Source organism: Parus major, chromosome 1 (genome assembly GCF_001522545.3).
Source record: "Parus major isolate Abel chromosome 1, Parus_major1.1, whole genome shotgun sequence".
Lineage (NCBI taxonomy): Eukaryota > Metazoa > Chordata > Aves > Passeriformes > Paridae > Parus > Parus major.
In genome coordinates, this window is record NC_031768.1 from 11,741,947 (window position 1) to 11,814,035 (window position 72,089).

Consider the following 72,089-nt stretch of genomic DNA (forward strand, 5'->3'; position numbering starts at 1 on the left):
TACCTTACATATTACATCCTTTTCATAAGTCTAGGCAAGAGTGTTCAAGGAAGAAGATATTTTAAAAAGAATTATCCCTACTTCTGTGTCATGTGAAAATTTTGAAAGCAATTTCCTTTACAGAGGAGCCTGACTCTAATGAGTATATACTAGTCAGGGAATAATACTTGTCTCATAATGAAGAGATTTAATCATAAAAATTCTTGTTTATGGTTTTAATTGAAACTATGTTTTTCTTTTCCTGAACCACCATTGGGTTTGCATGGCCAGATTTCGGTAGCACAGGAAAGAGCTACAGGGGTGGCTCCTGTGAGAAGCTGCTGGAAGCTTTCTCTGTGTCCAGCAGAGCCAATGCCAGCCAGCTCCAGGACATACCCACTGCTGGCCAAGGCTGAGCCCATCAGGAATGGTGGGAGGTGTCTCAGTGACAACATATTTGAGAAGAAATAAAATAAAATTACTGTGCAGTTGTAATCACAGCCAGAGAAGAGCAGCGTGAGAACATGTGAGAGGAACAGCTCTGCAGACACCAAGGTCAGTGGAGGGGAGCAACAGAGAGCCTTTGGTGTGTGGGTGGCATCCAGACAGCGTCAGCCCACCACAACCACATACACCTTTCCCCAAGTGTGAGTGTGCTGTGCTCACTGCTGAGCTGTGTTGTCCCAAAAGCTGTACTTTTACCCTGCTTTTCTTGTTGGTACCATTTTTGTGTGACTCACTTGGCAGCTTTGTTCTGGGAGTGTCAGACAGCTCAGGCTATCGGGTACCCAGCTCTGCCAGGGCCTCGCTGCTGAGACAAACTCAGTGTCAGGTACCCATCAGTTGTAGGTGGCCTGAGCAAAGCATTACAGATCCTATATATGAAAAGTGGTGTTGTGTAATACCAAAATATCTTGTTAACACTTTAACACATGCATTTCATTGTTTTTTAATGATTAAAGAAAACAGAATTTACATATATATGTATATAAATATAAATATTATATTTGATTATCAATAATTCCTTCATCTTATTGCTTTAACCTAATATAGCAAAGGATAATGTCAAGGAAATTAAATGTTCATCTCTTGCCCATTTTTAATATTGTGGAATAAATGGTTACTTGCTGTTCCCCTAGTCTCTCATTAGAGTATCTCAAATGAAGATAATACCCATCCATAAGCTGCTTAGAACATATACCTCGTCTATTTAATTAAACACTAGTCTATCACAAGATGAGAAAAATAAAACAACAGGGTGCATTTATGCATTTAAAAAAATTCTGTATATTTCAGTTCAGAATTGCTTTATTTTTTTTTTCCCCAAGGAACTAGCAGAAAGTAGCAATAAGAGATTATTATCCTTTGTGGGTCTGTTTAAAGTATTCAGTAATATAAATCTCATCCAATTCCTATAAAGTCTGGAAAGACTCCTATTGCTTCAGTAGGTGTTACAGCAGTCTTGCACTACTGTTGTCTAACCAAAGATCATAAATCAGAGATTTTAAATACAAGCATTATTTGGAAAAAGGTTTCATAAGAATGACTGAGCCAAGTCATCAGAGTAATCCTTTAGCCAGTGATGTGTCCCAGCAGCAGCCAGGGCTGGGTGGCTGCAGGGGGAAAAAGGCAGAGCTGTTGACAACCAAAAGCAATTCTCATGTAATGCCCCTCCCAGCTTCTGACAGCCACCAGCACAGGGATTTTCTCTTTTCATCATGAGACAATGCTAGTCACAAATGTGAAATGTGTCAGAAATTAAGAGACAAATTGATCTGAAAAAAACCCCAAACAACCCAACACCCAGACCCTAAAGAAAAAAGCAAGACCAGATGCAAAACTTTGTTGAGTTATCCAGCTGCTTTGTGAAAAACTTTTAGTCTTTCTATTATTTTTTTTCTTTTTTTTTTTTTTCATTCTAAAAATTGCCTGAAGGTGGAAAATGTGCCAAAGAGCAGCTCCCATAGAGCTGCTGGTCCCTGTCCAGCACACTGCCCAGTACCTCCTTCCCCCCTCCAGCCACTGAACCCTTCTGTTGCTGAAAGCTTTTCTCAGCAGTAAAGGGATATTTCCACAGCCTCCTGCCTGCCTGTGGGCAGCCCATGGCTGGCAGTGCCAGGGCCAGGTGTCAGGGACCCCCCCAGCAGCCCCGTCTGATCCATCCATGGGGATATTATACACAATTTAATAAATACCTATGCCCTCCCAGACTTCTGTGAGCACCTGCCCTCTGAGATGTGGAATTGATCCTGATTGCATGAATGAGGTGTATGTGGTCATCATGTCATTAATGGGTGCATAATGTACATTTTGTTGTTGAAGCATTCACCCCCTCACCACTGAAATTACTTCTGCAGCCTTGGTGCAGGCTGACCAACCAAAATGTGGAGCCATGGAGGCCAGGGGAGCGATGGGACTGCCAGGAGCAGTAGGGTGCTCACTCAGATGCAGCTCCATATGAGCAAGTTCCCAAAGAACTACGGCTACGTTCATCCTGATGTATATTAAGTACCAAACTTTCATGTATCAAAGAGCGTGGCTGACAAAAACAAAATCAAATCCAGAAATTGCCTCTGTAGATGTAAACCACTTTGACAGGAACAGACTAAAATTTAACTGGTTTAATGTTCCTGAGTAAAAATATCCTTTGGAAAGTTATGAAGCAGAATAAGAGATTGCTAAAATCAAAGGTGTGTGAATTATCTACCTCACAGAGCTTGTGAATCAATTACATATAAAGCTATATATGTCAAAATTAATTAACCTAAGAAATGTTTATTATTCAGTGTTGTTGATTTTCTGCCTCTCCATCGTACACGCACACGTGCGCATAGCAAGGAACTTCAATTTAGCAGCTGCAAAGGTTGGTCCCAGTTATATAAGTGATTAGAGTCATCTGCAGTCAATATGTTTTGTAGCTTCATTTTGCTATTTGTCTGCCATGGGGAGATCTAGACCTCTACATATGGACCTGCATATGTGGGAATAACTTACTGAGGGCAGGCAGGGACAACACATGCAGTGGAAAAGGAAAAGGGAAATAATATCTTTATTACATGTATGACAGGTCTTCATTGCAAAACCTGGGTGAGAAGAATGTACTAATGCAGGTGTACTATGGATCTCCTGTCTAAGGTGGGGACAATGACCGCAAAGGAGATTAGAAAGATTATGAAGGCAAATTAAAAAAAATTAAAGATGATAGTTAAAGAAAACCTCAGCTTGGGTGTTATGGTGGAGCATGGTGATTAAAGTTTAGGACATAATAAACAGTTCTCTTTGGAACAACTAAGTGAAGAAGTCACAAGAAGAGAAGCAGCTCTTTACTTTTTAATAGTGCACAAGTCCCAGTTCAAGAGCCAATTATTTAAGTATCACTGTAAAATAATCAGTGTGAAGTATGCAAATTCCTGAAGCAAATCTTGCCAGATCCCTCCAAATAGATATTAAAACAATCTCACTCTCTCTTACTGAAATATTGTTTTACTGTAAAGAGGGGCAATATGTAAATATAATGGCAGTTAGTTAAAATGAGCTTTTAAAAAATACATTCCATATGGTAAAATATTATTTTGTGCAAAGGATGCTGTTCAAAGACATCATGTTACAGGCTTGGTGAATGAACCCATCACATCCTTAAAAAAGGGATCCTGACAAATAGTAAAGGGTCTTTTAGAGATTTAAAAAAACGCTTCTTTCCAACACGAAAATCACAGCCAAATAATTGGAAATTATATATAGTAAATTAAATGTAAAGCTATAGCAACTCAGCCCTGACAAAAATGTTGAGAATCAACCCACTAACAGCATATAACATAGAGAAAAAATATTTTAAAACTCATTAGAAGATGAAATTTGCCATCATTGGTAACAGCAGATGATTCAGTAGGATGAGAATTAGCAGGAAAAAAACCCAGTCAATAGAGCAGTAAAAAGTTGAAAAATAGTCAATTTATAGATATTGTTCTAGTACATATGAGATGTTTTAGCATCTAAGGGTGTTAAAATGATTATCGCTACCATAGTTTAAAGTATTTTTGGTTTCACAAAAATCTTGTAGTACTCACAAAGGAAACTACCAATTTCACTATCAAAGTTTCTAAAAAATGTCAGATTAATATTAAACAATTTCCAACAATCAGTCAAAACATCAAGAATGATTGGGACAAGAAATTAAAACAAAACTGAAATGAAACATCATACCACAGCAAAAATCCATCGTGAATATTTTTCTGGAATATGACATGTGATTAGGTCACCCTGTCTCAAAAAACAGTCTTAATTGGTCGTTCGTATTAAACAAAGTAACTAGCAAGGGAATAGTCAAATAGAACATGTTTGCTCAGAGAAATGGAAGATGACTGAACAGAACAGGTATATTTGGTTTGCAAGAGATGATTAAAAAAAAAAAATGTGCGATTTGTGAAGTTACAGTATAAGGACCAAAGTTTTCAGCACACAAGAAGGAGAAGGCAGCCAGTGAAATTATGCTATGACAGATGCATAACAAATAAGTAAATTGTATAATTCATTCATTGCCTCAGGACACGTTGAAGGCCAAAGTATAAATCATTTATGAAAGATTAAGTACATTCTTGTTGGGGAGGCCTCTCTTTTGTATTAAACAATAATCTGATACAGCTTCCTAGCCAGAAATGCCTAAACTGTGTGCCACCAAGGCAGAAGGGCACACCTGAGAAAGACAGTCTGCTTCACTTGTTCCTTTCACCCTTTGCCTAGGTCTCTTTTTCTAGTCATTGGTAGAGATGACACATTGGAACAGCAGGGTCTTTGCACTGAATCTTCATGGATTTTTTTTATTTTTTTTTATTTTATGGTATATTGAACTTGAAAGATTTGCATTATTGAAAGAGTTAATCCATCTTATGTACAGTTAATGCAACAAGAATCTGGAAACAAATGACAAGGAATGCCACTTGCCTGAGTTACATTACAGAAATTTAATTTTCCATTGGTGTTTCCTTCTACATAAAAAGGGAGTAAGAAACTGCTACCAGGTAAGAATTCCTGAATTTATTAAATGCTCATGTTACAGGTATAAGTAAGCAGATTTTATAAATGCAATAGGAAGAAAGATGAGAGATCCTGAAAAAGCAGGAAATTCAGGCTCAGTTTCAATTCTGCTTGTGAGGCACTGTTAATAAAGATGTTGAACCATATTAATTATACCACTCCTATCAAAATGGCACAAACTCCCTCACTTTTACATAGTTGTTTGTTTGTTTTTTAATCAATTTATTCATGGCTACAACCATGTAACCATACTAGTAGAGCTTCTAGTATTTGAGGAAGGTTAAAAAGTCTGTTCAAAGGACAGATTCCTTACATCCCCTCAGATCTGGAGTGACTAAAAATGTGTTTGTGGGTGATGGCATCATGGCAGATCCTTTTATTAGTGGCAGCAAAGGGGTTAAAGGAAACAGGCTTTATTATGACTGTGGGGCATTCTGTTTCTCTCGGAATCTTTCTTCAAGTCTACAGAAACAAGAGAGCCCTGGTAATAGAGTATTGTACCCTCCTGAAATGCTATGTAGCAACAGGAAAACTTCACAGCACAAACAAACTTGAGGCCTCACAGCTCAGTAAGCGTGCCAGCTTTTCCTGATGTGGGTCTGTAATCCATTCTGTCAAACTTCTGTTATCCATAATGTGAAATTCAGATTTCCCATATCCAGCATTTTCATCTTCTGGCTTTATTTTTTACATTAAATATTCTCTTGAAATAAACAGCAAAAATAAATGCTACAGCATTAGCATGATTGTTACAGAAGGTCTGTGAGAGCACAGGAAGCAAGCTGCAGACAGTGAAAAAGGAAGGATCCGCAATTACTAAGATGTAAAAGAACACTCCTGTATAACTTTGCTCAAGGGATGTGGAAAAAAATGTAACTTCCATTTCAAAGAGTAGTTTTGCCTTGCTTGATCTTAAAATGCCTTTTTTTTTTTCAAAGGTCAGGATTCTTCTAACAGAACAAGAAGCTGTTCCTTATGAGATCAACAGTGACGGTGTAGCATTTTGTGAAAGAGGAGAGACAACTGTCTAAGCAAAGGAGAAAGTTTTATTTCCAGCAATGAAGAGAGATGAATAAGAAAAAAGAATGAAGGCAGAGGATAGTGGCGAGGTCTGAAATGAAGGCAATGTGATCTGAATGTTGATGAAGAGGCATTGACAAGATGAAAGATCTCTCTCTGTCGCGCTCTCGCTCTCTCATTTCCAGTGTGTAAAATCTGTCCTGTTGACACACTCCTGCGCTCTTTTTATATCACAAAACTGGAACAAACAGGATTCACAATCAATGGTGGTGACACAGCCCCTGTGAAATATAGTTGCTAAGGGAAGGGCTCAGCACCTGCCACCCATTTTCCCCCACTTTTTAAGACCCTCCAGTCCATGTAACTGGACTTTATCAAGGTTTGAGGATGCTTCTCTGAGTAATTTAGGCTGATTATAAATACAGGAGGTCCATGAGGTACTCACAGTTCACACCCACTTGCCAAGCAGACACATTATGTTTGAAAACAGAAGTTTGCCAAACTTGAAAAAAAAAAAAAAAAAAAAAAACAACAACATTTTTAATAGTAGATACATTGAGGTCAGCTTAAGTTCTTGCTTCAACACATACTTTGGGGAAAGTGTCACTCTCCAGCCATCAAGCCTTTGGTTTTGGTGGCAGTTCCTTTCAAAGAATCAAGGTCTTCAAATCTGCTTTCAAAGAATCAGCTGTTGCTGAGAGCTCAGAAGAGTGTGTATTCTCCCAGAAAATACTTTTTTACAGTGTAGAACAGCCTTTAGTGGCAGGTATCAATATGCACCTAAATGTGTCATCATATTGTGAAGGATACAATATACAGACAACAAAATTGTGCCTTGAGATTAAAAAAAATAATTTGTAAATTTTATGTTGTATCTCAGGTAGTACTGGCTTTATTGTCCTTCTGTATAATGACTTTTTAAAACCAGTTTATAAGAAGCTTTTTAGTTTTTTCCTCTCTATAGTACAGCTGTTGGAAAATTGCGATTTTGCTGGGATCAGTGACCAAGGTCCTTTTTCAAATCCTTCACTCTTTAGTAAAAGGCCTGTTCACTTTTGTGGCTAATTTGCCTAAGAAGAGTAAAATTAAATTATACATTTATCTGAATTATATATAGGAGTCATGAGGTTTAGTTAGTTAATACTTGCGTAGCTCCTCATAAAGGTAAAGTACATTTTATTATTGTTGAATATTTAACAGCAAGTAGTATGCAGAACAGTTTCATTAGAATTTTTTAAAGGCACTTCTAGAAGGCTTCCCTGAAATTCAGTAGGTCTTGAATCCACTTGGATTTACTGAGATGCTTAAATCAAAGCAGGTTTGTTACCTTGATGTATATCTGTGTGTATACTGTTATTTCACCACTAAAAAAAAAGGTTGTTTAAATTCCTCCATGCACAGTTAGAGAAAATAAATATGACTGCAGAGGATGCAAAATTGCTAGGACATCTCAAACAAAATTGTTAGCTGGTAGGCAGTTGTCTGGAGCATCAGACTTGTGGGTACTATAAAATGGCTGTAATCTTGCTTCCTGCTTTGCTGTGTTACAGCCTCAGAAATCCAGATTTGCTGCTGGTAGCGACCATGTGGCATGATGGATTTGTGGAAACGCATCGAATCTGGACTCCTCATCTTTTGAGGAATAAAATTCAAAATTAAGTATTCCACTGAAAAGCACAAATTTGCTCTAGAAGAAATGATAACTGCCCAACCTCACCTTCACCTGCTTCCATACAATGATCAGTATGTCATGGTACTGTCACTGCTATCACATCTTAATCTGGTCATGTCCAGGCTGAGCTAAAGGCAAAAATTGCTGAAGAAGCTGATCATGTTAATTCAATACTGATCTATTAGGAAATTCCAATCTTTGTTGCCAACCATGTTATGAAGACAGGGAAAATACAGACAAAAAACCAAGAAAAATCATAGACAATTTTCTTTGAAAATTCACATTTTCAGTTCTGAAGAGAATACTTGACAGGTAGAAGGACAAACTCAAATATTAGTGTTCAAAACCATGTCTTTGAATTACTTGCTATTATGTTTTCTGCATCAAGTTATTTTATGGAAAATTAAAATTCCTACCAGGCTGAAAACACTAGCAATTCCCCATTAAAAAAAATAGTACATAAATCATATATGGAAAAATATACATCTCTTATAACTGCATGTATTATAAGGGTTTGGTACTACAAGCTTTTAATAAGCAATGTATTTTCTCAGGAGACGAGGGCTTGGAATTCCCAGGTCAATGAACACTCTGTAAATTTCCAATAATTTTACTATCTCTGGTCACACCTTTTAGACTATATCATACACATTTTCACACTGTGTAGTAGGGGCATCTTCTTGCTGATACAGGCAGATACAACAGTGAATGATTTAAAGTTAATTGAAGGATTATAGATGGAGAGAGTTTTTTTCAGGTAATTTATTTCCTCTCTCCTGTTTAATTTCCCTGCAGTTCTTCCCCAAAATGGCCTATCTCTCACATATTTATTTTGTGTGACTTGGCATTAAATTAAAAAAAAAAAAACAACAACTGAAATAAATGAGCATTATGTAACTGTCAGTTTATTCTAGATCTGTGGCTTATGTCTGACTGCATATTTATGAATTTTTTAAATGGAAATACTTTTACTAAAATCCCTAGAAAAAAATTGGAAAAAAAAAGACAAAAACCACCTGAAAACCAAACAGAAAAACAAACCAAACTTCAACTCCTATACAAATCAAAAGAGAAAAAGTAAAACATTCTTAAGCTAGTCTTTTGTTTTAAATAGAGGTCTGACTATTGTTAATGACTGTGAAAATATTAATCTTTGTCAGAGGATCACAAATTGAATACTTATATTGAGTTTCAAAGCTTTGTCTGAATCAATACCCAGGCAACTTTGAAACACATTGTAACAAATTAAAACAAATTTTCTGCCACTGCAATTTGTGATGCCGACTCTGGTAATTAGGGCAGATCTAATCTTCCATAACTTTAGGCTCCCATCATCATCATCAGAGTGTCATCATCATCCTGAGCTCCAGACTACTTTTACTGGCATGGGGGAGAAACAGAAGCTGTTTCAGAATGATTCAGCTCATTCTAGTGTAGACATCTTAAGTGAATCTCACCTTTGAAGGGTCTATTTCACCCTCTCATCTAGGTAGGAAAGTGGATTAAAAGCTTGGAAATAGAAGGTATATGACAGCCTGCCTAAGTCTGCGTGAGGTTATTCCTGTCATTAATATGTAAAGAGGATATAAAATAATAAGCAGAAGCAAATTTCTAAATTTAGAAAGTGCAACATTGCACAAAAAAAAAAAAAAAAGAAGAGTGATTTTTTGATGATTACAATAGTATTTGCAAGTAAAACTTTAGTAACATTTATGCAGATTATTAAAAAAAATGTACCCTATCTTTGTGGCCGTGCATGCGATACAAGGATTCCAAGGGGTTGCTAAAGAATCCTGCTCTTTTGCAGAAATAACTTTTTACATACCTAGGAATATAGAAAAAGAAAAACATACTTTCTGTTGGGTTTTCGTGATGCTTTAAAACAGCATACTTATACAGACACTCGATGACTTTCAAAATAGGAGCTCAGTACTAATATCCTGAAATCTCTAAATCTGAAGAGCAATTATGGAATTGTGACTAATAGCCATCAGCTCTAAAAACAAACCTAAAGGCACTTTTTTGTAACCCACAAATAGATCCCATCTTATACGTTCTGCTTACATCTGACATGATAATCAAAGCCATACAGAAGTGTGGAGGCCAAGGGGACAGATACCAAAATGCCTCAGCCCTGGAGGGGACAAGAGAAACACAAGAGAGGAGAGACACCCCTGTCTTTAGGGTGAGGAAAACCTTGTTCCCACAGGCCTTTGCAGCCACATGAGAACACCTTTTGGGTTTTGGTGTTTTAATGTTTGTGAAAATTGATATCACCTTTGTTCAGCCCCCGTTTGCTATACCCTTCCTAGAACATTCTTCCTTCCCTTAACCCCATTGGCTCTGATTTGCCACATTGCTCCACCCCTGTTATCCCATTGGTTCTCCATCTCTAGCCACGCCCCTGCACCACTTTCCCTTGTTCCTATTGGAACTCGACCCTCAGATCCGCCCCTTTTGCCCTGTATTTAAGCCTGTGCCCTGAGCCCAATCCTGTTCTTGTCCCTGGATCCTTTGGATAGACGGTTTTTGGATACCCAAACGAGGACCTGTCCCTTTGCCTTTATCGTCAGCAATCTCTAGCGGGGCACGGGTCACTCCCATGGGTTCATTGTGGCACATGCCATAACAAAGAAGGAACCTATTTATTTCTTTAAAAAGGAGCATAAAGTGAAGATTATTATAATGTTTATAAGGAAATTCACTGTTGAAATGTGGTCCAGGGTCTGTTGTGCTCTATCAGTGATCATCAGTAAAACTCAGGTAAACAATGTCACTTCTTTCAGTGAATACTGCATTTCCAAATGGAGGGAAACAACTGAAGTCACTCTTTTTTTCAAGAACAAGCTGTTTGACATAGTTTCACTGATTTCATCTGGTTACCTGTGGCCAAGGATGATAAAGGATATAATGGATGGTTTACATCAGAAAGGAAGTATTACATATTAAATATTTCTGGGTTTGCATGGGATTATTCCATGGGGACTATAAATTTGCAAGTTAAGTTGTTTTAACTTTAATGAGTGATTTTAAATACTTGTTTAACTATTTCAGACAGGATAGAAAATAGCTCCAGAACTGGAGAAAAACTCATGCATCTCTTATGCTTACTTCCCAGGATATAATCAAAAAATCAACAGCTATTACTTTTCCTCAGGGTTATGCCACTTTAACTATTTTTTTTAATCACTCATAACCAGCTTAAATTTCTTTCCCTCTTCTAAGTGGCAAGGTGCTGCTGTTTTCAATTGTGCAAGAGAAAAAAATTGGAAAGTTTGAACAATAGGGAATATTTATTAAGTCCAATTTTCTTTTCCCTCTTTTCCAGACTGGACTTTGGTTTGCTCCCATGACATTTATTTAGCTTCAAAGATTAATGCTGCCTGATGTTATTAGGCAATAAGGGTGTGACTGGCTTATGAGAATCTACACATACAAGGAATGATACCAGATATTATACTTCCATAAGATGGCATCTATGGTATCTATGACAATTGTTTAATTGTAAAGAAAGCAGCAATCTTTGGAACAGTTTTATTAATTGAGATTATTAATTTTGACACTTGTATCTGTAATTTTTCCCTGCTGCCATATTTTTAGATGTTTTTACAGGTGAATATAAGAGAAAAGAACTCAGTTTTTAGGGGGAATGTCACCTTTGTCCATTAAAGCCAAAAGAAAAAAAAAAAAAACTTAATTAAAAATCCTTCCCCAAATTTCTCTCCTTGCTGAAAGGACAGCATGACATAGCATGAATAAATTCTTAACTAAGCTATAGTCTGCCAATAAAATTCCAATTTAATAGACACTGAAGCAAAAAGACATCAAAGCTAAGGTTGTAGCTCATTTGTTTTGTCAAGCAGTGGTTGAAAGTGCTTAAGATATCTTTGAAATGTAATCAATGTCCTTTCCTCTTACAAATACACTTCTTTTTTTTCTTGTGGTTACAACTATTTGTTCATTAATTGATTTTTTTAAAGCTTGGTTAATTATAATTTGACTGTAAATGGAGCAAGTTTAGCCTGAGATAGAGAGAGACTCATCAGTTAAACATGAGAAAACAGAGAAAAAGTGATTTTTTTAGAAAAGAGGTTTATCATCAGAGAAGGGGTCTAGAAAGAGAAAAAGAAATTAAGGAAATTCCCAGTTCACATTTGAAATTTTTATAAATTAGGACTTCCTCCTGGCAGTTAGGCCTCTCAACAAGCAAACACACACACACACACACACACACACACACACACACAAAAAAACATTGTTTCTCCATATTTATCTGATCTGATTTTTCACCAATTAGTGGTAAAAAGGACACTCTTAGGAGAAACTGCACTTTTCTTTTTGTGGGAGAAGCTGATAGAAAATAACAGGTGAAACAGAACTATGAGACAGAGGTACTGTGAGGGTACAGGTCATCTGCTTGCTATGTCTAGCAATTATTTCTGAGATCACCTGGTCAAAAGAAAAAATTAACAGGAATCTTGTTGAATAAAGTACAAGGTCTATTCCAGGAAAGGGTTTGTGAGGTCTTGTTCCAACTTCTTGAATGCAGAAGTGATATGGTAACTGAGACAAAGTGACAACAGTTTTGCAATTTGGTCTTCCCCATTAATTGTACTTAGAATAGATATATTTGTGCCTATTCCCTTCCTTCTCAGACTGCTGAACCTTCAAATTGCTATGATATCTAAATTTCCAGCTGCCTTTGGGAGTCCTGAGAATGCTGAAACTTTCCTTACATATCCTTAAGGACATATCATAAGATTTTCACCTATCTGCTCTGGTATTTTTTCATAATTACTGTGTGCTGTTCAGAAACTCCCATGTTCAGCTCTGTATATTTAAAATGGAGCTGAAATTTGTTCAGAGACCTCTTATGGTTCACTGAATTTGCTTACAGCTCCCTTGGGAGTTTCTAAACAGGAGGGCTGACACCAGTATCCCTATTTGTACACCCAAAAGAATGAAAGAATTTGATGTCACCAATGTAGAACCAAGCATTCCCCATGTCGGGTAAGCCCTGAGTAGGCAATCTCTGCTTACAAGAAGAATATGCAGCCAAATCCTTATCACTCTTCAGCAAGCACAGGGTAACTCAGGATATTCTTGGCCCAGTTAAGCAGTCATGCCTGCCCTAGATCTGTGGGAAGGCTGAAGCCAGAATGGCTCTTCTCATTCTTGCGATATTTAAAATAAACTACATTTTGAAAAGAGGAGTTGTAACATTTGTTAAAAGACTGTATTTGAACTGCTGAACAGCAAAGGCCTTTTAATACTTTTTTCCTCATTTTTGCCTTGGAATTGTTAGCTAAGAACACACAACAAAGAGGAGATATAAAAAATCCTTCAACTTTTCTGTGAAGCAGCAGGGTTGCCAAAAATTCATGCTCAATCCACCCCCAAATAATCCTCAGTAGAGCAGTCTTATTATCACTGATCCCTGAGGACAACAGAGCTGAGAGTAAGGCAGTTACACAGAAGCTCCCCCTCCCTCAAGGTGTCTTTAGAAATTCCTCACTCACAAGAACTAGGTCTGTGTGACCAGGGGATGAGGACTTCATTTGGTGCCATGCTATGGATCTTCCTAGCCCCAGGATTTGTTCCTCAGCCATTTAAATTAACATAGCATTAAAATATGACAGGATTATGTTCTGTGGAATCATTAACACATTCCTCTGGTGCAATGGGAGACAAGGGATGCTCGAACGTTCAACCACCCGAGGCATGTATTAATGTGATTGACACCCCCTGCAATGTCTCAATACACTGAAATAAGACTCCTACTGAATACAACTTTGCAATTTTTCAAATGTACCATGAAAGTATTTATCTTTTCATTCCATCAAGTAATTCTCAGGTTTGTGATGGAAGAAGAAGAAGAAATTTTCTCTATAAATCTACTATTAGATTGTAATATTTTCCTCATTCATGTGCTCTTCCTTTCTGTCATAATTTTCTTGCCTAACTCCCATAAATTTAGCAAAGCAAACTATGATACTTCAGGATTTTAGTTTCTTTTTCCCCATGAAGACTTTGCCTGGCTGGTGCACTCAACATTTCAAAGGCAGGCTAAGATGCTTTTAAGTTTGTTTATTGTTAGAAAGACAAATGGAAAGCTGATCACTCTTCCCCATTCAAATCTTTAATTCAAGCAGCTCCACAGTTGTTTGTAAATACAACCAACCAGAAAAGCCACTGGCCACCCCCGAATGTCTGTTAAGCCTACAAGCACTGGAGGGTTAAAAAACTTGGAACCAAAGGATGCCATCTGTGACCTGCACTTACCTACACATCATTAGGTGGCAGTCTTCCCTCTGGCTTAGCACTGAAACCAGAAGAGTAGAAAATGAAGTCTGGTTTTGGAGCAGCCATTGTTTTAAAACTGCTAAGATACAAAACTGAGATTATTGGGATGTGTAGTCATTAAAAATGTGCAACAAATTTTGAAAAAATAATGTTGTTGGGCACAATAACTTGACCACATTCAATTAGAAAGGTTCTCTGTTTTTAGACATATTATTCTGGCCTGTGCTTTTGTGGATGCTACCAGTCACCATACAACAGAAAAACACATAACATAGGGAGTGTAAAAATCATGGCTGTACTTAAAAGCCTACCAATTGTTACATATTCCTACCGTGACATTCGTGTTCAATTTTTCTTGTTAAAAACAAGCAAGAATACTCTCCCATAAAAAGAAAAAAAGAAAAGAAAAAAGGAATTTCTTTCTAAAAACCCAAAGATATTTGAAAACCAAACAGTTGGATATATTTCAGAGGTCAGTTTAACACACTCATGCATACATTTTTCTCTACACACACGCGTGTACAGAGCAAATCAATTACTGTGAGTCAAATTTTTCTTTCAGTATGGCAGATTTTCAGACCTAAGTCATTCAAGAGTTTATCTTCTCCTAGTCCTTAGGAGGTAAAAGAGATTATCCCCATTTTGGGGAATGTTTAAGCATTTTACCAGTGGTCAATCAGATAGTTTGTAGCAAGGCCAGGAATGGAAGCAGATCCAGGTCTTCAGGTCACTTCTTTCCTTATCTGTTATTCCTTATGATAAGAAAGCCTGCGGTGCCCCTTCTGAGATGTTATTTAAGTAGAATTTTATATTACTTGAACTTTAAAGCTATGTTTGAGACCCTAGGTATCTACTGAGCAGTTTTATCCAAGACTGAGAAGGAGAGCTCTCTGTCTTTTCCTGTAAATGCTGAAATTTACAGCTGTTTTAAGTTTAAAATTCGGTGGAAGCTGAGAAGTGTTTTGTTGAGGTTTTTTTTACTAAATCTAGGTCCTTTACCTGTGAATGCAAAAGGCAGAAGATCTTGAGTCTTCTGGTAAATTCTAATGCTGTTTTTCTGTGTCAATAAGTTTGTTTTCTGCAATCACCTCTTATCCTGCTCTGCAGCACAATCCTGTTTGCTCCTAGAAGACTGCATGGCACACAGCATCACACTTTAGTGTTCCTTTGGGTTCACTCTGGCCTTTTCAACCTTGTGGGGCTGTAAATGACACTGGAGAGTTCATGGACTGAGAATTGTTGCCTGATTGAAACAAGGTACCTGGAACATCTCTTTCCAACACAGACACCCAGCTACAAGTTCAGCTTCAGAGGAAAATGGGGTAGGACAGCAAAAATTAATTGGGCCCCATAGTATGAGTGAAGAAAAAGCTGAAAGGCATCCTAGGTCTAGTGATATTTTTGTACTTGACTTCCCTCATGCTACATTGTTACTTGTGATACAAATACACGAAGAAACATAAAACCTGTGATAGACTTGATGTCTTGGTCTCCTTTTAAACATCTTCATTCCACCATGAGTCTGTGCATGAAGTCAGAAAGCTGTGGAACTGTTTGCAGTTTTGAGGAAAACATAGAACTTAATTTCTGGCTTTCATTACACACTGAATACGTTTAGCCACGTCTCTCTACATTTCAAAATAATGAAGGTGAGAACCTACCCTTTTGCCACCAACAGGTGCTCATTTTGCAAACAGCTGCTTCAGTTAAAGTCTTTAGCACCATCCATATGCCTATCATCCTCAGCTGTGGTGGCAGAAGGATCGCAGGAGCAGCTTGTAACCTCATTTACATGAAGCCAAACAGATAAGCTTTTATACCAAAAAGCTAATTTGATTGTTTTGCTTCATCTTGTCTGAACTACTCACTAAAGTTTTTATGCTACCAAAGGTATAGAAGAACAACATCCTGAAGTCCATGGAGTCTACAAATAGAAGTAATAGCTTTAATCAGTTCTATATCTTCAGTAAAATATCTGTTTGCTAAATTATTTTTCCTTTGTTATTATTTATCTGACTGCAAATAGGGAAAGTAATGACTTATCTTGACTGAAAAATTGAAATTTTTACTTCAAGAGTAAGGTATTAAGTGTTAAAAATGTGAATACATTGGTTTAATCTATATGAAATTGTCAGAGAAGACTTTTGCTTTGATTTTCCTTCATTACTCTGTTGTAATGCCTAATGATTTTATTTTGTTTTTAATGGAGAAATTGTAATAATTTTTAAGCTACTGTAAATAAACCTTTCTATAACAATGAAAGTTTGGTGTGAAGGATTGTATACCCATTATCTCAGGGCTGTTCTATGACACATCTTCTCCCAGTTTTATCAAAGTATGTAAGATAAAGAAAACTTTTCAAAGCAAGCCTGTACAGACTTAGCTGTTCTTTTTAAGGTTTTTATGCTTTGGGGTTTGGTTTTCTGATTTTGGGTTTTTGTTGTTTTTTTGAGGTTGTTTTTTTTTTTTGTTGGGAGGTGTATTTGTTGTTTTATTGGGATTTATTTAATCAAATGTTGGATCTTTGAAGTTATAGGACACCCAATATCCAAGGACAAAACCACTCCATTAGTTCTAATGCTTCTTGAAATGAAATTATTTTGGCTTAATGTTAAAAGGCTGAAATAAAGTCTGAAAAGACTCAAAAGAATGCATAGAATGAAATACTAGATGCCTTTTCTTTTTATTTTGCAGTTGGACATTGAGCTGTTTTTTCAAAACAAGATATCATTAAACTTTTGAGTTCAGTTGTGCTTCTTGTCTGCAACATGAAACAGTAAGCAAGAAATATCTTTTTTTCTGACTGCTTAAATTAATTAGAATTAGCCTGATTAAAATATCTGTTTGGCACTACATATATATACACACCCCATACACTGAAATGCTGGGAACTGATGCATGATTAAAAATCATGGCTGTGGTGCTCTTAAATTTAATACCATGAGACCCTGGTTATTCAGTGTACAGCAGTGGTTTCCTCTACAAAAAAAATGTGAGCTTATTTTTTGTTAATAGGAGAAGCAAACAATATTGAGAGAAAAATATTTGTGTTTGGGGAAAGATGGTTAAGTTTTGTTCATATGTGGTAAATATTTCACTTTTTTTTCTTAAGAATATACTAAAATATATTTTTGTATTTCTGCACCATCTTTTCATAAAGATACTTGAAGTTATATTCTAAATGAAATTAGGCTGCAATCTGACTGGAGATACTAAATCCCTGATGTTTAATCCATGGATACAAAGGCTTTTCCTCATTCACATTAGGAAGAAAATTTTTTAAAATATTATGGAAGATTTTCAGAAATAGTCACAAAAAGACATTCTTTATTAAAAATATTATTGCATAAGCACTAAAAAAAAAAGTCTTAGGTTTATAAGTATATGTATATATCTGCCTTCAGTCTGTTTATATACAAAAGCTATCCCCTCCTTTTGTAAGCAGAGAAATGAAAAGAAAAAAGGGGAGAAAAAAAGACAAGTACTGCCTTCCTGTCATATCATCTTTTCTCCCAGCTAAAGGAGCATCCTTCCTGTATTTGCCATGCATTTTAAAATATGATAAATAACATCCTTAAGATTTTAGGAAGGAAAATAAAAGATATTATTTAGTGACTACAAGACTAATAGTCTGCAGTAGAAAGGTAATTAAACTTTACCCTCAGTGACCTGGGGGTTTAATTGGCATGTTTAACTATATTTAATAAAAGTATGTAGCACAAAGTATCCTGACTAGCAATAGATCATTTAGACATTCTTCTGCTTTTATCAACTCGAAAACAATGCTGGACTGTTCTGAAAAAAACTTCCTCTCTGGTTCTTTATTCATCAGATTGTTTCTTCAAGAATGGTTGGAACCCCTTTTCTCTCAAGATTCCCATAAAACATTTATGTTGCTAATGTTCAAAATAGCCTCTCAAACATATGTGCTGAAAGGAAACTACAGAAGCCAAGCTTTGGCTGCCTTCACATGACTGAATATTTACCCTGTAAAACATTTTTGTAAATTTGGTGAAATTATACAATGGCCAACTTTATTTCAGGGAATAGGGATTGTAGAAACTCAAATGCAAAAGAGGAGTACGCAACTTTAGTACAAAATATCACAATGTTCACTAGTGGCCTTTTTCATCTTCCTTTTTTAACTTGAAAGAGAGAAAACATAAAATAATTCCATATAAATATAGAAAGTTAGTTTTGATTACTTAACTATACATTTACAATGTAAAAATCAAAGGCAATTGTGGTATACTTTCATTTTTCAGAAATGCAGTATTGATCGTGGCCTGATCTTCCACCCCCTGGCCCCATAAAAGAATATTCAGCTTCCAGCTCAGAGTTTATTAAATTCCTGTGCTTTTTGTTTGTATCAAGGCATAAATGAACATGAGAAAAGAGAAATATAGTTATTTCCTTATATACATTTATGTTTTGCATAAAAATATGATAATTATGTTTTTCTGAAAGATTTCTTGGAGCAATTTTCAGATCTGTCATTATATGCTATTTCTCATTAAGCCAGTTAGCCCTCCATACTTCCCATTCCTTCCATGTTTAAAGTATAATATGCCAGAATGTTTCATTACACAACATCATTTCTTAAAGCAATCATGGTAAATTATGGACCTCTTCAATCTTCCACCAAAGGAAAAAAAAATAGAAAAGAAAGATTACATTTCCTTCCAGGGATCTGACTAAGTCTACAGCTGTTGGGACAGATGGAAAATTCTGTAAGTCTTTACATGGTATCCCAAAGAATTGTAAATTTGTAGCAACTTTTCATATTTCCTTGTTCAGCTATCCTTGAATGAAAAAATGAGAAAGGCAAAAAGAGGGATATCTGGTGTTGTTTTTTCATGTCATTGTGGCAGATGGGGGAGAGTAATAAAACTAGATATAAATCTTTATATATATATACACTTTAAGGTGTCTACTGTTAGTTTTTGAATTTTTTTTTTTTTTTTCTAATAAAGCTCATTTTGGGCTGTACACATAGCAAACAAATTTGCTTTAGGTGAGTCATATGAATATTTATCTGATGGGGGTATACTCCATTGGAAAAATTTCTGGTCTAACGCATCAACAATTTGTTTCTAGAAACTATTTCTGCTGGAAAGCAAAAGAAATAACAGAAACATAACAGGAGATAAAACAGAAAAATGAAACAGCTTCTACATTCCACCTCACTGTGAAGTATTAGTTGTGTATCGGTCTGCAAGTCGCATTGTATAAACATCCAACAATGCTCAGAATCTAATACCAGCTTTTGTTTATAATTCTCATTCCATGTTCTTTATTCCAAAAAGATTCTTGACTTAGTAAAGCTGAAAATAAAAGAAAGAGAATGCATATTGTTGTCAGATGAAATGCAGAAAATCTTGCAGTTAGTGGATTGTGACATGTTAGCAAGGATACTGCTCTGTTGCTTTTCTGTGTTTTCATTGGAACAGTGTCATTTATCTGGGGGGTTGTGGAAAAAAGGGAAAATGTCATGATTAAAATTACACTACTTCAAATATAATTTCTGCTTAGTACATAAACGTGTTTTTGATGTGTGCTTATTAATGCTCTTTTCTGGTCCTTTCATTCTCAAGTATTTTACTGAATATCCAAAAAAACTTGATGTCTGCCTTGGTCAAAGAAGGTTTGCTTTAAGACCATGTTTTCAGTCTTACTGGTTGATTTTTACGGTATGAAGTTGTGTCAAGGGAGGTTTGGGTTGGATATTAGAAAAAGGTTCTTCCCCCAGAGGGTGTCTGGACACTGGAACAGGCTCCCCAGGCCAGTGGTCACAGCACCAGCCTGAGTTCAAGAAGTGTTTGGACACAGGGTGTGACTCTTGGGGTGTCCTGTGCAGGGCCAGGAGTTGGACTTTGATCCTTGTGGGGTCAATTCTTACTCAGCACGTTCTGTGGTTTGTTTAATTTTAGACTATCTGTTCACATGCTGGGCACTTAAATTTTGTTTCTAAATAGAAAAATTCATAGCTGCTACCTTATTGGCCAATTTACTGCCCAATGCATTTTCCTTGTATCTTTAAAGGCAATTTAAAGTCATTAGTTTAGACTTTGATATTTGGTTTCATTGGCTAATCTGCCCCCTCTGATAAAGGAAACAACCACTCCTAAGTGATTTTCCTTTAAAAAAATTCAGTGTCGCCCCCATGTTCCTAAAAACCTTTAACCAAGGCTCATTTTTACCTTTTTTTTGTGTTGTGTTTCACTTCTTTGTTTCAATGGGAATTGTTTCCAGCCCAATACTAAACCCAAGAACTAGTAATGCCATTAAGTGGTAGCATTGAAGTGTTGGAGGGCAGGTTGGAGGGGTCTCAGAGTAGCCTGGTCTTGTGACAGCTGTTCCTGCTCATGGCAGGGAGGTTGGAGGTAGATGATATTTAAAGTTCTTTCCAACCCAAACCATTCAATGACTCCACCATTGTATAATAGCTGTAAAATTTGTCAGCCTAGTCTGAGTAACTCCAGATTTATTACAAGAACGTTATTGTGGGTATACAGTGTCTCTGCTGCTTTGTGATAGTGCTCTTTCTGTAAATTACTTTGCCTTCATGATGTTTCTTCTCCCTTTTATAATATTTGCTATATCTACTCTGCTCATCTTTCTCCATTTTTCACCACAACAGAGTTTCTGCATGTAAGGGAACAAGAAGTGCACTGCTACAGAAATCCATCAACTAACTTGAACTTCTTTCATTGTGCATTATCCATTCATAATTCCCTCAGGTCAAATATATAAACTTCAAATTCTTTGACTCTTTTTAAAAAAACAGATGGTTTGAAAACTTCAGTTGTCAAATCCTGAGCAATCTAAGTAAAGAATGGGCTCCTGGAGGTCACCTTGTCCTCCACCTGCTCAAGCAGGACACTTAGAGCTGGTTACCCAGGACAGTTCAGGAAGAATTTTGAATATTTCCAATGATCGAGACTCCACAACTCTCTTGAGCAACCTGTTCCAGGGCTCAGTCACCCTCACAGGGTGACAGGATGAATTCTACATGTCTAGAATGCTGAAGATTTGAATATTAAAATGCATGGAGAATGTAATCAATTAATAAAGACACGTAGAATGGGATAAAAGAAATGGGATAAAAGAAATAATAATAATAGAGCAGCCAAGCCAATACATACTTTAATAAATTAAACTTTTTTCAAAATCAGTCATTTCTGGGATCTCATTGGGTGTTTATGTCATAGATAGCACTATGCAAAAGTAGCCATATTTGCCCTAAGAAATTGCATAATTTAAGAAAAAAAAATTAAAGGAAAAAATAATAATAAAATTAGCGCAATATCTTTGTATATGTGTCCAGGAACTCTGCCTCACTGTCAGATTTAGCAGGCTGCAATTCAAGTCATATCATATTGAAATAAACTTATTTTCAAATATCAAGCTAGAACATGTCACTAAAAAAATCTTTTGGACTATCTGCAGCAAGCTGAAAACCCATAGTCCTTAAATATTCTTATTGTACCTCAGTTTGAAACCTCTTGAAGGTTTATACACCTTCACTGATTGTGTGAATAAGTCACACAAAATATTGTTTTGAGATTATAAAAGGGAAATAAAATAAATATATTATAATTAAAACCTTACTATTTCTTTTCAGAATGACAGAATCTTCCAAATGTTCTTCATATACCTTCTCCATGATTACAAAATATAAAGCAATCTGTTCTTTGAAACCTCAAAATCTTCTCTATTAAATCACAGTGAGATTTCTGTATTTAATTAATTATTATAGACAAGAAAAAGAGGTGCTCTGGAAATTCACTGCAGCCTCACCTTAAGCAGCACAGCTGAAGTCCCAGCAATGCTCAGGATTGGGAAGATGCTTCCCTTTGATGTTGGAATGTGCTTGTTTAGTTCTCTCCTTTTACCTTCCTTCTCTCTTGCTGACCAGTGAATACAATGAGTTTTGATCAAATAGAAGAAGAAGGGAGGCTTTTTGTTGAATTCAGAGTTTTCATGGCATCTTCCCAATCTCTTTGCCTCTTCTATGGGAGAAAAAAAGGTGCACCAGTGTCATACTAGACTTGCTGAAGAATTAGCTTTCTTCACTGTCCTCAACACTTATCTCCACTTATCTCAACACCATCTTAAGGTTAATGTTTTGCCTGTAGTATGTGCACATTTTCAGGAAACTCTGTAAAAGTGTTGGAGGGATGTGAGAATGGAAAAAAATTAGTTCTCTTTAGTTCTAATAAAGTTGCCAGTACTTGAATTAATGGGTATTTTGCATGATTTTGCTTTACTTGATTTTCAGTAGGCATTGCTCTTGCAAAAAGATTTCAGGGTATCTCAAAAGTGAAAGAAATGAAAAAAAGTATCACCTTTTTATTGGCAATTTCTTACTCTCAAGGCTTCATTAAGAACTGGAAATCTGCTTCCAGTGAGTCCAAAAGTAAACCTTACTTTTATACAGAACCTTTTATCTTTGGGGAAAAAAAGTCCTTGAGAGTGAAGGAGAATACAAAACTTATTCTTTAAAGTATCCTTCTTCTTGTTCTATGAAGGTGATTGAATTTTTTCTAAAGGGAGGAAGAGGCTGAAGTGCTGTCAATTTTTTTAAACATCTGGAAATAATAATAATGTGTTTTTATCCTAAATGTCTCCATAAACTCATTTGTCATGTTTGTATGTCGGTCTACATAAACCAATTATTTTTTATCACAGATGAGGAGAAAACTAATACTTGTTCTACTTGAGTATGTTAAATAGAATTAATCCCTCTAGTGCTTGATATAGTTTAGGAGGGATCTGTTGTGTAGGCTATTTAGCATAATTGAAATGGTACAGTGTTAATATTTGAGACAAATAATAATAAAAAACTCCAATGTATTAAGACCATACCCATTGCTTTTCCCTTGGAAGTAGTATATTGGAAAACTGTGGAAGCATCAAGGACAGAGAACCAGTACTAAAACAAACAAAAATAAGAAGACAGAAAAAGGCTTGGGAACACAAATGAATAGCAAATTTAAAAAATTTCTCTTGTTAGTGCTCAATATTCCAAACAATCTGAAATACCCAATTTGATGATATAAGCAAAAAAGTCTGAAGTGCTAAGTCAGCAAGGGACTTGATTATTGTACACAGAAAAGGCTACTCAAATATAGAAAGAGTGAGAATTGACTAAATGAGAAATAATTCTAATGATAAAAAAGCCTTGCACACATGTTTAGTAGACCTGAAAAATGGGCTTTCTGTCCAAGAGGAGGGTTTTGGGGTTTCTTTTGCAATTATCTAAGCTAAACTTATAAAAAACATTACTAACATTTGAATGTTTAGTTTAACATGTTTCCATGATACTAGGTACTGTTAATCAGGGTGAGGACACTTAAATATTTCCTAGATTAAAACCTAATATGCAAGCAAGGAGCCAGTATAAAAAATAGTTTCAAATGTGTTTCAAAGAGCCATTTCAATTTCTCTGCAGTTCCACTGTAGACACTAATACAAAGAAGTAAGAAGTTAACATTAAAAATGCAAGTTATTGAATCCTTTAGAGAAATTACTTCTTTCCTCAGGTTTGTGATCATTAAAGTTACTAGAAATTTATTTTTGGTTTTTAAAAGAGTTCAGATTTGGGCAATACTGCTCCACTACCCAGGGAGGTCTTTGTCACGACAGTGTGGAGTTCTACTGTGGATAAAGGATGTAGGAATGCAACGGGAAGAAATTTTATGTGGTTCTCTGTGGCTCTATTCTGCATCTCTAGTACACACTGGTATACAATAATGCAGACTATTACTTGACTAAGAAAGCACATTCACTGGGAATAGGTTAGAAAGTGAAGTGAAACCAAGTGGAAGAGAGCTGTATAGAGAAATATTCACATAAGAGGTTCCAAAGCACTAACAGCACAATTTTGGGGAAGCAGTCTTATGCTTGAAAATGGATTTTCATAATGGTTGGGAAAGTTGCTAAATGCTTTTTTAAATCCATGCCATAATAGCTGTAACAAGATGCTCTTTCTAATATCAATATGTCTGTTTGAATGCATTATTGCCACCATGTATCAATGCTCCGAAAGCCACACACCAAAATTGCATATAGTTTGATTGAAGCAAATAATTTGAGCTATAAAACAATGATCTAATTTAAATGTTTTAACCTCTCAAACTATGTCAAGATATGTTCATGGAGTTCCAGACTGCTGTGTCTCTGCAGAACAGGTACACAGGCAGACAGAAATGATAAGCAAAGATGTTACACCCTCCCTAGACAGATGTAAGAAGGCATTTTCCATTCCCAGTGGCTAACTCCCTGAGAAAAGGGAAATTGAGAACACCATTTATTCCATTTTGTGCATTCAGCCCTTTAGAGCTTAATTTGAGCTTATTTAATAAGGACCACCTCCACATTCAGGTTTTCTTATCATCTCATAAGGAAGTCTGCCTTTAATTCACAGTTTCTCTCACCCACCTTTGAGTGGCTTAAGCAGGAAAGGATGCTTATGGAAAGATACAGACATCCAAAATGAGTAACTTGAGACAGAGGACCTGAATTAATAATTCACATCATTTTGTGTCTAACTAATATTGAATCTTCAGTCTTCTAATGAAGTCCAAATTGTCACCTAGAAACAAATACAGCAACAAAACCCCCAGAGATTTCTTCCTTTATATTTAAAAAGCCCCAAACCCACAAAAACCCCCTTTAATTCAATTTCACGTTCTGTGGGGCCAAAAGTCTTGGTTAAACAATTTTTAATGTAATTTATATGCAAATAAGCAAATCATCTGTGTCTCAATTTCCTAAGCTAAGGAATAATATTAGCTATATTCCTTCTAAATGTCATTAACCCAAGCACCTTTGCAATATCAAAATATTTTTTTGTGTTTAGCTTTTAAACAGCCACACTAACATTTCCCCCCCAGAGGATTTCCCTTAATAAAACTCTATTTATTGTCTTTTGAAGGGCTTACACTTGGTGGAAGTATGGGAAGACACAGGCCTGTGTTGTAATCCTCACTAATATATTTTATAGTCTTATTTACTTGTGCTTTGGAGAAGGTCTGAATCAGGAATGTTCTCTTTCCACAAGAGGTCAACCCTGAATCACAAAGTGCAGTTACACTTGTAGGTTCTCTTTTCCTTGTACCATCAGCTTTGCTTAAAGACTTTTACAAATGGCAGTCAGAACTGCACATCCCCTTCCTTGCCTCTGTGCTTTGGCCTCTTGTTACTCTAGCATGTCCAGAGAAATTTGTAAACCTCTTTCAGGTTCATTCTTTCTGTAGCAGATAAAAGTGCATTATTCTGTACTGATCACGTAGGTACCTCCTGATCCCCTCATTACTGTGCTTGCCCTTACATTTCTGGACAAGAGTTTAAGAGAAATAGCTACCCTGATCATTGTTTGGATGGCATTTAAAAATAAAAGAAAAATAAAACCCTGCCTTTTGTGAGGATGTTCCAAGTTCTGAACCTGGCAACTGCATTTGAGTCAACCTGAATTATGGTGATTGAATGCAGCAGAGCATTCTCTGGCAGATGAAAGACACTGCAACATGATATTAGAAACAATCACTGAAGGTTTTGGGTGAATAAGTCAATGAAACTGGTCCAATTTTATTTTAAGAACCCCTCTTTTCTGATCCCCAAAGGCATCACCTTGTCCCTAGTTCTTTGTAGAAAGCAGACATTTTCACATGAAGATTTGCAGTTGCTGGTAATATTTTCAAAACATTATTTTTACAACCTTTTTCTACCCCAAGATTTTAAGGCAGGAAAAGGTTTAAGTGGGATATTAGAAATAATGGTCCTGTTTTTAATTAAGCAGAGAACTGAATGTTGAATCCATTACAATATCTATTTTCAAGCAGGTAGTTTCTGAAGAGAATCTGGCTTTATTCCTGTTTGTTGAAATGCTGAGCTCATATACCATGAAACAATTAGTTGGACTACAAATTAAGTAAGAATCTCTTTCCATTATTGCAGATAATTCTTGAATGCCAGCTCAACACAAACGAAATTGACTGGTAGCACCCCTGTAGCAGACAGTGATAAACTATCTATCAGCCTTTTGCCTTGCACAGTTAAGATTTAAGAAGCTGATTTGGCCAAGCCTGTTTAAAGCAATAACATCTTTTTCGCAGGTAAAACAGTACTTCATTCCACATTAGCAACAGACTGTTTCACTGATTGTGAGCAGGAGAATACCAATGAGTTTTAAAAATACATTAGAAATGTTTTACTAGTCCTTAAAATAAAGCATTAAACTCAAGAGTTGCAATCTGCTCCCTTTCCTGCGTTCATTGGGATAGGTGATAAAGGCTATTATTGTATGTAAAATGCTAATTCTTGTGAATAGAGGTGCTACACACAGGGCCTTTGTGCAATACCACCCCTCACAAACATTAATAATTTGTGCAACATTTGAAAAGAACAGTAGCCTCTTTCTTCCATAAAGTATTAATATTAATGTGTAATTAGATTAAAAAATCCAGCAATAAATACAACTGTTGGGTGCTCTGGTACTTATTAGTTACATGCTAAAATGTGTACTTATAAATCCAAAATCATTCCCTCTAATCCCCAACTTCCCTGGTATTTTATCTCAAACTACGTTACTCATTTAATCATTATGATTAAGTTTAAAAGGTGCAATGTTAAAATTGATTATTATGCACCTCTTTGTAAAATAAATTTCTACAGTGTTTCACAGAGAAAAAGACAAAGAAGACACAGAATATTAATGTCTGAATTGCTTTAATCAATTTGAACCCAGGACCCATGAGTCTGGATAGAAAACAAGGGTAGAAACCCTTTCTTCAGGGTATCTTTGGAAGTCACGTCATCTGTAAATTAAAAGCTCAGGTATGAATTAGATTTGTACCAAAAGGGCAATATTAAGGATGTACTGGTTCTCAGAAATAAATATCAGACCTAATCTAGCTCTCATAAATGTGAATGGAAAGCTTCCACTTTATTTTAGGAGGAGATCTATCAGGCCCATGCTGCTAATTTCATTTTAGCCTCGAGCAATATTGGCCTGAAAGTAACCCCTGGACACTGCAGAACTCCTTTGTGTAGCTGCAGGAGCTCTGATACTTGGATGCTCATACTTTTGTCCATTTTGACACAGATAAATTTATGATTAGTCTCATACAGAAAACAGATTATCTGTAGGCATTAGAGACCTGAATTCTTTGTTATTCAGCGTTATATCCCTGGGCATGGAAATTTACTCCCCTTGTCTTTGGCATTTCTCACCTCTTGGTCACAGTTTTACCTCATTTTTTATCTCTGATCTAGTGATTTTTAACTTCTCTTCATCTATGAGTCTGACTTTTTCTCAGTCCAGATATCATTTTTTGTGACTAGGCAATGAAAGCTCAGCTGCCAGCTTTTATTACAAGAAAGTGCTGTCTCATATGTGTTCTAGTATCCTGCAGCAAAGCAGACTTTTATTTCAGAGTCACAGTAAGATGCACCTATTTTTAATTCATCTCTCTAAGTCAAGGAAGTATTCCATACTCCTTTCTGATAAAAAACGGACAAAACTAAATGTACAGTTTTAAGCAATGCCTGCTGCTTTAAGAAAGTCTAAGCTAGCATTCAGTGAGGGTAAATAATGCAGTCTTAGTTATTGAGCAGGTGTTAATGAAATGAGCTCAGCTGAAGAGGAAAAAAAATCTCATGTTACTTAATTTTAAAAACTTAATATTAAATCAATAGGAAAAAATCTGAAGAAGCCTAAAAAGAGAAAAATAAGAGGAAAGGAGACCACCTCCACAGATGCTATATCAAGGGAACTACGTCTTCAAAAATTATGTGATTAAGTCTCCTTTCAATCTAATCGGCGCTCTTCTCACTCAGTGTATAATAATTTTATCACCTGATTTAACCTGCTGTGAACTGGGGAAAAATCAGGTCCATCTGTCAGCACAAAAAGATTTTGATTGAGGACTAATATATTTATTCAAAATGAAAAAAAAAAAGAAAAAAGAAAAAATAACAGAAGAATGTTCTGTCTGTCTCACGTCACTAGCTGTTCTGCTATTAATATATAATATAAAGGATTTCCTTTCTGTAACAGAGAGTTGAACAGGTGAATCTTAATAGCCAGGTAAATAGACACACTTTCTGCTTTTTCTGCTTTTGTAAGTGAAACAGGTGGAAGAATCCTCCTGAACTGAACTCTGAAGGGGCTGCAGAATGAAAACTTAATTTAGCAAACCCAAAATGAATTGAGAATGAACTAGACTGGAACATGTCATCATCTGTAAAGGCTGAATCATATTTCAGCTGGTGCAGAAGCAGAAACTGATGTGTCTGGAAATTTTGTAGAAAACTTGAATGCATCAGGATGAAAAGTCACTTCCTCCCTTGTGGTACCAAAGTGTTGCACGTCATGCTGATGCCTGCTGGTGTCACAGATTCATGTTCCAGTTCTGCAGATGTAAAGGCTCTGTAAACTCAGCCTAACCTGCATTAGCAACTTCCACTCTTCTGCAACCACTTCTACACCACAGATTTCTGATAGCATAGTCTTGTGAGCTTAGTCCTTTTGCAAGCAAAAGAAACAGTTTGGGACAATATATTCCACCTTCTGAGTGATAAATTTGCTAAGTTGAGTTGCTCTGGTCTGCCTCAGTGGACCTTTGATTAAGTCATTTTTCTGCTTAAAGAGAGGACGGGTCCTTGTCCCCTGCACTCAAGAGAAACTCTGACTAAGTATTATGGAGGAGATGTTATAATCCATATTTTCCCTACTCCAGTCTTAATGTCTAATGCCTCTGCTTAAAGAAGAAAAAAAACACCCCATTTTTCATATTCATTTTTGTACTTGATAATTTGCTTTCTCATTTTTGCAAAGCACAGAGAGCTCTCCTGATGAAAATCAGTCTAAATAAGACTGAATAAGTATAGTTGCCTGACAAACTGATGGAGTTAGTTAAGTTTTTGTCAAAACTAAACTCAAAAATCTATTCTGGCTGTCTGACTCAACAAATGACAGAAGTACATACTCAGATTTCTAAAATATCCATTGCAGTAGGCAGTGGTTACTACATGCCAACAAAAAGCAGTGGTATGTTCAGCTAGGATACAGGAAGACTCGATTCTCTTTCCATTTTTCCTTAATTGTACATGTGTGCTTTTTTCTAATGAACAGGACTAACCTTAAAAGACTGTGTAAAAAGCTATGGCCTCACAGAGCTCTCCACAGCTATTCCTTTTTGTAGGGATTAAAAGTGTTTATTGAAAAGATGCTTTTTCTGTTGTCAGCATGCCTAGTATAATGTAATTAAACTGGGAATTCAAGAGGAAGAGAATACCTTATGGCCCACATCTCCAAAAATCTAATTCCAGTAAAAATTTTTCAGCTGAGCTTTTTTGGCTCACTGAAGCCAGATTTACTAATAGATTTCAAGGAAGCATACTGGGTTTTAATAGCAGAAAACTGGAAGTGAGTTAGCTGATACATGTTGCCCTGTGTCAATGTGGCAACAGAGAATCAAACCCTGACAGTCAGAAATGTTAGGTTGTTGTAAAATGGATGAGGTTTTGTACTGCTTCTTCTTTCTTTCTTTTTATTACTCTGTATTCGTGCCACTGATCACTTTTTATGGTGCTCAAAATTACGTTTACAAGTGATGGCAGAGCAGCAACTCCACTGCAGGCTCTGTGTAAAAGAACGCAGTTCAAGCCAGCTATTGTTCCTTTTGTTTTCATCAGCAGTGGAGGAAACCCTCCTCACTATGGACATTGGTTGAAAGATAATGAGTTTCAAAGCTGAAGTGGTCTTCAGCTGTTTTTGCCTTCTGACTAGGATTCTAAGGATTAATCTGCTTCCTTTTGGGTGCACTGGGCTATGTGTGCTCACACTGACTGAACAACCTTTTGTCATGTGCTGCTTCATTTAGGAAACCTCAACAGTGCAGCAGCAGAGAGGAAAGGGACCTTCTAGCAGCTTTTATTTGGGACACACATAGCCTCTTAACAGTGAACTTGGCAGCTGGCATCTAATATAAAATAATTACATTTAACTATTACACCAAGAGCAATTGAAGCCTTTGATGATTTCTACTTCCTATTGAATCAGAGTTGATTACAACCATGAAAAATTGATCTGTAGATATCCTGCATCCATTCTTAAAGCAAACATCTAAGCCCTACTTCTTGTTGGGTTACAAAGTAGAGATTTATGAGGTGGAAGAATCATTCACTTTTTTAAAGCTCATTTTTTTAATAAAAAAGTATTATTTACATTGACTATTAAATTATGGTCAGTGTAGTTCTAAAAATAAATGCAATGTATACAAACTTGGAAAAACTGTGCTAATACCATTTATTAATAAGAAAAATAGCTTCAGATTGGGGTAAGCTTTTAAATGTGCACACTCACACTACTGAAAAAAAAAGGATGATCTCTTTGGGTAAGTGTTCAAAATGTGGGTTTTTTTTTTTCTGCTAACAAACTAGTGCAAAAAAAAAAAAAAAAGAATTTCCTTCTAGGCTAGATTGTCACAAATGAAAGTAGTTCTCAGTAAGCCCAAGTCAGGTTGTTCCAGTCTGTCTGTGAAGAAGGTTGAAGCTGAAAACCTACCCCTTGTATGAATGAACACTAAAGTTCATGAAGGTAAACTTGGTGCTCTAATGCTAGCAACTTCAAAAGACTGTTACATGACAGAAAAGTTAATTAATCAGCTTAATACTGCACTGTCAACTCTTCCTCATCTCTAGAATCTGATGGTGTTATTGCTGATGTTTTTTTGGTGGCTTTCAGCTGCTCTCTGCATTGAAGCTGAATCTTGCAGTGATTCTGTTGCCTTAGTTTCTCAAATCTCTTCCTGTCATTCTAGTAACTAGAGGGGAAAAGAGTACTCAGTAAGAGCCACCACAGCATTAGTTATCATTAGAATTGTGTTGGAATATCATAAGCACTGTAGTCTGTGACTTTCAGGTTGTATTTAAGAAGTATTTAAAAGCCACAGTTTTCTTTTGTAGATCTGGTTCCTCCTGCAGTCCAACAGCTCCCAGTTATTAAGGTTTTACCCATGGAAATGTGGAAAAGAGACAGTGAAGACCCAGTGCTTTGTCCTTATATGTATATTCTCTATTGCTTAAAAAAACCTCAAAAAATTAAAATAATATAATTTAATTATCTATAGAATTAAAAGTGGAAGCTTTAAAAATGCTTTCTTGTATCTTATCCAGTGAAAAAAATCCTTTGTATTTCTATTACACAACAGATATCTTCAAATATTCCCCTTAAATACTCTTAGAGCATTTATTTTTTATTGGTAGCACTGTGATCCTGCTGCTGTCTCAAAAGTGAAATGGGATGTATGCTTTCTCTCCTCTGCTGGAGAATGTTAAACCCATGAAAGCACATGCAAGAGTAAATGTCATTAATGTCATTAAACCACATTATGCTGGACTTCTTTTTTTTCCCATATGGTTCTTTTTCTAACTAGAAAGCTTGTCTTCACATTCTGGGTCAGTGAGAATCATTTTTGTTTTCTGCAGTTGCAGCATCAGCCCAGTAGGCTGGTGGCTGACAAAAGAAGCTTTTGTTATGTGCTTTTCTCCCTAGAGCAAAATTTATTCATTTTTCTTGGCTGCTTTAAATCATCCACAGACAATACTGCAAGGATTAATATATTATCAATAGACAATACCACAAGGATTAACATAACTTCTGTTCCAAAAGTATATTAATCTCTGACCTAAATCCTTCCCAAAGTTCACAAGTGGTGCTCCCAGTATGTGTGCCGAAATTGAGGGTATTTATGAAATACAACTGATGTCAGACAGAAGACAAAATACCTGGTATTAGGCAAGGCCAGTGACCAAAAAAGTGCTATTATTTTACAACTATTTGTCTTTCTCAGATTTTTATTTCTTTTACTGAACTTTTCTGTGGTGATAGTGTACTGGTGTAGACTGGAAGTATACGTGCACTACTGACTCTGTTGCCTAACACAGGTTCCTAAAACACCTCACACATAGGGTGGACAGAGAAAAGCATGCCCCCAGCTACAACAGGCAGAGCAGAAAGATCTGCTAAGTAGTATCTTCACCTTTAAGTAGCATGGAGATATCTCCTGAGGTCACCTCCTTCCACTCACCCCATAAAAAGTTTTAGAAATTATAGTCCTGGCTGTAACATGTGGGTGAAAATAGGAAGTGCAAAAGGTTTGCCTGTGGTACAAGAGTTCTTCCACCACCAGCCCCAAAATGAAGGTCAGGTAAAGGAAACTGGAGGGAAGGAGCATGACTCCTAGGTTTTCTAAGGAAGACTGTGCAGATCAGACAGAGAGCAGCAATGGGCAGAGGACTTCTTGTAGCCTCATCAGTGAAAATCTCATTGGTGAAAATTCCAGAATACTGAATTAGCTGTCCCTACAACTATCAAAGGAGAAGGATTGCTGAACCTGTTTATATATTTGTTTATAGCCTACAAATATGAATCAGTGAAAGAAACTCTCTTTGCACCACCAAACTAAAGTAGACTCCTGCCTATGGGATCCAGGATGGAAGAACATTTTGGGATTGTGTAAAACCTTTTATGGTGTGTTTTAGGAAGGGCTAAGTAGGTACAAGAGGCACAAATATGAGAAAATAAAAGGAAAAAGAGATTAAAAGCAACTAGTGATGCCCAAACAGGTTACTGGCAGCTCAGTTTATCCTATCCTCTTGCTGAATCCTATTTCCAATTGTTTTAAATGGCAGTGCACTCTGTGTCAGTGATCTGTGTGCATGAGCAGAGATGAACAGCAAGCCAGCTTGGCTGAGGAGTGTGGGGTTATGCCAAGTGCCAGTCTGTGAGAGAGGCATGAGGCTGAAGGGACTGTGGGGCCCAGGCCAGCTGCTGCAGATGTGCAGCTCCAGGGACAGCAGCCGGCTGTAGTGCAGGTGAGAGACCACAGAGTGCTCTGTGTGAGTGTGCATTAGACATTCTTGATTCAAAATGAAGCACAAGGCTTCAAAGACTTCAGTTTCTCCCAGTGTAAGAGTTAAATGCAGTCATTTGATATCAGATCCAGCAGCCAAGTTTACTCTTAGAGGCTACATGTCCATCAAAACTGCTAGAAGGGACATTTTCTCTCAGCTACTCTTTTGAAAATCTTATATGAACAATAAGATGGGGATGGGAAATACCACCTATCTCCTGAAATCCTCTGGGTCTGGGTACCTCTAGCAATAACAAGCCTGTACAATTACATCAAAGGGTAGTGTTGGGGAAAGCACTAAAAAAAAATAAAAATCAGGTTTCTAGCTGTTACAATGCCATCAATGTAATTATTCTACTTGAGGCACTGATTCAGCAATGTACTTAAATATACTGCAAAAATCAAGCAAAGGTTAAACTGTGATCATCGAATCACAAAGGAAATATTAATCTTAAAATGTTTTATGCATATATTTGTACTTGAGATGGAGATCAGCTTGCCTCCAGTAAACCTTCATCTGGTGTGTTATCTACCCTTAAGTCCTTTAGGATGTTAAATCTGGGATATTTTTCACAGAGTAGTGATATCTTTTCATTATAAAAAATAGTGAATTGCACCTGAGCGATTTTTAGACACTACAGTTAAAACATCTGAGCACTTCTCAGCTGCCAGGTCTATTGTCCTGTCTCGCTGCTCTTTAGAATCTTGCTGATATTTTTTAACACCCATTTTGGTTTTATATTTCAAAAGGGATTTTTTTGCAGTTCTTACAACTAAAAAATACTATAATATAAGTAGAGGTAAGACTCGGTAAAGCAGCTGGGGCTTTCAAATATTAGCCTGATAAGATTACTTTACCTTCAGAACATTTTTAAGTTTTGAATCTAAATGCAAGTCAGAGATTTCAGTGCAGTCATTGAGACTATGTGTGCTTAAAGATATGACACTTAATATTTTGTCAAGGGAAATATTTTTTTTCTTCAAGGACCTTTCTGTTAAAGGAGTCTTGGTTTTGAGATACATAAATTAATATATAAATATATTAAAATCCAGTGCTGATGTGTGATTCAGTTTTGGGGGAAAGAATTGGTATCTGAAACTGGAAGTAAGATCTCTGTCATTTTTCAATGACCAGATCTAAAGAGTAGGTATTACCCCTCTCCAAAACTTTCATACCATCCTATTCGCCAAAAAATACTACTCTACAAAAATATACCACTGTCCAAAAATAATATACTACCAGTGTGTTGTGTCCTTTCCTGGACGACAGAGGTAAATCACGATGTTCTCACTCCACTCCTTTCCACCTGCACACTCATATATATATATATATATGTATGTATGTATATGTATATGTATATGTATATGTATATGTATATGTATATGTATATGTATATGTATGTATGTGTGTATATATATATATATGTATATATATATGTATACATGTAGGTATACACACACAAAAAAAACCTAAAATAGGACTATGTTTAAATAAAGACAAATTATACCTCTGCTAGTTCTTCTGCAAAATACTCACATTACATTTATGTATATATAAATATATTATTTATATATATATATAATATAATATATAATTATTTATACATTTATTTATTTATTTATTATACATTATATATTATATATTTTTATATTATACATTTATTTATTATTTATACATTATTTCTACATTTATGTATATATGTATATATACTTTATGTAGTGTATGTTCAGATTGAAATAGGATGCTCTTCAATTTTGCAAAAAGCTAACAAATAGACACAGCTTGAAGTACATATCAATATAAAGAACATCTCATACACTGATTACAAGATAAAATATCATCATTAAGAGGTAGGAGACCTGCATAGGAGTCGACTGATTAAAGCAAAAAGACAAAACAGTTCTAAGACATAATTGCTTTCAATTAATTTCCCAAAATGAGCAGAAGTCAGGAGAGGTGGACATTTAATGGAAACAATCCAGTAGCCTGGAGAATAGCCTTAATTAAATGTTTTTTATTCAATATTTTGTACTAGGAGGCAGGAGGGAAAAGATACTGCTTCTTCCTTAACATCAAATAATTTCCAGGCATCTAATCTGTAGTAACAGAATTGTTCAATTTGTGATTATGATATGGCCTTGGCCTTTTGCAATTACCTCACTTATTCAGACACTATGAACACTTGCCATTCACATTAATACAGTGTGAAAGAAAAAAAATAAATAGAAAAATAAAACTTGCCAGAGTATTTAATAACATAATCTCTTCATTAAACAATAAAACCTATTCAGGGCCATTTGGTCAGATTAGAAACAGTTCACTGGTGCAATTGCTGTGAGCAGCACTCAGGACACTCACCCAGGACTGTCCTTAGCTGATGGATTGCAGGAGCGCTAGAAGTCTGCCAAACACAGTTCTATCAAATCCATCTGCAGCAAGGCAGCTCCTAAGAGAATTATTGTAACAGTTTATGTTGTCACCTTCCACTCTCACTTTTAAAGCTGCTCAGGGCAGAGTGGAAACACCCAGATTCCTTTAGGCTAAAAGCAGTGTGATTTCAAGGGATGAGAAAAAATTATTTATTCTCCTGTCCTTTCTCATTTAATGCAGTGAAACTGTTTACAAAGAAATAGGATGGAAATATATAGACATCCTAATGCAGAAAAATATTAAATAAAAACTAAGGTGATAAGCTTATCTCTTCCTCTGAAACTGTTGAATAACATATGCAGAATGCAATAACAATTTTCAGAGTGAAAACTTTCACACAGAATGGCTTATCTGCTGAACAAAAATAAAACATGCACTGCCTGGGTGTTCTTAAAATGATGCTTATTTTCAACTTGACTGTGAATAGAGAAAGAAGTAGCACAAACTTTGTTTTGCTTAATTTTCTTCACAGAAAAAGAAGGTGGGAAGGAATTTGCTTACTTTAAATACAGATTGTGCAGCTATGTTGTTATCAGAGGGTGAAACCACAGGGTTTGTTACTTACCAACTGGCTTTTCTGTGAGATGCCTCTTGCCCTTTTTTACAGTAGTAATATCTAGCATTTAAAGACTGCTATCTTTAAATAATTTCATAGTTATTAATCTGTGGCATTAATATTCGTTGTTATGTAGTACTGATGCTATAGCAATTTTGTCTGACAGAAATTGTCACACCAGTTAATGGCTTAGTTAAAATCAGGTCTTATAGGATGTTGGAAGTCAAAAGCAGGTATGTTTCCAGGTTGTATTTAGGTCAAGATATATATTTCTTTACTGTAAAATTTTCAATTAAATTTGATCTAGTCTCTGCAAATACAACTACACATGAACACTCCTCAACACTGGGGGTTTTAGTTTGGGTTCCTCATTTTGCTTGTGGCAATTTCCACATTTAACAATCTAATTACATTTCCAGGTTAGCTATTTTAGTTGTGTTCTTTAAAACTTAAAAAGCTGAATTTTTACAATATTCTATTCGTACAAGTAAAGCTATACTCAGCAGTATGTATCTGTCCTCTAATATCATTGCAGATCTTGTTCTGTTGGATTTCTTTGTTTCTACTGTACAAGGGGCTGCAATGGCTCTTCCATAACTTATCTGATTGAGATATTTGAACTGACCCTATTCTATAAATTTTACCATCATAATGATGGTGCTTACATTTCCTGTATGCCAAAATATTTCTAATATCATCTTTCACCTGAATTCTGAAAATGCTGGGTTTCTAACACCATCCTTTCTGTCATTCAAACCTGTAATTGACTTTGTTTTTACCTGAATTTTGCCTTTGAAATACATGTCTGTGTGATCTTTAAGTATTTTTTATCCATTTCCCCAAAGACCTCCAACATATGAAATTTCTTCTTTATGTAATACCTTTTGCTCTATTAGAACTGTTTTAAGTAAGAGTTTCTGGGCTCAGACACTGGCCTGTCCTTAACTTGTCTTTATGAAGTTTTTTATAAGATGTTGGAAAAGCCACTCGTCTTCATGAGGCACCTCTTGAATATCCATTTCTCTCCTGTCTCAGAACACATTACTCTGAAACTGGAGTTCCCACGCCAGCTTCAGCAGATGTTTCTGGCTTCACTCATTCAATCTACTCAGCTGAGACTGAATTTTGCCTGAATTACAGGCAAGCAGGAACTTCTTGCACACTTTTTCCTGACACGCTTTGTGCCCATTATACCCCAAAAGGCAGCCCAAAGCTGCAATTCTCCTCAGGGCTGACATGTGCCACAACAGCCTTTGCCAAGTGCCAGGAGACCCACCCTGTCACTCACCTTACTTCTCTACAATCCTGACTCTTAGATTTGCATCTAAAGGCGTCTGAAAAGACAAGAATGTGTTTATCCACTAAGGACTGCTAGGACCTATGAGATTAAGGAAGGAGAGGAGTTGTATCATTGCTCTTTTTTTTCCTGTTCAATTGTGACCTTTAGTTCTGCCTCTCTTCTTTTAGATAAACTCCGTGGATAATATATTAAAAAATAAACAAAAAACAAATCCCCAAGCCAAACAGCAAGCACTGTGCACTTGTCCTTGGAGATAAAGTTAGTGCTGTAGAAGCCTTTTTTGAGGCTGGAGGAAAAGAACTGCAAGATGTGTATGTACCAAATTATAATGTTAATTAACACATCACATCCCACTCTATGCTACACTGGTGTGGCTCACCTCAAGTCCTGTGTGCACTTTTGGTTACCACAATATAAAAAAATCACTCAGCTGTTAGAGAACATCCAAAGGAGGACAATGAGGATAGTGAAGGGTTGGAGGTAAAGCTGTGTGAGGAGTGGCTGAGGGCACTTGGTCTGTTCAGCCTGGAGGAGACTGAGGGGAAGAGGAGGGGCAGGCACTGATCTCTGCTCTGTGGTGATAGTGACAGACCCCAGGGAATGGCCTGAAGTTGTGTCAGGACAGGTTTAGGATATCAGGAAAAGGTTCTTCACAGGCTCTCCAGAGAAGTGATCACAGCACCAGCCTGACAGAGTTCAGGAAGCATTTGGAGAATGTCCCTTTGGCACATGGTGTGATTCTTTGGGTGCCCTGTGCAGGGCCAGGAGCTGCACTCGATGATCCTGATGGTTCCCTTCCAATTCAGCATGTTCTGTGATTCTGTGAACACTGCACTGCTAACATTGCTTTACAACTTTATAAAATTCTTGCAACAAATTTCTGCTTCTTTGAATCGACTGGAAAAGAAGTCTTGGCTCTGAATAAGCTGGTTTCCTTGCTAGCAGAAGGCACTAGGCAGGTTCATATCTGGAACTATCTGACAGGAGATTCCTTTCCAGCATCTTCACACTTCTTAGTGGACACAGGTCCTCTACTCTTTTTGTCTTTTTAGTGAGGCAGAGACAGTGGTGCAGAGTGGAAACTGATCTTTGAGGCCTATCTAAGGGCAAAGATCTGCTGAAATGTCTTTAGAAAAACTTGGGCACAGCAAAGCTGGTGCCAGGCCTGCTTCAGTCAGGTTCGTGCCACCCAAAGGAGTAGTGAATTAACCCCTCCACCATGTGCAGGTTGCTCTGCCACAAGGAGTTGCTGATGTAAGTTAAAGCAGAGGCCAAGCACAATGTCAGGCAGGTAGTGTGCATGACTGGGCCATCATGATACAGCTGCTTTGGGCAGAAAAGTCATACTATAAAAACAGGTTATAGATATTTTTTGTCCTGAAAGATCCAATCTATATTGCATTAAACCAGATAAGAAAGTAATTTGTACCTAAAATCATGAGCTTCAATATTTTGGGTTTTTTTGGAAAGAGTCTCAAAATCTTTAGTGTATTTCAGTCCTTAGATCCTTAAGGAGTTCTTAAAGATTTGGGTATGTCTTCAGCCCCAGAGAATATTTTGAAATTGAAAGTAATCTTTGAATTGAAGACAATCTCTGCCCCATAATTCAAAATGGACTTTCAGTGGTCTCTTCTGTTGCCCAGTCTTTCTGTACCTGTTCACCTTAATTGTCATATTTATTGAATGTAATGCACCAAGTGTTTTCTGACAGTTATTTGATAAAATACAGAACTCCTAAATTATATTTTACTCTATTTCAGAGCTATTTGCATGGCAAGTGGCATTGTATAATGCATGAGAACACAGTTCACTGAGCTGAAGTCTAGTTTTCAGTATGGTTCTGACATATACTTTATTATTAAAATGATTTTAAAATGCCCTTTGTGTATTTGTCTAACAGCTTTTGCACAACGACAATCTGAGCTTCAGCACTGCAGTGGAAGCTGTGGCCTTGTGGAATCCTGCATGATTTTTTTCCCCTTGACCTAATCTTTCCTTATGGTTGCACTTAATACAGCACGACAAAGGAATTCCAAACTCCAACACATCATAACACATATTGTTGCTGTCCTCACAGGCCTTTCTTTTTCTCTTGAGAACTGAATAAAGAAGATCCATATGATGGCTGACTTCAAGAGAAATTTCTTAGCTTCTGAATGCTGAGTGTAGTGCATGAATAACTGATTTTTTCCCCTGTGTTGGGATTTGAAAGATGGAGTGTGCTGACATAGGTATAATGTCAAGCTTGTGCAATGATTTTTATATTTGAAAGTGTACCCAGGATACTGGGGGTGTGTATATATATATATATATATATATATATATATATATTATATGTATATATACATACACAGAGAGAGAGAGAAAGAGAGAGAGAGAGAGGGAGAGAAAAGCAAAATAATCAGTTTATTTTCCCAGGTTTCTTTCTTATCATGAAAGTGAACACAATTGCTCTATTTTCAGGAGAGATATGCCACTAAGGAAAAGGAATTTGAGAATTTTGTGTTTGTTAAAGGAAATGGCCTCTCAGAGTTTTCCTTATGCCTCAGCCTTCATTTCATATAAAATACTAAAGAAGATCATATTTGAATATCAGATGATGAAAGGAAAAAGTTTTTTTCACTTTTCCCTGCTGCCACTAGTTCTGCAGGGGGGAATCTGTACAACCCTTAGACATCTGCCTTTTGGACTAGAAAGCTCTTTTAAGCTGAGGAGCTGCCTTACTGCCCTTCTTTTGGAGAATACTGTGACATTTTTTGGTATGTGGCAGTACTGGCTAATGTTGAGGTTGCAGACTGAGGGCAGAATTCTATGAAAGCAGCATGTATAAGATTTCTATTGGTTTTATTTAATTATTTATTTCTATTTCCCACTCTCCTCACAGCCTATGCCAAGTTATTCAGCAACAGGAATTGAACTGAAAGTTTGCAGTGTGGTAAAAGCTGTTGGATTTTCAACAAATTAATTAGGTCCTTAAACACTGTATCTCAGTGTGTTTGCCTAGATCAGGAAGCAGTTCCTTTGACTCCATTCCTAGATGTGAGCTTTATTTTTCTGATCCCTTTATGACAATGAGACCCCAGGGCTGACTCCTCAGGCTTTTGTGGAGCATGCCACCTTGCTTTCCTCAGATCACTGTAGTTAATGCTGCTTATGTAGATTCCATCCATGAGGATGTTCTAGATTTATGGTGTAGGAACAGGCTCACAACCTAAAAAGAATCCTCAAGCACAATCACTTTCCCAGTGTCAACTCTGTTGAGAGCTATGTCAGACTTTACATCTGAATCATTGGTTGGAGTTGTACTCCTAAATAAAGGGATTCTCCTCTTTTCTGAGGTGAATAACACATGGCAATACCTGTCCACAGTTCATAGTATTCAACTGTAAGTAAGTGCTGTAAGTCATGCTGTAAGTCATGCTGCTCTGTGCTCTAATATATCAGTATTAAAGTAAATAAAATAAAATACATAAGTAATTTCTCTGAGTAGTTTGTTCAGTCCAAACTACCTGCAATAATGTGAGCATAATGTCAGAGCTTAGCAGAGTGTTGAAACAAAAGGAGGGTGTTCAGTTGTGTGCTAAGACACCAGATACTGTTAGAGGACCTCATACAGCAAAGAGAAACGAAGCTGGTGCACATTTTTCCCCTGTGCCTGGCCCCTAATGGAGCATGCTCTTGTCTGGACCACGGCCAGGAATTATCTAGCAGAAATCTAGTTTGCTTCAGCCACAATTGTGCCTTGTAGATGTGTTGGAAGTTAGGCTGTAGGGATGATCTGCCCATAGCATTCAGCTTGGTTTTGTTTTCAATGTTACCACTGAGCCTGTAACCTGTCTCAGCACTGCACCACCTTCTGATGGCAGGGAGCTCCTCAGGCATCTGGACATGTGAGTCACTGCTCAGCCTGCCTTCCTGGGCTTCCCTGGACCCCTGATAGCACCGTGGCCACTGCATGCCTGCAGGAAGAGAGGAGTTCCCTTATTCAGAACAGAGTGTGAAGAGAGGAGTCAAGGTGCTGGACTTTGTCCCTGCAGTGGGAGCAGGCACAGATGGGGTATGCCCCTAGAACCAACAACAGAAAAACACATCCAAGCCCAGAAGTGGAGGCACTGTCACAGTTAATCACTGTAAACTTGAGCAGACTTCTTCATTGCCCAAAGCTTTCTGTCTTACTCTGTTAGGCCCTTGGGTCTGGGTCCTGTCATGCACATTTCTTTCCTTGTTTTGCCCTTGTGCATTTTCTAGTGTCATTTCCTTTCCCTGTAGAGAAACCAGAGGAACAGCATCTCCTAGATTAAGCTGACTCATTACTTCAGAGTCTTTCTACTGAACAATGTTGCATTATTCATTTATTTCTATTCACACCTGTGACACACAAAACCTGAAAATCCTCAGAGATCTTCGGAGTTGCAGCATTATCTATAACATCAGTAAGTCTCTGTAAGTTGCTAAAAGGTGTGTTATCAAAAGCATTAAAGTTTCAAAAATTATTAAAATTATTTCTCCACAGGTTTTGCTGAGTGCTTAGTCTAACTAAAAATACCACAAGGTTCTACATAAATCTTGGCAGGACAATCCACTCCTCTGACTTTCTCTAATAAAATGTAGAGTTAAAATACTAGAACATTGCACTTTTAAATCCATCCCTGTGCCTGTGTTTCAATTTCTTTCATGTTTGCTGGAATAATTGTTTTGTTTACTCCAAACAATGTGAGCATGGTTTGGTGACCCTCCCCATCTCTGACAGCAGCAGCTCAGTCACCACTGGCTGTGACTCCTGCCAGGGGCTCAGGGACACGTCTGTGAGAGCAGCCTTTTTTTGGCATCACACTGTTCTTTCTGGGTGAATTGTCATCACTGCTAAACCGTGAGTGGATACTTTCAGAAGGGCTTATTTACTAAATTGTGGAACATTTTGAACCTTTAAGTTTCTCCATCATTTCATTTCACCAAAGACAGCTTAAGCATAGTTTCTGACTGCACAACTGCTGAGCAAGAATTTTTAGAGGAACAACACTTTGTCTTTTCTCATCACAAATTGTGCTGTTGTTGTATTACATACTGTCTCCAGACAAAGATTTTTCTTCATTGCTTTGGGACTTTTTTCATGTGAATAATACTTTTGGCTTAGTTGAGAGCAATCTTTGTTTCTTAAGTCCCAGGATGGCTGTCATTTTTTGCTAACATAACTCTCTGATAGATCTCTCTGAAGATAAAAATTATAGCCCTGCTATGCAAGAAAATCTAAAGATACGGAAAAGGTTTTTTAGAATGTTTATTGATGACTAGAAAGCAATATTTTCTGTAGTGTTGTTTTCTTTCTTTATTGGATCATATAATTAAATTTCCCTCAGAGATAATTATCCATAAAACATTCTTTTCTTTACTGATTAAACAGAAGAGCAGCAGCAACATGAAATTGTGAAATCAATTAGTATAAGATATTTACCAAATTTTATTCTTGGTTCTAAAGTCCTCTTTTTCTTAATATCTGGCAGGGAAGTGAAAAAAGATATTAAGGTGAATAATTCTAAGCATTCTTTCTTTTCCTGGATTGTGTTACATTGCCATGATAAATTTTGGTGTACAGTTAATAAACTAGAAATTATGTTTGACCAGCTATATGTCCAGCCAAAACAGTTACCAATGGGCAATACACTTGTCTGAAAAAGACAATATTTAGAAGTACATCTGTTTATTCACATTAATGTAGAAAATTGCTATGCATTCAGTTACCTGTATAGAGAGAACCTGGAGGTAGTAACTCTGTCCTAATGAAAAATTGCAATTTGAGAAGTAAACTCTGGGTGGTATGGGTATACTGGTGAATTAATTGACCAGTACTTGTGTAGTCAGAAAATTCTTGTTAACATTTTTAATGTGTCTGAGAGGCCAAAGTGAGTCAGTGACAGAAGTAGAAATTAAGTGAATGAATCTTATTAAAGTTTATTCTGACTGAAAATTAAATGCCAAGTAAGTGAATAGAAATATATGATTAAGAGAATTCAGAAGCAAAATTTATAAACAATTTGGCTGTGTCTACACTTGTCATTCCAAATACATTTCTCAGCATAGTTTTAACAGTACTAGAGGTGTTTGAGAAAATGTTCAAATAAACAAAAAAATCCAGACACACCTGCAGAAATTTAGTGAAGAGATGCAAGTGTCTAAGAAATTGAAAAGCTTTTATGTCTGAATGTTTCATGAGAAGCAATAAATTTTTTGTTTGTTTACATTTTGAGATTTTATATATAGAAATATATATTTTGGAGCTTGTTATCTAGTTTTTGGGCAATACTGAAGCTCTTGATTCCAAAGAGAACATGTTACAGCATATGTTGAGCATCAGCTGCTTCAGCATCCACTTCATCCAGGCACCATGAATTTCTCCAGCTCAGAGGCAGGAGCTCAGACCTTTTCTTTGGTGTGAGTTCCTTCATCTTCCATCAGCAAAGTTATGGGTGGTAGCCTTGCATAGTTAATGCAACCAGCTCTCATTTACATTTCAGTCATACCCAAGGCGTTTTTACAACCATTTCTTCACCAGCTGGAGGAAGCATGGCATCTTCATTTCTCCTTCCCTTTATTTAATGACCTATTAATTACCTGCTTTCTGTAAGTACATTTTTCTGAGGTAGGCTAATTGCCAAAACAGTTATATTTATATATAACTGAATATAAATATGAGCTTTATTTGTCAACTGTGTCTTTATTTTATTTTCTGTATTAATCTATTATTGTTTACATAGAAAAATGGATTGCATAGCTCTAAAATTCTGTCTGATCCTTCCAAATAGTCTTAATATACTTCCATGCTGTTTCTTCAAACATATTGTATAATTGCTATTTATTCTTTTTACTTGTATTTTCCTGATTTCAAACCTTTTGTTGTGTTTTTTTTCTTTAGATTTTCTAATCTGAGCCACGTTGGGTAGGTGGAAATGGCGATTTGTCTTGACTTCTGTTCAGTGACTGAGTAAGTAAGTACCAAACTGGGATTAGAAGCAGACATTTCAGAAGGAAGAGCTGTCACACAGGGATATATTGACAAGGTGAAAGATCTGCAAGCCATGATGTTTAACAAAAAGAAATGCAAGCCTGGGTTGAAATAATCCCAAGCAGCAGTAACAACTCAGGGATGGATGTCTGGGAGGTAGATATTTTGGAAAAGACCTACAGGGCTGTGAGGAGCAAGCCAGACATTGGTCAGCTGTGAACCCTTGCAGCAAACTCTGTGTTTGCTGCATGGATCAGTCAGAATACATGCAGCAGGTGATAAGGTGTGATTATTTAGGCCAGACATGAAACAGAGTGCTGAGTTTTGGTTCACCCTCCGTTCAAAAGATGTAAAAAACGGGGTCACCAAGATGGGTGAAGCACACATATGAGATAAGTTGAAAATGTTGGGACCCTCCAGCCTAGGGAAGAGAAAACTCAGGAGGGGGGATCTAATCACAGTCTTTCAATACCTCAAAAGTAGCAACAGAGAAGGAGAAGCTACCTTCTGCACAAGGATGCATGGGACAAGAGGCTATGGACACAGGGGCAAATTCTGTCTAGGTACATGTAATAAATCTTCATATAAATCTTCATGGTGAGAACAATTAAATATTTAAATAAATTACAGAGAACTGGTGTGGTCTGCTTCACCAGAAATACTTGTATTTGTCTTTCCAGGATCATAGATCATCTGATCTAAAATCCTACATTCACCAGACTGGGTGTTTTTTCATCCCTACTGTCCTGTTCTGTGATTCCAGAGCTCAAAGTAAAGCTCTGGCAATGAAGAGGTTTAAAGAATCCTTTTAGGGCTTTTATCTCTCAGGGGAGATGTCAGATAATCAGGATTAATGAATTTTGTAAATGCTCAGAAACTTTTCGAGTCTGAATCACTCGGGTCTTGCTTGAGGCACCAATCCTGGAAAAGGGAAAGTTGCTATGTTTATTGGCAGCACGGTTTAAATGTAATTTTCTCTTGTCACACTGAGATAAAATAATTGCTTGCACATTCCCTGGTTGCAGAAGGTTTAGTAGCATTCTTTCCTGGCTAATTGTTTGATTCTGTGCTAATTCTTTGCCAATGACAACAGAACCATATCCCCAATCTGTACAGTACGCAAAGCAATTTTCATCCACCAATATATCAAGGGTGTTTCATTAGTTGGATTATGATTTTCTGTCTTTATCACAATCATTGATTCAGAGTAATTGCATCCAGTTCTTCTAGATGTAGCTGGTTCCTATCTCAATTTAATCAACTCTGTAAGTATAAACCTATCATTTTTTAAATTGTGTAATTCAAATGTGGTTTTCAGAGGGGGAATATATGTTATTTTGGAAGAAATAAGAATAGTAGTTAAAAAACTATTTTAAAAATTTAAAGTATCTTATATTTTGTAATGTTCTTCTATCAACTTGCATTTAACATTGTAAATATTTTGGAAAAGAGACTTGATTTTTCAAGTCAAGATTTTCTTTTAAGGGTATTTTTTTCCCTTTTACCATGTATTCTACTTTTCACCTTTTACTACAAATGAAAAAAAGGGAAGAAAAAAAATCAACAAAAAAGGGTAAAAGCCCATAAGCGTTATAAGGGTGGAAACGAATTTTTTTTCCCTCACTTTAATAATTAAGGAAATACTTTAAAAAATGTGGAACAACAAAACAGGGAACAAGAATGGATCTGTCAGGCTCACTAATTCTGCCAACAATCTTGATGGTAGTGTAAAAGACACACATCAGATTTGGAGATGGCATCAAACAGGAGGGAGCAGTAGGAAGAGTGGATATACTCAAGGGCAGGATTTCTGTTCAGAGAAAACTCCAAGTCAGAGGTACACAAAGGTCTTATGAAATTGAAGGAGGAGTGCCACATCCTGCCCCAGGGATGACAGAGCCACAAGCTGGGGAGCTGCTCTGTGGGAAAGGCTCTGGGGTTCCAGCTGGCACCAGTGGCAGGTCTAGGGGTACCTCGGGATGGTGAGGATGGGAGCAGTGGCTGTGTGAGAAGGTGCCAGGGAAGCTGGGCTTGTTGCAGGGTCCCAGCAGGCACCTGCCTCTATCCAGGCAAGGACATCAGCATTTCTCAGCAGGATGAGGAGCAGTGGGCAGGAAACACTGGAGGTCCCAGGAGCTAAGAAGTGAAACGTGGTCCAGGGAGTTTGGGTAGTCACCATTCTTGTAGGTCTTTCAAGAAAAAGCCCAGAAAGGCTGGTCTGATCTCATACCTAACAATGCTGTGAACACAGGCCTCGACTAGAAAGCTCTTGAAGCCTCTTCCCATCTGATTTATTCCGTAATTTTAATATATGCAATAAAAAAGGACCACACTAAAAGTGAAAAAATAGAAGAGAAGTGAATTTAAAACATTGTTATGTGCACATATGTCCCTACCTCATAAAGGAAATATAAATTAATTTCTGCTTTAATATTTAAAAAACTTCAACAAAGCTTCATATTCTAATAAAAAAAAAAAAAAAAAGGAACAAAATTTTGCGTTTCTTTCTTTTTAATGAAAATAATTCCTGGAGATAAAAATTCATTTGTTCATTTCTAGCTTCTGAGTGCTTACTAAAACCACTGAACATCTTACTGAATTATTGTTTTGCAGTTAGATTAATACACACTGGGCTGATCATGAATAATCTAAGAAAGGATCAGGCCCTCACAATTTGGTGCCTCTGCATGTTCTGGATGTTCACCAGGATCTTACTTTCCTAAAAATATAAGTGGCTTCTTTGAGAATTTGTACTGCAACATGTGCATTTACACAAAATGAAATAGTGAATATTTTTATTTTTTTTTTTTTTGCAAGTAGGTGTATTCATAAATCTCAGCGATCAAAATATTTTTAGGGAAGCAGAACAAGCATCAGCTTTCTAAAATAAGCATACTGAATCTTTGAGTGAAGACAGGTGGTTTTCCTTTTAATCTTTTTTTGTCTTCTTGTTTGTTTGAATGATAGCATTCAGCTACTCAGTAGAAATTGATAAAATTATTACATAGATTTCATAGATTTTTTTCACAGCCAGAAAACAAAAAAAAATATCGGACTGAACAAAGGGTGTAGAAAATGCTCACATTTTTGGGTGATAAACCTTGAGCTCATTCCACTGTGGAGTGCATCAGGTATTGGAAAGTTAGACAGGTGGCATTGAAATAATATCTTCATGATTACTTCTCACAAGTTTTTTTAGATATTTCAAGTTGGTTGAGGTTTCTTTTTTTTGGGGGGGTAGTTATTTTTGGTTTTTTTTTACAGAGTATGATTCCTATGGAAACTTCCCTTGGTGAGTCATTTGCAAGTAGATACCTCATTTAATAACAGAAGTGCAGTGCTCCTAAGACAATTGCCTGAAGATGTGATAGTGCTTCTATTTCATGCAGGGATCTCACACAAACTTCTATAGACATCTGAGATCCTTCTTTATTTCATATGAAAATGTCCTCCAAACACATCTCCTATTCTATATCATTTGCAAACAAGGCTCTTCTAAAATAACTACATACAGTCAAAAGCCAGAGGAAATGGAAAAGTGAATTTCCCAGTGGAATTCCTTAGATGTATGATTTTATATTGTTGCAATTTATCATACAAATTCTTAGCATAAAATTTCACAGAATGACGTAAAATGACACTAAATTTCATTTAATAAGAGCCATTTTAGACTTATTGAAAGCTGTCCTGAGGTTTCTTGTAAAATCATGTACCTTCTTGTAAGTCTTATGATTTGCACTTTCACTCTGCAAAAATCTATAACAAAAATTTTGAAAGAAAATATCTAAATTTTTGTGAGGTCAGAATTTAAATTAATTTTTCAGCTCTGGCATTTGAGTTAGGGGGGAATTGATCTTAATGCATAAAATAGAATATTGAAGTTTTTTAACACCGCATGCTTCATGTTCTGTCTGTGGGTAAATATGTATCTTTGCCAAAATCTGATGGATTGTTTTTGCCTTCACAAAAGTCAGCATCTCCTATGAAAAATTCTCAAAAACTTTTAAAGAGAAAGTAATATAAAATTATCTTATGTATCCAACACAATGTTTTGAGACTGATAAAAGAAATAATGTGATACAAATGAATATTTGTGCCTTTAAGAAAGTATTTTTCAAATCTTCAATTTTCCATAGAATCACAGAATTTAGATTGGAAAACACCTTTGAGATCATTGAGTCCAGCCTTTGGACTTGTCAACCACAGCATGGCACCAAGTGCCACATCCAGTCCTTTCTTGAACACCTCCAGGGATGGTGATTCCAGCACCACCCTGGGCAGCCCATTCCAGTGTTTAACAACCCTTCCTTAACAACCTTTTCCAAGAACAAATTCCTCTTGAAGTCTGGCCTGAACCACCCCTAGTGTAGCTTGAGGCAGTCGTAGAGAGCAGTAAGTTCCCCCGACCCTCCTTTTCTCCAGGCTGAACACCCCCAGCTCCCTCAGCTGCTCCTCACCACCCCTGTGCTCCAGACCCTTCCCCAGCTCCGCTGCCCTTCTCTGGACTCGCTCCACACCCTCAGTGCCTTTCTTGTAGTGAGAGGCCCAAAACTGGACACAGCATTTGAGGTGTGGCCTCAGCAGTGCCGAGTCCAGGGGGACAATCCCTGCCCTGCTGCTGCTGCCACACCATTGCTGATCCAGCCCAGCTGCCTTTGGCCTTCCTGGCCCCTGGGCACACCTGGCTCATGTTCAGCTGTCACCCCAAGTCCTTTTTCTCTTGGCAGCTTTTCAGCCACTCTTCCCCTGGCCTGTAGCACTTGCAGGGGCTTTTTGTGGCCAAAGTGTAGGACTCAGAGCTTGGTATTCTTGAACCCTGTGCCATTGGTCTCATTTCTTCTATCCAGGCTCCTCTTCAGAGCCTTCCTACCCTCCAGCAAATCAACACTCCCACCTAGCTGTGTGTCATATATGAATTCACTGAGGGTACACTAGATCACCTCATACAGATCATCAGTAAAGTTACTGAGCAACACTGGACCCAACAGGGAGCCCTGGGAACCACCACTAGGGACTGGCCACTGACTAATTCCCACCACTCTCTGGATCTGCTCATCCACACAGTTCTCATCCCAGTGAAGAGTTCACCTGTCCAAGCTGTGAGTTTCCAGCTTTTTCAGGAGAATGCTGTGGGAGACAGCATCAAATGCTTTGCTGAAGCCCAGGTAGACAAAACGCACAGCCTTTCATCTACCAGGCAGGTTGTCTGGTCATAAAAGGAGATCAGCCTGTTCAGGCAGGATCTGCCTTTCCTAAAGCCATGCTGACTGGTCCTGATCTCTTGGTTGTCCTGTATGTGCCATGTGCTCACACTCAAGATGATCTGATCCATAACTTTGCTGGGCACTGAGGTCAGGCTGACTGGCACGTAGGTTCTCCAGATCCTCCTTCTGGCAGGCCTTGCAACGTTTTTTTGCAAGTTTTCCTTTGTCCAATGGAAATTCTTTGAATGCTTTCTAATGGAGAAAGGGAAAAAGTATTCATTTCACAAAGTCTAAATTAAATCAAAGAATCAAAGCAGTTTATTGATTTCTGAACATGTAAATAATTGTCAATCAGCAAACAATACATCCAGGAGTCATATTTAATACAGTGGATAATCTGCAATATCACACACTTTCAAAAGAAATAACAAATACTGACAATAATGCCAATAATGATGATGATAACAATAACAAAAACAGCATCCTAAACATTCTTCTGTAACTAGTCCCAAAATATTCCTACCACATATACACACATGAAATGATGTCCACTCCATCCCCAAGACAGGGCTGTAAGCAGTAACCCCCACCCATCTAGGCATGGGGGCTGCCTTGCCTGCATTCTCCTCCTGTGGAAAGGTGGGTGCCCCAGGAATCTGACACAGATGGGAGAGGGCTCAGAGGTGTTGTTTGCACACACCTGCAATGGGTCCCACCTGCTGTCCCTGCCCTGCAGGGAGCAGCCACTCACCAAGTCGGGCAGCATCGGGCAGGAACAGTGGCAGGGACATCCCTCTGGGCTGGGCAGGGGCTGTGATGCTCCAGGGCAACTTCTGTCACTGCCAAATCAGGTTTCATTTCTGTCCTTTCCACTGCAGTCTTTCCCTCTGGTTATGAATTTTCATGCTTCCTTTATACTATTCCCAGGGACTGCATCATTGTATCAAATCCTCTTTATAATCCCTCCAGAACTATTTAATCCAGCTGACAATATTTTTTTTCTTGAGCATGACTGGTTTTGGGTGAATATTCTAAAAACCAGGATTTTGTATTCAATACATATGCAAAGACACACATACTCACAGTTCCCCACTACTTACACTCTCATATTCTCACCAGAACAGATAATTTGTCAAAAGTGGGTTATGCAGGCACCCCTGCATTGATCATCACAGGAACAGGGTGTGACTTCTCACATTGTGCTGAGGTTACCAGCATGGACACTTATGGCAGTAAGTAAAGTAGCTAAAATTGTGAATTAGTTAAAATATTTCATTTGAAACCAGAATTTTCATCGCTTTTCTTCTCAGGAGAAAAAGAATCTTTTTTACCTCTGTCTATTTCTCTTTTCACAAATTCACCCCAAGTATCAGTAAAAGAGCTAGGGATACATATTTTTTTATTTTCAAGAAATTGTGGGGGCAAAAAATTTCTTGACTGGCTTTCAAATCAATTTTACCATGAAGCCAGAACAAGAGCTTGCAGGAAGAGCAGCAATACCTTGTTGCAGTCTGGTCAGTATGAGTTCCATAGGGCGGGACAGGGACAGCTGAGACCCCTGAAGAGGCTCCAGAGACTGTGGAGTCTGAATGCCTCAGCTGTGATTGGAACCTGTATTGGCTTGTGCTCACCCCTAGCAGTTCTGGGCCAGGTAATTATTGCTCTTTTCCTGCATTCAGAACAGACATATCCAGGGCAATTTCATTGCAGAAAGGAGGTCAAATGCAGTTGTGGGATGGAATAATTTATACTGCCTGGTGGGCCCTTTAGGTAGCTGGTAGGAAAACCACATGAATTTGTTCATCTGTCCTTAACATTTTGTTTCTGATCCTAGTGGTAACTGGCATCACATAAAAATCAGTTCTTAAAATTCTTGTGGTTATCTCCATATCAAGAACTGAGCAGTGAGGCAGCTACAACACTTAACTGGAAGGCATAGATTTTTTTAAAACCTTCTTCTCTAGGACTTCAAAGTACATTGTAATGACTCACCAATTTCTTTCTATCACAGATCAAACAACATTTAAAACCCCTTTCCGTGTGCATTGCTGAAGTGAGAAGCTTTCCATCACTTTCCCAAGAGAACATTCCACTGTCTTAAAGTTCTTATTGTTAAGAAGATTATTTTCTTCATGTTTAGCTTAAATTTGACACTGTATTTTACCTTTAAATCCTAGTTCTATTTGCTCCATCTAATTTATTCTCAAATATGATAGTCCTTTTCCCTCTTTGGATTTTCAGTGATGCAGGAGGTATAACTGACTACTAACAAATTTACCTGTAGTCTTCTTTTGTAATTCAACTAGAATCAGGACCAGTTGTGAACCAGTGCTTGCCTTATTCCAGTTTAAGATGTATCATGCCATTTTATATCTGATCTGAGAGGGAGGCCATTTTTCTCAAGGTCATCTCTGTTTCATTCTAGAAAATCCCTTGTTCACAGTAATGGGCAACTATCCACCTCTAAATCAAGAGCTAGAGCCTTGTGTCACTGAATGGTTTGGGTTGGAAAGGACCTTAAAAAGCAGTAGCTTACTTCCAACCTCCCTGCCATGGTCATGGACACGTTCCACTAGACCAGGTTGCTCAAGTCCCCACCTGGTCTTGAACATTTCCAGGGCTGGGACACTGACAAATTCTCTGGCTAACCTGTGCCAGGGCCTCACCTCCCCCACAGTAAAACATTTCTTAGTCTAATCTCATTAATCCTTGTACTATATCAACATGCCTTGGTAAAAGCCTCTTTCCACCTTTCTTATGAGCCCTCATATTTGGAAAGGCCACAATAAGGTCTCCTCAAAGCCTTCTTTGTGCTGAACAACCACAGCTCCCTGTCTGTCTCCAAAGGAGATGTTCCAGCCCCTGATCAATTTTGTGCCCCTCCTCTGGCCTCCCCCTTACAGATTAATGCTGTTCTTTTACTGGGAGCCCCTGGACTGGACTCAGTACTCTAGATATGGGTTTTGAGAGCAGGGGGATAAATCATTTCTCTTGATCACTGGCCACACTTTTTCTCATGCAGTCCACACACTGCTAGCTCATACCCAGCTTTTCCCCCACCAGAATCCCCAAGTGTTTGTCTTCAGGACTGCTCTAAATCCATTTTTTCCCCAGTCTGTATTGCTATCAGGCACTGCCCTGACCCAGAAGCAGGACCTTGAGTTTGGCCTGCATGGGCCCAGACCTCAAGGTTATCAAGTTTTGATCTGAAGGTTACATTCTTTCATCTGTTTTGACACTTTTTTTATATTTTCCAGGAGAGAAGGGAGTTTGACTGAGATACAGAAAGAAGGTGGTTTGAGTCTTGCTCTGTATATTAATTGCCATTGTACTGGAGTATGGAAGCTGGGGTTGAAATGGGGGAAACACATAAACAAGAAAGCAGGGCATGAACAGTGGTGTACATTTTACAGAGCTTGATTGTACATCTAAATCTGCTTTTACAATCACAGAGACTAAGGAACAAAGGACTATGTTAATTGGATAACGTGCTGATTAAAGTGAAAAATATGCAGCTACTTTGTTTTTCTTTTAGTAAAGGACTATTTTCTGGAACCATATTTTTCATTCATTTTCATCACAGTAGCTAGATTCAAAAAATATTTAATTTCCTGAGGCCTAAAATCTCATAATATTTTGATGTTTATAAAAGTATTGCTAAAATTTGACAAAATATCAGAGCCACCATTCTTCACAAGAGTAAAGGACAAATGATTCCTCAGTACAAACACCACAAGAATATCAAATCAAACTTAGTGCCCCAAAGAGCAAAACTCTAATGTACAAATAAGATTTGTCTGGTTCCTTCCAAATCTGAAGCCACAGGGGACTGGTTGAAATACCAGCTGATGTTTGCTGCACCTGCTAATTGCCATACATACTGTTAAATCTGTGCTGTTTCATCTGCAGCAGCAGGCTTTATTCTCAGCAGGGATCAGGGTGCTCCTAGATTTTCACTGAGCATGGCTGGATCCTGCAACAGACAGCACTAGACTGACATTCATTACAGTATTTCTATAACTTCTACAAACACACAAACTGCTCTGGACATGCTGCTCTAATTTCTCCACTTGTCTGAACCTAAGAAATGGGGTCAGTGGAGGCAGAATCCTCCAGGGAATGGGGCTGAGAGCTGTGTCCCAGTGGCCTTGCAGAGGATGTTGTGCCCAGGGAGGCAGTGCATCACCCCCAGGCTGAGGGAGGTGATCCTTGTCCTGTACTCAGCCCTGGTGAGACACATCTGGAGATCTGCATTCAGTGCTGGGCTCCCCTGGACAAGAGATAGACCTATTGGAGAGAGGTAATATTGGGGTCTTGTTTGTTTGTTTAAAATGAAAAATCCCTTGGGTAAAATACAAGCCAAAAAAAAAAAAAAAAAAAAGTTAAAAATTAATAAAAGGCCTAAAAAGTTGCAGCAAACATTTGATCACTCAGCTAACTGTGTTCAAGCAAAGTACACTCATATGCATAAAAGTTATACACCTTATGCTTATTGTAATTTCTAAACATATTTTATCATCCATCCATTTTGATTTTCATTGTGGTTAATATCCATAAAAAATCATGAGGACTGCTATTTTTCTATGTAAAAGAAAGTGCAACTGTGTCAGTCCCATTCAATTTATTTTTATGCAAAGAAGCAAACTTTATTATCACTCTAGCATAGAAATATTAATGATCTACATTGGTGAGCTATAGCCTAGTCCTTAACACCCTCTTGTAAAACAATACTGTGTTGCACATGCTGCTTTTACATTGCTTCTCTCATATTCACATTATTTTAATCAAAATGTAAGAGCTACTTTGTTGGAATTATCAAAGAAAGCAAATAAGCAAAGAAAGTTATGATGCAAGTAATTATGTTATAATACAGGTTAATGCACTTGCCTTGGCCTTACCTTGGAAATAGCTGGGGAAAAAATAAAGTTTACATACATTTGTCAGTAAATAAATGAATAGCTGATGTGACATTTAATATGCATAGTGCAATTAATAATTTACAGGAAATTCAGGCAAAAGTGGCTGAAGTGATAGTTTTAGTATGGCCCATGGACATATTTCCCACAGCACAGTAGCTACCTTATTTTTTCTTTTTTTTTTCCCTTCTGTGCATTGCATGCTTCTCATGTACTGATCTCTCTTGCAAGACTGTAACTTCTATAATGATGACTTGGCTCCCAGGGAACATGTTGATCTGTTTTTTTGACCAGGAGTTGCTAGAAATTTATCTTATTTACCCATGTGTGCTTTGCTTTCAGCAGTAGATGGCTTCAGCTTAATCAAGGACAAATTTTTCTCAGAATGGGTCTGTAGAGATGGTTTCCTGAACAATCTGCAGTGCTCCACAGTGAGTGTTAGAGGGCTAAGTGTGGAATGGGAATGTCTGGGTGCACGTGGATTCCCAAGAACTGGCATGGAGGTCACACAGCTTTTGGTAACAAAGGAAAGGTGGTGTCAGAGTGGAGTCATGACACACCTTCTTCTGGGTCACTGACATATGAAAGGCAATTCAACAGGCTTGGGACTTTAGTAGATCCAAACACACAGATACAATGAAAATTAAAGTATATAGCTTTAACATTTTCACCATTCCTTCATGAGTGTGTACTACTTTTCCCATTAGTAAGAGAGAAATTTTTTGTGCCATAGGAAGGCACTTCAGGTGTCCTAGGAAATGTCAGCCAGTGCAGCAGTCTCATGTGCTCTCAGCAAAGAAATTTTTGCCTTCCTCCCTGTCTCCCTGTCCCATTTTCTTAGTGTTCATTCTCAAAAGGAATTGTGTTGCTGCATTGAATATGAAACAGTGTTGTAAAAAGAATGATTCCCCCACATGTAAAATAAAGGACTATATGACCTAGAATATGCTTCCTATTTTTCTTCCCAGAGGGGAAAATATATGAAGACATCTTCCACTGTTTCTTCTTTAAAAAGACAACGAAATTCTTGACTCTATTGAATATATTTATTTAACACATTTTACTGTGTTTTCTTCCTAGATTTTAGATATATATGAATATTCATGCAAAATGACATGTTTGTCTCTAGTCATTAACACAGGTGAATCACCCTTTTATGAACTCAACCTCCTCTTTAATGGTTTTCTTTTGCTGTTTTCCAATTTGATTTCATATAGTGGAAAGAGAGAAGAGTAACAGAAATGAAAACAAGAAATGTAATTCTGTACATTTCTCCTACTCTTTAGCAATACACTGCTACCTTGAAGGTTTAGAGAAAATAACAAATTATGTATGATAAAAATCTCTTGTGTAAGCTATTCATATTCACTGTGCTCTGTGAATTCACCTCCGATGCTGCAAGCTCCAATGTTATACACAGAAGGATTCAACTTCCTGCTGACAATATTGAGCTCATCACATCTTTTTAAATGAGTCTGGAAAAATTCCCCAGTTACACATATGCCTGCTTTTCTAACTCGTACACCAGAGGGTTAGGCTGGCTCCATGTATTCCTTGAGAATTGACTTCTCTCCCTCTCTTTCCCTCTTCCTGCTGAAACATCTGCGTTTGATTTCTATTTGTCAGCTGGCAAAAGGAAGCTGAAATACCTCTGTGACACTTATTCACAGATGCACAGTTTATATGATCCATCTGTAAAAAGTACCATGTGGTGTCTTCTTTCCACCATGGGCCAAGGACCAGATTTACAAAATTATGTGGGTATCTAATTCACACTGTAATTAACCATTTTTGGGGTTACAAATAAATGCCCCAGATATTTTCAGTTTATACTTGATCCCTACTTAGATTTCTACTGAAACTGCTGTGTAAATATTGCAGGATTTGGATTTCTTCATATTAAAGAAGAAAACACAGAGCAAGAGATGCAGAAAGGGTGAAAGAACATATCTGATAAGAAGTGACACTCATGACAACTACAATGTGTTAATGGTCATAGAGTATAAGTAGTTCTGAAGTAAATCTGTGATTTTAAAAACAAGGCTCAGGTTCTATATTTGTCTTGAGTAGTGTTAAGGTGAGCAAAGTTTCCATAGGGACTGAATCTTCTTGACAACAAGCTTTGTTACACTTTATATAACCTCATGCTCACAGGGTACAGTGAATGCAAAACTTTTTTGTGCTGCTCACTACATCACAGGTGAAGACAAAATTCTACCAAAAATCACAATGAGCAGGATCTTACCCACATAGGCTTTTTAAGCAACATACAATTCCTATTTCAAATCCTAAAGTGGGTTAAACAAGTGATACTTAAGTGTGAATAATAATTTATAAAAAGGTAGAAGGAAGAAGAAGGACTGTAGAGTTATCAAACTTGCAAAGTTTGATTGGATTGAGATAGGGAAATTGAGAGTCAAAGGATGCATGTATGAAGGTGAAGGTTAGAGCAAAGAAGTTAAAACAATGATGGAAGGGAAGTGTCCATGGAGTTGATGATGATGCAGCAGCAGCCTACCCAGTGACAAGGCTGAATAGCTGATCATTGCCAGGTGTGTTCTGTCTGGTGTGTTAGTATAAATCTACAATAAAAGCAGTAATATGATGTCCTAAAGGATGTTATCTCTGAAATAACTATTAAGCTGTCTTCTAACTTAGCTGTAGGTTCATTATTTCACCAAAACAGATTGCACTGAAGTCGATTCTCAGTGGACAGAGAAATTATCACGGTTTTACTCCTTGACTCATGCTGTGGGAAAGGCTTGGGAGTGGCAACAATAAACAAAGCACTAAACACAGAACTGAATATCGACTAAAACTCAGTCATCTCATTTTCTAACTGGGTGTTTCTAAGCCTTTAAAATGATCTAGCTAAAAGGAAACACTAGCAGAAGTGTCTAGATACAGTTTAAACTCTATTAAGTTGGACTAGGTGGTTGAAATCCACTTGCAATGCATCCTTGATTTTCTGTTAGTTGTGAGGTGTATTAAACATTTGATCCATGTCTGGTGTTTTAATTTTTCAACTGCTAGTTTCTTTTCTTAAATGATGAGCACAGTTGGTATTTTTGTTCCATCAAAAATAAACGAGAAAGGACTGCTTCAAGCAAATGTATCTGTTGTGAAATAAAATTGAAAATTGCTGCATGAAAAAACACTTCCTAAGTATAACTTATTTGCCATGATTCATTAATATATACTGTCAGAATTTTGATTTATGCACATTTACTTTCAGAATCAGGTATATTGTGCTGATTTATGTATGCTGCATATAAAACTTATTTAAAAATCTTAAATTTCAGAGTTCTGATTTAGTATGTGAGTATATAAATCTTTCTGTTAAACATTCAGTTTAGTTTCCTGATTTATACAGACAAGATTTCATGGATTGTGATGTTGAAATTCTACTTTAATAATGTAGTTACTGTAAGATATATTAGTACAATAAAATATGCAATAGTTAAGATGGTAGGATGAAAGTAATCAATGATTTTTGTAAATTGCACCTCTGGCCCAACTTTAGCTGGCATAAATAAAAATAACTTCTTCACTTCTCTGACTCATTATATTTATGAAGCTTCCTCTTTAGTCATAATATGCAAATATAATTAGAAGCATTACACTTGGAATGGTTTAATAAAAGGGGATGTTATATCACAGAAGTTCTTTTGGATCTCAGCTCTCTAAAGTCTTCCTTTGTTAGTCGTCAAGGACAATATAGCTTACAGAGATATGCTGTTACAGATGTTCTCATGAATGTTTTGGTACATTAGCACATACTTTGTTTCAGATAAATTAGGCGTTTTGATGTTCATCATCTCTTAAAAAAAAATCATAATACAGTTCAAGATCACAACTCATTGAAATGTTTACCTTTCCCATGAGTTCAACTCCTATATTGTTGATCTTTCCTACATAATATAATACATTATAATATAATAATCTACCACGTTTCATTTTAAATAGGCAATATGAGATAGTTAAAAAAAAACGATGAAATCATCTTTCTAGGTACAGAGAGTTATGAAAAGAGTTCAAGTTGAAACACTGGTAAGATTTATTCCCAAAAAGCAACCATGTCTTTTACAAATCCATTTCCCAGCCTGAGAACACAAATAGCTGTGTGATGAGCAGCTGTGAGGTCCCCAGGCTAGAAGGACTCTCCTTCCTCAACAATAATGTGCTCAGAGACTGATGCAGAAGCAAAATATCTTCCATTTCCAAACAACTGTGTCTTATAAAAAATGATATATTATGCTGATGTGGAAAATTTCTGGAGTTTGGTGGTGGGTGGGAGCAGGGGAAGAGTGTGAGAAGTTCCCCCCTGACGAGGAAGAAAGCAGAGACAACGTGTGATGAATTGACCAAAGAAATAGGAAATAAACTTAATCCTGGGAAAGAGGGAGGGAGGGATGGGAAGAAGGTATTTTTAAGATTTGGATTTATTTTTCATTATCCTACTCTGATTTCATATGCGATGAATTACATTAATTTCCCCAAGCTGGGTCTGTTTTGCCCATGATGGTACGTGGTGAGGGATCTCTCCCTGTTCTTATGTTGACCCTCAAACCTATTGCTCTATTTTCTCCTCCCCACCCAGCTGAGACAGAGAGTGACAAAGTGCCTTTGGTGGGCACCTGGCTGGGTCAAGAAAACTAAGCTATATTCCTGACCCATAAAGAGTCATAAACCTCAACTTAGTCCTACTGTTTTTCTATGTGATAGGTCTGTTTCCTCTGTATTCTGCTGAATAAAATCACAGAATCACGAGGAAAATGTGTTTCAACAAATTAACACTTCAGATGCAAACATAGCTTAAGTTTTCCTGTCTCTAAGTTAATTGCCTAACTAAAAAAAAACAAAAGGAAAAAAAAAAAAAAAAAAAGAGCAAAACTGTCGCAACAACATGTTCTTTAACTACAATATTCCATTATAGTGTATTTTCTACTTAGGATCTTCCTCCTGATCCCATGGAAACTTCCTATATACTGATACATTCTGACATTTTCTGTAGGAATCTGAATTGCTTTGTCTATTTCTCACCCCTGGAACACATCATCTGGCAGGGATATCCATAAAAATTACATTTCTTGCTGCATAAATAGACTCTTCCACTGTGGGAGTTGAGGGCTTCCTACAATGACCAAGTGTGAAAGTTCCTCTCCTTCTTCATGAGTGGAAGTGCGAGTGACAGAAGTTCTTTAATCAGCCCTTCACTAGTGAGGGTGTAGGTCTGCAAGCATGAGACTAAACCTGAGGTCCTGGCAAAATTATTTTTGAATCCAAAAATAAATTAGCTGCTCAAATGTGTGTGTCTTGTATGGTTTTAACCAGCAAGGATAACTATAGCAGGTTATGATGTCACTGGGTCTTTCAGTGTTACATCTTTGCTAGAAACAGTCCATGGTCATTATTAATTCACCTATGAGTAAAAATACAGCCAGGGGACTGTATTTATACCTTGTGCAAACTTCCTGGCATTTTTCCACAAACCTGTGTGTAAGTCATCCTTTGCATAATAGATTTGAATATCTTCTGTATCAAATTCAGAACTTCATGTAAAAGTGATAGTCAAAACTGTACAATAATAGCACTTTGCTCTGGTTAACACCTCAGAACACATCCATTTCATGGAGTCTTGTCAGACACTGCTGTGCATGATTTCAGGACCAGTAATCTTGCCATTTAACAAAAGCCTTATTTAAGTGGAGAAAAGTCCCCAAAATTCACCAAGTACCCCAGTTTATAATTAATACATGGGTTTAAAATTCTTTCTTTGTAAGCATCTGATGATGATGATGATGATCTGATGATACAAATAATGACTTGGGCAGAAAGCACAATATTTATCCATAATATAGATGTATAATATTCCAGTAGAAAGTGTAATAACTCTGCTCTGCCAATACATTTTAGATTTAGTAATGCATAAGCATACACACACACTTGCAAGTGCTATCTGAGACCTAAAACCAGATTCCAGATCTTCCTTTGAGGGTTAGTTTTAGAAAGCCAGCACAGACTTTTGTGTTAGAGCTCATTTTCAGCAGTTTTCACTGATTCAGAACTCTAGGTTTCAGGAAGGTCAAAGCCTCAGAAACCTGGTCATGCACGACCATGAATCCTCTGGATCCTTCAATATCTGGAGGTGCTTGAACCAGGAAGCTCCTTTCCTATTGTCCATCCAGAGACAATTCTGGATAGTGTGATTCCAGGCACAAGTTTGTTCTGGAAGGAGAAAAAAATAGAAAAAAATTGGACATGACAAGAAAAAACAATGTGAGAACTTCCAGAAAAACTTGTTGTAGAAGACTTGTTGTTGAAGGATGAGAGATTGATGTATGAATGTATAAGAAAAGGAGAGTCAAAAAGAAAATTAAGTAAAAACATGCATATGCCGAATTTATTGTTAACCTGCATTACTTTCATGCTTAGTAATTAAAACTCAGAGTATGAGAATCAATATCACATGAGAGCAAACTTTCTCAAGAAAAGGAATTTGTGAATTAGGTTAAAAAAATACAGTATTTTCGCCAAATTTTGATTTTTTTTAATTTAATTGTTTTGTTAAATTCTGAAGAGTTTCTTTAATAAAGCAATGCAAGTTTTTACTTATCTCTAAGTGTGTAAATATGTGCAATCATTTGGGCAGGGTGGAGAGATCATGTGTGAAATCAGGATCTGAAATAATGAATAAAGTAATTCTAATAATTTTTTCTGGTTTCACTTATGTATCTCCTACACAAGGTATTTCAAGATAGTTAATTCCAGTTAACATACTGAATAAATAACAGGTGGTTTAGTTAAACTGCATAAAATCCCTGTGTGAAAGCTATAATGAAAATTAACCATGGTTTAATTCAATGAGTTCAAATTGCTTCCAAAGTAAATCAAGCCAAATCAAATTAAGGTCATTACAGTTTTCTATGAGACAGTCCAATCAGGGGTTCAACACAAGTTAGTCATATGACTTAAATAACTAATTCAGAATGATTTTTCTGAGTGTCTTTCCCCGTGCAGACCAGCCCTTAGACCCAGTCTGTGACACCACCTATGGCGCACTCCTATGGGGGCTGCCCAAGAGGCAACCAGCCTGCACTGGCAGAAATGTTTCTGTTCTGACAGTGTTCTGGCAGCTGAGCAAAGTTCACTCAGAATATTGATGGATTGTTTACATGAGTGCTGGCATCCCAAACTCACCTACAGTTAGTTCCCCTTTCAAAGCTGGATATTCCCTGAAAAAATGGTTATAAATTAATTTAAGACAGAAATGTATCTATAATAGAGGTATTTAGAATACAAGAGTTAAATTGGAAGAGTTTTTCACTAAATACAAAAATGATCATAAAAGTCCTTCCCCTCCTCTAAGAAATAAGCATTTCATTAGTTATCTTTTATTCATTTCATGCTGGTTTATCCCTGATAAACAATGTTACCAAAAAAGGAAACCAAAACCACAAAAAAACTCAGTTGCTGGTTCTAACCAGCACAACTTCATGAAAGGGAAGTCCTGCTTGTTGAACCTGATTTCTTTCTCCAACAGGGTAACCCACCTAGCTGATGTAGGAAGGCCAGGAGCTGTGGTCTTTTTGGACTCCAGCAAAGCTTTTGGTCCTGTCTCTCACAGGATCCTCTGGACAAAACGTCCAGCACACATCTGGATAACTGTGATGTGATGGGTGAGCAACTGGCTCATGGGTCAGGCACAGTGACAGTGAGTGGGGTGACATCAGGCTGCTGTCTGGTCACTTGTGGGGTTCTGCAGGACTCCATCCTTGGCCTTGTGCTCTTCAGCATCTTCAGAAATGACTCAAACACAGGACTCAAAGGAACACTAGGTTTACCAACAACACTAAATTGGGACAAGATGTGCTTTAGGGCAGAGAGGCCCTGCAGAGAGACCTTGACAAATTAGAGAGATGGGCAGTCACCAGCTCTGTGAAGTTTAACAAGAACAAGAGCTGAATTTTGTACCTAGGATGGGGCAACCCTGAATGTGTATATGAGGATGAGAAATGAGAGGCTGGAAAGTGGAAAGACACCAAGGGATTCTGGTTGATGGTATGCTAAACACGAGTCATCAGTGCCCTGGCAACCAGGAGGGCCAGCTGTGTCCTCCTTATGAGGAATGGCTGAGGTCACTTGGCTTGTTCAGCCTGGAGTAGAGGAGACTGAGGGGAGACCTCATTGTGGTCTTCAACGTCCTCATGAGGGGAAGCAGAAGGGCAGGTATGGATCTCTCATGGCCATCACTCTCATGGCCATGACAGGACTCAAGGAAATGGCCTAAAGTGTCAAGGCAGGTTTAGGTTGGATATCAGGGATATCAGGGAAAGATTTTTCACCACAAATGAGGATCAGGCACTGGAACAGGCTCCCCAGTGCAGTGGTCACAGCACCAGCTCTGAGTCCAAGAAGTGTTTGGACAACACCCTTGGACACAGGGTGTGACTCTTGGGATGTCCTGTGCAGGGCCAGGAGTTGAGCTCAGTGATCCCTTGGGTCCCTTCCCACTCAGCACATTCTGTGATTCTTTGATTCTCTTGCCTGAGATATTTTATCTGTCAAAGATACATACCAGATATATACTTTGACTCTGAGGATTTGCCGGTCTGATTCTAATCTAGTTGAACAATTTGCTTTTGCAAGGGAGAAAAGGTCAGTTCCGACAATCTGCTGAGTTTGAACAGAATTTCAGTGCAACTTGTGCTGCTGTTTATTCACACACTTTACTAGACATAGAAATCATGTACAGTTTTATTCCAAAAAGCTAGTGTCTACTGAGCCTAAGTAAACAGAAGGATGTCAGATAAATGGAATTCTAAGACAAATTTAGAGCAGAATAAAATGTGTCATTGTGCTACATTTATGACAGCCAATCATTTCCTCTTTTGCCAAAAGTGGTCACAAGTAACAGTCACCAACATTGCAGATGGTTAGAAACTACTTATTTGATATCAACACCCATCTATGGTGAAATAACTCAAGCTTATAATACGTAGCATAATTATATAGAAATCAAAATTTGATTTTGATAGAACTGTATCAAGGAATCATTGAGACATATGGGCAGATCTGGCAATTGACTGATTTTCTGTTTGGAGCTTCAGAAAGAAATTCTGTGGACTGCCTTGGCCAGTATTATAAAGTGCTTAACTTCTTACTCTTAAAAACATTTTGTTATGTTATATTAAAAACCTTTCTTGGCTTAAATATGGTTGCAACAGCTTGCCCTGTTCAGAAGGGCTCATGGATTCTTTTGTCTTTACACCTGTTTTTAACATACCCATGTTGTATTTCCTCTTCTCCAGCTTAAACTACCACAGTTCCTGCCTTTACAGATTTTGTTTTGTTAGGTTCTGCACAAAGTAAACCACAGTAAATTATTAGGTTTCCCAGCTCTGCAACTATTTGCAGTTTACATGGCCCTTTTCCAGTAGCATATCCTAAATAAGAGTCATGTAGAAAGGCACAGCCATATTAGAATTCAGATATGTATATTTTAATTATAATTCATTTTTTTATAGAACCCAAAACATTGATTTTTTTTGCTTGCTGGATGTTCTGCAACAAGCTAGGTTTTTGATTTTACTCTAATCCATATCTTGACTTGATATCACTATGATGGAGTCTCATCAAGCTGACACAAGACAACTATTTGTGTGATGCTCTGTATCACAACTTGATATGTTCTTCTTTGACCACTAAATCAGGGGAAAACAAACCAACATGTCAAATAGCATTCACTAAACAGTTAAAATACATGGATGCATTCTTTTTTTTATGCTTCCTATAATGAATGGTTTGTACATATGACAGCTAGTACATTCCACATTTGAAAGAAGTCTTTGTCAACCATTAAAGAGAGACAAATCAGAAACTAAGATCTGAGTAATGTGTTTGCAAAACAGCCTGTGCCAATCTTGTTTTGATTTTGAGCTTTCTATTCCCTAGCAACTGTAAGTCACAACATTACACCAAAGAGCAAAACAAGAAGTTCTGTATATTCAATGCACGCAGACCTACATGAAAGTATCAAAGCCATGTTTTCAAATGCATTTTGAAAATTTTACATCTTTTTTTTGAGATGCAACTTCAGAAATAAAAAAATATAATCCAGTTTTCATGTTTCAGCATAAAAGAGTTGCTAATGATTATACAGTTCTTCAGGATTATGGGTTTATTTATACCTTAAGGATAGTCTTCAGTAATATGCTTCCAAAGTCTTTTTCATTTTGTATTCTATTTCATTTAAATGTATTACGTAGAATATAAATAAAAATTGCAGTCATGCATTCAGGGGTAATCCTTTTTATTGCTACTATTATTATCATCATCATCATTAATAATGTTGATTACATTTACATATTGGCCTCTCTCCTAAATAAGTTCTCAGCTAGAGGCCATATGATGACCACATTCTGACATCTCTGAGCTTTTCCCTCTTTACAGATACATTTTGCATCACTAATTTTCTCTGTTTCTTTGTGCCATGCACTTCTTCCAACAGACCTGCATCACACTTAGTGCTGCAGTTAAATATAGATTATACTACAAAAAAGAACTCTAAAGGAGACCTGAATGATAGAAAGCAGCTTCCCAAAACATTTAAGCCAAGTCCCCAGTTTTGCAGTTAGATCCTGAGAAGTTTTATGAAATAGGAACAATCAATTAAAAGGTCATAGATGGGTAAAGCAGACTCATTTCTTAAACTCATGTTGTGCTTTTTTGGCAAAACTAAACTCTAGTTAGCAAGGTGGTTATTTTTGTTGATGGATTAATTTATCGCTATCCTGTTTTGCAGTTTCTGTTTTTTCACCCATATTTAAGCAGTTTTTTCAACCAAGTGTAGGCTGAAATTACATCAGAGGGACAATTGCGTCTGTTCCATTTTTTGCATTGATCATAACACAGAAATAATAATAATAACAATAATAATAATAATAGTAATAGTAATAATCTCTAGTACCTTTTGATAGTGATGATAGTGGAAACTGTTTACAGATTAGTGTCTTGATTAAGAAGATGCAACACCAAGTATTCAATAAGATTTCTGATTAATTAAGTCCACTAGCATCATGTATGTTATTTTCTTACACACTAATTTTATTTCCCTCAACATAAATTCTTCTCCTATAATAAGGGCTGACATGGTTTACTCAGGACTTTCAATCATTATGATAATTCCTGCAGAAAAAGGAGCAGATAAATAAAAATTAGATAGTATAAAATTAATTACACAAGCACAATAGATATAAAACTTTGTTTCAGTCAGCTAAATATGCAGTACCTTGAAACTGCAGCTGTTGGATGATAATATCAAAAGCACCTAATAATCAATAGTAGATTCACAGTACAGACAGTCTTCCATAGATTATATACCTTTAGGGGAAGTGATTTAGATTTTATTTATCTTTTCTAAAACATAAGATATACTGATGGTTTTGTATGTAAATAAACAATAATAGTCTAAAAGACTCAATGTTTCCCTGTGTCAAGGAAAAATATTATCTTAAATATACTATAGCCAAAGGACAATTAAAGCACAAGTCCAAACAACTGGTAAGAAAATATTGAACTATTTCAGGAAATCTCATTGAGTATGTTTCATTCATTTTTGAGATATCATTATGGAAGAAACACCTATGAATATGCATGTTTTCTAATTCAGACACAGTTTTGCTTATTAAATGAAATTTTATTACAAAAATCTTGATCTTTTTTTGGTTCATGAAAGATGGATAAGTTGTGGCCCACAAGTTCAAGCTGGACAAATACCAGAAACACAGATTTTAATTAAGAATTTTTTTCTTAATGATGAAGTCTTGAAGGACTTTCATATATATCAAGATAATAAAGTAGCTAGTTCTGCACCAGACCAATTTGAAAATGTGCCTTCTGTATAATTAAAAATATCAAAGAAGCAAACAAGCAACATCAAAACAACACAAAAATAGTCTCAAATATATTCCCCAAGCAAAACCTAACAACTTTAAATTCGTATGTATGGCAGAACAAATGCACTGGATGAGGGAAAAAAGGTGACAAATACTTTCTAAATATAAGACCAGTTTCAGATAGATATATTTGTATCTAAGTATGTAATTATACATATAGGATCATTTAAAAAAAAAAAGAGAAGAAGAAAAATTCCCATTAAATGTATAAGAACAGTCTAAAACTTAGAGAATCTGATTAAATCCTTACTTTGCCATTAGTTTATTGTATGATGCTAGGCAAGTTCTTTATGGTTAAGAGAGCACCTAGGTAACCCAGTCAGTATTTCATTTAAACTGCTTTAGGAGGAAAATAATCAGCCTTTGAGGGAACAATTCCTTTCACTGATTAAAAAACTTCGACCAGATGGACAACGTATGAAAAACTGGATTAAATGAGTTCCTATTCAGGATTAATCAAGAGTTGAGTTCCAGAGTCAATGTTCACAATTTATTAATCTAATCTGAAAATTAAAGGATCTTATTTAGAAATCCTTAAACTGTTAATATTATAGGCAAAAATATCTCATCTGATTTCAAGGTTTACAGACAGATGTGACTTTTAACTGTGAATGGCTACTTAGGTTTATATAATAACACCTGAACATTTAATTTAAAAACCATGAAAAACTAAACCCCCAACCCCAAAACTTATCTGCTTTTGCTATTTCTTAATCAAAAATTATGATTTTAATATTTCAGCCTACATTTGATATCACACATTTTTTTTTAATTAAGGTACTCCCTTAATTCCCTTTTGTGCAAATTCATGCACAAAAACTAGTATAAATTGATGATATATTTGTAGATAATTGTTTAGTATGAGTAGGTTCATTGTGTCTTCCAGTGCTCCAGTTTTTCATCATATAATAAGGTTTTGTTTTTCAAACTTTTGTGCAACCAACTTCTCACATTCCTGGGTTAAACAGCAGAATTTTCATCTGTGCATTGTCCTTTCCAATAATGTATATTCCTTTGCACTAAAGTATACTGTTTCAATGCGTCAAAATGCTTTGCAGTGATGATGTAGCATAAAGCAAGAGTGACTTATCAAATAGAAGTATAACAACAAACTCACCAGACATCTCTTTATTTTTTTTTTATTCCCAAGTGCTCAAAAATCAAGATTCACCAAGAAATGCAATTATGTTAGAGAGTGCATAAAGCCTTGAAATTATCTCCATGCTCCAAAACTTGATTTTCATAAAACAAGTTCCCACTCTCCAGATAGTCAATATCCTGAAGCAGACACTGGTAAAACTAGAACATTCATGATGAAAATTGAGAGAAAAAACCACTTCAGACTACCACCTTAAATACACCACTGGACTTTTTTATCTTTTTTCTACTCAAGGAAAAAAAAATAAAATTAGTTGATTGTTTCATATCCCCTCAAAAGAAGGAGAAAAGACACTGAGTTTCTCTTCCTGTGCTCTTTAATTTTTAGTGAGTATCAAGTTCTTCCCTTCTAACCTTTATTTATAACTCACTCCTTTGACAGGTCATGATAAAACATCATTCTAATACTGTTATGCTCTTTCATTCAGGAATAAAAAGCTAAAAAAGGTTTTAGTCTGCACATTTGTAGAAGACAATGAATTAATTAGAATATGCCTGACCAACCATTCAAAAGAAAAAATCCTAAATTATGACCAACTTAGACCCATTTAACTACATTAATTTTCTGGTTTTGGAGCCCATTTCATTACAACTTCCAAATTTTTTGCATAGATTTAATCAATCTATAGGAATAAAACTACCAGCACTATAGCTTTCAGTGAGCTGGCTTAAAAATATCTAGAGTTCTCAGGGTAGAGAAGTATACACACCAAAATCAAGAGAAATCAGAGAAGAAAAAGAAGTAATTTTACAGCTGCAGCAAAGTTTTTGGTAGAAATTAATGCCCTGTTAATGCAATCTCTGCAGGATTAGAAACTGCAGCATTTTCATAGTTTTTTGATTCATCCACAGGAGTAATTTATATGTTAGTGAGCTGGTGAAGAAGAAAGAGGAATAATATAAAAACTGTTCCAGAATATTGAGAGCAAGATTAACATTTTATTCTGTATGTCTCAAAACTTAGTTTCAGTTTTGAAATATAGATTAGCAACAGCAACTTCATGAACATAAATAATGTTTTTTTCTTATATGGATTATAAAGGTAAAAGTGTCAGGAAAAAAAAAAAAAAATGCAACATGCTAATCATGCAAAATAGATGAAATAGATGAAATGACACTGTGATTCCTAAGCAGATATATGGAAATGTGTGTAGTGGAGGGAACAAAGGTTTGCTGAGTAAGTTTTCATCAGAAAACTTGAAACCATATGTATATAGGCACATTTGGCCCAAGTATCCAGCTTTATCTAATGTAAACTCCATGAATCACATGCAACAGAAATATGAGGAGCAGAACCATCTATTTTACCTATTGATCTGCTCCTGTTGAGTCAGGAGGAACAGATTTTAGTGAACAGATAATACAAACATAACCTGCATGAGCACCTCTGTGTCTTTGTGGTAAAAATATCAATCAATATCAATCTTCTTTTCTGGAGATCTTCTGTGCCTTTATTCATGTCGCATGATTCTAAAATATTCTAATTTCACCTACCACTTTTCCATAAATAGAACGAGAACCAAGCAATCTATTTCAGATGCAGATGTCTCATAATAGAAAAGCTTGCACTATTATTACTATTAGTTTATATTTTCTTCTACATCTGTCTTTTCTATTATGACAGCACTGTCATGTTTTCCTCTAGATATGCAGAGTAATAAGTTTTAGACCAACTTCTAGAATTATGCTGAATACACTTGTATTCCTCCAGTTTATGTTAACTGACAGTTCACAGTATTCTTTCCAACATGAATCATCTGGCATGTCTAAGCCACTTTTACATGCCATGATGATATTAATGTAATTTGTGTGGGCCACTTAGACACAGTGCTCATTATGACTGGGGTAGTGGTTTTTTTCACAGGGTCCAGTATGTGGCGGTAGTTTGGATTTTTGCTAAAAACAGTGTTGATAACAGGTATATTTTTGTTCTTGCTGGGCACTGCTTGCAGAGAATCAAGGCTTCTTCTGCTCCTTGTGTCACACCACGGGTGAGGAGCCTGGAGGTGCACACAAAGCTGGCAGAGGACACAGGACCAGTGACCCCAAGTGACCAAGGATATATCCCAGACCACGCGACCTCATGCTCAGTATGTAAAGGGAAGGAGGGGAAACATTCAGAGTGTGGTGTTCTTCTTCCCAAGTCACCATTAGCATGTTGGGGCCTTCTCTCCCTGCAATGGCTGAACACCTGCCTGCACTTGGGAAGTGGATGAATTCCTTGTTTTGCTTTGCTGGTGTGCTCAGCTTTTGCTTTCCCTGTGAAACTACCTTAAACCACAGGTTTCCTCACTTTCACTGCTCTGGTTCTCTCCCCCATCCCATGGCTGTGGTGCTTGGCAGCAGGTGTTAAACCACAGTGGTTACCCATCCAGTCTGATTTTCCTTTTGTTTCATTGACTGTGTCACTGGTCACTTACTTTTGCACATTACTCAGGAATTACAAACAGCTTTCCTGCTACAGAATCAAGAGGTATGTTTCATTTTTCACAGGTAGAATGGTTCTTTTTCTTTATTTTCTGTCTGCTACAATTTCATCCTATACCTCCACATTATACTTCATTGCATTTTATTTTTCTTCATATGATATTTTGCTCTACATCAAAGTGAAAAAAAAAAGAAAAGAATTCTCATCTTTTCTGAGCACTCAAGTGATTTATCAAATGCTGCTGGTTCAAAACCTTACTTTACTTCCATAAAAGACTACATTTTTACCCCACTATATTTTTTTCCCCTTTTTTATACTCAGTGGATTGCTTCAGTTGAATTCCCACCTTTTCAATGGAGCTGGACTAACCTGACCTCTTTAGAGCTCTCTCAAATCTTTTCAGATGCCATTAGAGGCATTCAGAAGTCACAACTACTTTTTGTAAGTGTAAAGAATAATTTTTCTTTTAGGCATAATCTGTAGTCATCTACCAATCTGGATTCATGATTTTTCATGTTTAATGTAAATGTCAAATTAACACAGTTCAAAGCATTTATAATAGTATGACTAAGGAGGTATCTAAGTATTTATTACATGTACTTAAACCTTATAGAGTTGTTGAAAGGGATATGTCTTAAATTGCAGCAATTTTGTGCTGGCAGTGAGGTACTATTTTATGGGACATTACATAAATTGTAAATGTCTTCCCAAAGCATGATCATCAATCAAAACTAGCAATGATAATGTTGCCAGCAAAATTAGAAACAGGCTGTCAAGAAGCAAATACAAAAATAATTAGAAAAGAAACTCAAATTTATGTTTAGCTCTAAAAATTACTTTTCTCCAGCAAAGGCAGATAATAATTTTTGTTCTTTTCTATCAGATTTAGGGATATTTTTGAATAAAAATGAATTAATTTTAATTTTCTGATAAAAAAATAATTAATAATGAAATGGTTACTGCATTTACTACATAGATCTATTATTAATCAGTGGAAACCTCGTTAAAAACAACAGTCAGGCAGAAAAGAAGTGACTAATGGGTATCACTTTTCAGCACTCTTCAGATAATTCCAAAAAGATAATAGAAAAATTGTTTGCAATTAAAAAAATAAAGAAAATGAAACTACTTTGATTCATTCTCTTCTCCCACCAACTGTAAAAAATGAGTTTTGATTAAAAAGATCAAATTTTCAAAATTCAGAACAACAGTGAAAGAAAGACTCCAAAATGATCCTCTGCTATGAATAAGACAACAATAATTTTGGAGACTCAAACTACTGTCTGTCAAATTGCCATCAAGAAATGATTAAGCATTAAATAAGAGAGGTGTAATTTTTTTCTTGTTTCTCAATGTCTTTTGTCTTATAACTTTATTTCTACATTTACTGTAGAATGTCATTTCAACTAAAAGAAAGGGAAAGAAAAAGGAAAAGTTAAAAAAAAAATAATAGAAGGTTGATTATTACACTTGTTACACCTATCACTTGAAAAATGGTTTATGAGGGTTGACATTTTCCATGGCCTTAAATAATTAACTGCAGACTAAAAGGCTGAGCAAATATGATTACTCAATTAATAAATGCTATTGAGTTAAAAACATAGAAACATTATACAGTGCTAGAACCATCTATTTTAAATGACATAATTATATACATTCTAAGCAAATGTTGCTCCCTAAAATTCCTTTCTCCCTTAAAAAAATAAAATATATTACAACAATAATTGCTCAATGGAGCATGTACAAATATTCAGTTTTTTTGTGGATTACTAGCTAGCTAGCACACTGCATGCCTACTGCGTCATTCTATCATAATAACATCAATTTCATCTTTCCAATGTGATATGCAAAGTTATGGTTTCTTTTTAAAATTGAGAACCTTCTTTGTAGTGTTTTAAATAAATAGTTTTTAAGAAGCTGAAATATTTTGCAAACTTGGGCCTCTGATTAAAATAAGCATTTATTCCATGAACTCATTTTTGGAAGACCTGTTAGCATCAGCTTTAAAAAACCATTAAAACAAAAACAAAACAAACAAACAAAAAAACCAATTTAAAGAACAAAATAAGCAAAGGCAGATCACCCTGTTAGCATAGCTGCAGTTTTTAGCAGTTGCAGTGATGTAACATTTGAATTCATGTCAGTTTTACATATTGCGAAAGATTAAATGTCTTGTTACTTCTACCAAAAGTAAAAAGTGTAGTATTT